Source organism: Erpetoichthys calabaricus, chromosome 1 (genome assembly GCF_900747795.2).
Source record: "Erpetoichthys calabaricus chromosome 1, fErpCal1.3, whole genome shotgun sequence".
Classification (NCBI taxonomy): Eukaryota; Metazoa; Chordata; class Cladistia; order Polypteriformes; family Polypteridae; genus Erpetoichthys; species Erpetoichthys calabaricus.
In genome coordinates, this window is record NC_041394.2 from 45958088 (window position 1) to 46030176 (window position 72089).

Here is a 72089-nt window from a genome sequence, read left to right on the forward strand (position 1 = left end):
TGTTAGTCAGTTCAGTTGTGAATTCCGCATCTGTAAAGATGTATTTTTTTATTTTGCTGATTTTTCAGTGTACGGGATGGCCAACCACAAACCTGCCTAATTTTTTTACCACTATATACCCTTGAAAGTCATCATAATTTTCTGCATGACAAAAGATTTGTACAAATATTTATCCATTCAGTATTTTTAATTTAAACTCTTACGCTGTAACAATACATTTCCACAGTCAAAATAAATAATTTTCTGTAGCTTTTTAACTGATAATTACATTTTTTGGTTTTTATAATTGTTTGACCACTTTGTGACAAGTGGATAACATAATTCTATGCCCATCCCCACTTATAAGGCACTTTTCTGCATAAGCTGCAGTCAGTTGTTTTCTTCCAAGGTGCCGGTTTCCTTCAGATTGCATCAGGTTTTTCTCCTGGATTTCCCTGTATTTTACTGCATTAATTTCCCCCCCTATCCTCACAAGCTTTCTAGGGCCCCTTGCATCAGCTGTAACATAATTCTGCCACAAACCATGCTTCATGGTGGGGGATGGTGACATCTTTGAAATGTGCAGTGTTCAAACATGGCTCAATTTTGGACTCAGACTATAGAACCTTCTTCCAGCTGACCTCAGAGTCTCCTATGTGCCTTCTGGCAAACTCCAGCCGAGATGTCAGGCGCGTAAGGTGGCATTACCCTTTATATTGTCCCATAAAGGTATGACTGGTGAAGCACCCAGGGAACAGTTTTTATCTGTGTAGTCTCTCCAATTGTATCCACTGTAGCTTGTAACACCTTTAGAGTTACTGTATAATAAGTCTCTAGGCAAATGTCCAGCTGTGTCATATTCTTTCCATTTCTTATTGATTGATATAAGTCTCCTTTCCTTTTAAGTTTTTCCCAGAGGTGTGCTATTCATTTAAATTTTCATGGAGTTGCTTGGAGTGTTCTTTTTCCTCCATTGTGTAGGTTAGGCAACCCTACTGACTTACCACAAGATGGTCCTACTAGATAGGGTGCAATTATATTTATGCAATCACTTATTCTTGGTTTATACTTATAATTAATTTAGACCAATTATCAAAGTCAAAAATCACAAATTAAATCTACTGTGATTCAATGTGTAACAAAAAAAAAAACCATGAAAACTTCGAAGTTGATGAATACTTTTTACTGTATATATATATGGAAACTCAGATGATTCGTTCCACAACCCAAAACTATTCATATAAAAATGATTAATACAAAATATAAAGTAAAAATACATAAAACAAATTAACCTGCACTTTACCTTTGAAAAGAATCATGGCTGGTGTGAGTGAGTTTCTAAACTCTTGTGGGATTGCACCCAACGGGACGACACACGGAAGAGCGTCCCAAAGCAATCGCAGTCTCCCAGCGCTGTAGCAGTTTACGGTAAAAGTGAATCCGAAAAGATCGCAGACATGATATAAGCGCCTGCCATCGATGGGTGATACAAGGAACAAGGAACATTATAAATGCGCAGGGCACAGTACTACTTGGCCACGACCCTGTCTGACTGCTGTGTCTGTGTATAGGAGAGCGGCAGATCCCGCTACAATAAATAACGGTTCTATTCAATAAGGGCGCGCACAAAAAGGCGACCTTCAAAAGGGCGACCTCAATTGGGCGCGGAGAATAAAAGCGCACATAAATAAAAGCGATCTTCAAAAGGGCGACCTCAATTGAGCGCCAAATAAAGGCGCGCGTAAATAAAGGCGAGCTTCAAAAGGACGACCTCAATTGAGCGCCGAATAAATGAGCGCGCAAATAAAGGAGCGGTTCAAAAGGATGACCTTCGGAGCGAATTAAATTAATTGTCCTTGATTATGCTAATAGACTGCATCTCGAATATCTATGTGGCATTGCACATAATCTACAGCTTGAAGTGTAACTTGCTTTCACCTTTTTATACATTCAGTCATTGCCTTAATCGAATTTTCTGTAATTTTGAAAACAACGAAATATAGAGAGCTTTAGAAATAGTTCGTTAGAAGTAGTTTGTTAGAAGTTCATGCATTAATTAATTGGATGTTTTAATATTTTTGCTTTCACCTTTTTATACGTTCAATCATTGCCTTTATCTAATAAATTTTCTGTAATTTTGTTGCGTTTGCCTTTATTCGCTGCGCCCAATTGACGTCACCCTTTTGAAGCACTCCTTTATTTATGTGCGCAGTTATTCGGCGCTCAATTAAGGTCATCCTTTTGAAGCGCTCCTTTATTTGCGCGCGCATTTATTCGGCGCTCAATTGAGGTCGTCCTTTTGAAGCTCGCCTTTATTTGCGCGCGCCTTTATTCGGCGCTCAATTGAGCTCGCCCTTTTGAAGATCGCTTTTATTTATGTGCGCTTTTATTCGCCGCGCCCAATTGAGGTCGCCCTTTTGAAGGTCGCCTTTATGTGCACGCCCTTATTGACGGATACCTAAACCGCGCTGTTGCTGTTTCAAGCTGAATAAAGCTGGTGTTGCTAAAGTACAGAGACTCAGCTTCGTGTTTTGGGGTGCAAAACGGGGACTCACACGCGCGTGCATGCACACACACACACACACAGTCACAATGCTGTAGTAAACAGTATACGCTCGTACGAATGTTGACTGTATGAGTGAGGCATGCCGACTCAGACGGTGAATAGGAAACGATTGCCCACAATCCCGCAGCGAGAGAGAGAGAGAAGAACCATCAGCTCAGTTGTGATCACATGATGCTCAGCAGACAAAGCTACTCAAATACTACTCATATTGCAAGACCTCGCTCATTTATCAAGTCAAAATTTATTAAAAATTTTAGCTTGTCTTGCAAAACACTCGTAAACCAAGTTACTCGCAAACTGAGATTCCACTGTATATATTTGGGTGTATATACTATGTAAATATATATATATATATATATTCACATAGTATATACATTCAAATAAATCTTTTAAGTAAATGCCTGTGTTTAACATCTCTAAGGAGGGGATATGGCAGGCTATTTTATTGTCTCCTTGGTTTCATTGAATATTGTAGTTTCCAAGCTTTTCCCCAAATGAACTATGAACACAGACAAAATTATTTTTATTGGCTGCATAAATAGCTTCCAAGATCTAGACATAAAATCAGAAAAAGGAAATGTGAATCTTTATTATAAAACTGTGCTAAGTGCCTTAGTGAATTAATTCTTCCTAGTTTCTTAGTGAATTAGTTCTGCTGCTAGTTAAACTTGACCAGATTAAATTATTTGGTAGGAACCACTAGGTGAGTGTCATAGGTCTCAAAAGCTGTTTAGACTCAAACTACTCCATTTTGTCTGGCACTCACAGAACTGGATGCTCAGTTGGATGGGATCTCCATCACTTCTTACGCTCACAGTTGGAGGGCAATTTATCACTTTGAAGGTCTTGGCTGAGAACTCCTGAGTGGTTGACAACATGTTGAAAGGTTGGATTCAAAGAAGTGAGATGAGAACAGAAAAAGTTAAAACAGCGGCTGTTAAGAATATATTAAAAGTAGCAAGTAAGTACATCTACAAAAAAAAAAGTTTAAAAACCTGAATTGAGCAATAAACATGAGAAAGAAGAATTCACCAAAGACAGCCTGCAAAAGGCACACACATAATGGGCCAAAATAATAATAATAATAAAAAAAGCACAAGGAAATTATGGAAAAATTGAGACTAAGGAAAAGTGTTTTCTGAGCCCAGAAGAATACTCAAAGGCCATTTAAACTTTCTTTAAGGCTTTAAACAGCTTGATAGCTTATGATGCCCTCAAAGAAATCCTTTGCATGAAGGAAAATGCCAAGAAGGCCAAATAATGGACAGAAGAACACAGAAAATAAAACTACAAAGTGAACAAAAGGCAAATATTAATGGTACCACCACTGTGGGCATACCTATCCAGGTTGTCAATCTTAGTCTACCAGGTGTGGTAGCTTACCCACTTGCCCACATCTCAAAAACTGCTAAAGTACTCCCATCTCACTCACCTTTCCTACTAGTGAGGTCTTGCTTCAGCTCATGCGCCAGTTCCTGCAGAGGCTTGTGGTCCTGCTGTGTGTTGTTCCCTAACCAAACAGTAATACTTCGTGTCATTAGTGGATGTGCAAAGGTTCTTTAGTAATTGTGAGGGTATCTTGAAATCCCTCAAATAATAAAGATGATGTTCTGTCTTCTTCACCAAGGCACTGGTGTATTTGGACCAAGTTAGGTCCTCTGATGTGGATACCGAGGTATCTGAAACTGTCCACCCTCTTCACCTGGGTGCTATTAATACTGAGGGGATGGACATGCCTCTGCTTTTTTCTCCTAACGTCCATACTCCGCTCCTTTGTCTTGTGCTCACATTCAGGAGCAGACTATTATCCTCACACCAGGGTGACAGGCTCTCCACTTCATGCAGGTAAGCTTGCTCATTGTTGTTAGATATTAGATAGAAGGAGTCAAGCATGTGCGTTAGAGGATCATCTTACAGGCTTTTTAGTGGTATGCAATAACACTCCAGGACGAAAGGAGGCGCTGTCGCTAACATTATCATCTCCTTTTCTCTACACAGTGCTGAGAAACTGCCCAGTGAGGGCAACTGACTCCCCAGAAGGAGTAGTTATTTTTGGCAAGAGCTACACACCGGACAGAGCTTTTGTGAACTTGACCCAAGTACCAGTGGCTAACCAGCTGAAATATGTAGCTTTTTTCCTGTGATATTTGAAGAGCTACACTGTAAAAAATCTGGCCATAATTTAACAGTTAAATGACCAAAAAACTGTCAGGAATATAGACCAGTGTACAGTTTGTCTCTGTAAAATTAACAAAGTCAAAAGTTGTAATCACTAAAGTTAAATTAAGCTGTTTCATTCTGTTTTTAAATTCCATCTTACAATTATGTGGAATCAAAACAACTCATGTTAAATAGTTCAATGACATCATTTTTAAATTATAACACATGTACAATACACATTTCATTTATCCTTATAGGTTCAACAGCAACACTTCATTAGAGTTAAATATAAAAAATTCAATAGTCAGTTGTTTTTTTCTTTTTTCGTGTAAAAGTACAAATTACAATCTACAAAGCAACTTTAGTCCTTGATTATAATTCAATGTTTAAAAAAGACAATTCATGCTGTCCAGAGGTGAAGTAAATGTTGCTTTTCTGAAACAGGGTGTACTACAGTTTTCCCTGTATTTTAAGAATAACTCTGCATAAGTAAGCTTTCATAACCACAAAACACATCCTCACAACTCACTGAAAAATTATTTTGCTAACAATCATTAAATGTTACCTTTTCACAGTTTAAAAATATGGGGGTTATATGGAGGAATGTACAGCTTTGCTGTGAAGGGGTCTCCCTTTATGCAAATATACTAACTGCATGCAAATTTGGAATTCTGTACCATTGTGAGTTTACACCAATGCAACAATTATTCATAAAATAGTCTTGCAAATTGAAACAATTACTTGATATTGACAGGTAAAACACTGCTTAAATATAAATGTCATTATTTATAACTGTTTATTATATTATAGCTTTTTACTGCAAAAATATATGGTTCATGTAATGCATTTTTACTGGATTTTTTTACAGTGTAATATGTCCAAGGAAGTTTATTTTGTTGGAAACTGTAATAATTAGAAAAATGGCACCCCAAATTTTTCTTTTTTGTGGACCTTTCGTTATGGCAACCAGCCACACAGGCAATGTCATTGTTAAAAAATGGCATACTTCTGTGAAGTTATGTTATAATTATTGTGAGTGTCAGGAATATGGTTCTGCAGTAACACTATAACACATTTGTTTTTTTAAGCAACACAGGTATTTTACTCCAATAAAATAAAATAAGTATTACTTTAGGTTACTTGTTACTTTAAAAAGTAATCTGACTACAGTACATAACACACATTACTTTTAACATGTTACCCCCAACACTGGCGGCTGGACAGATGATAGATTACTTTTTGATCCCACTTTTTCTAAGACACTCATATCTACAATCTTTCACATGGGACTGATTTCATCTAACCATTTAATTTAGCATTCCAGGATTTGGAATGTAAAAACCAATTGGAATATCACAGACAAACACCTTTGGCTCAAATTATGTTTTCTCTTCATAATTTATCATAGATTTTCTATTTTTTTCTCAAATTCCAGGATGTTTCAAAAGCTAAGACCTAAACTTGTCGATGTTTGATGTTCTTAAACTACCATATTAGAGGTAGAGTCAGTTAGTTACTCAGCTACTTATGGCAAATTTGGCACCTAACTAAAACAAAATACCACTGAGTCACCAAATGATCCTTAGAGCAGAGGTTAGGAGTCTGGCTGCTGTAAGGGTGCTGGGGTTAGAATCTTTGACAGTCTGTTTAGAATGGGCTGCTTTTAAGTCATGCTTTGTTTGTTCTTGCTATCAATTTACCAAGTTCCCCACACTTGATGATTCTCTCTTTATCTTTTACCCTGAAAAGGTATTCATGAAGCAGACTGGGGTGAATCGATGCTGTTTTCAGATAATGTATGTTTTCAAATTCCTATGTCACTGTAGGTTTATCTGTGCTGTTAAAAGATGCACTTCAATATCAATGGGATGGAAGTCAGATAAGGACCAGAGCTGACACATGACACTGATAACAATTTACAAATATGCAACTCTCTGATTCCACATAAGCAGTTGTCAATAAAGCGTGAAAGTATCCCTGCCTTTTGTAGATTAAACAGACGGTAGCCTTTACTTTTTTCTTTGAATGTTCAGGTGCATTATCCAGGGCTTTCTTTTAGATTCTATTATAGTTCTCTGTAGAAATGTCAACACATCATTGTGAGGAGGCGACAGGATGGCCCATGTTAGCCACTTTATTTCTTGCAACAGCTGAGAACTACATGAAAGAAAACCACAAACAAAATCTCCGGTGTCACATTGTTGAATGACAGAGAGAGATATGATGTGCGGCTCCTAATAAAAATGGAAACTAGCCAGGTTTCAGCAAGACTGGCTAACTAGTAGAAAGGCAAAAAGAAAACAGTTGGGTTCACAGGAAACTGTGAAAAAAGGTAAATGGACTGATGGGCTGCCACTGAAAAGGATAAATGAACTGATGGGCTGCCACCTAGTTTAAGTTCAGCTTTATGAACATTGGAATGTATATTTGTTGTAGTTTTTCAGAAACAGAGACTGAAGGCCATCAACGCCTACAGGCTGTAGGCCACTAACTTCACTTAAAGGATCATGCACCTCTAGTTACTTGTTCATTAGTAAGGGAATAGATAGATAGATAGATAGATAGATAGATAGATAGATAGATAGATAGATAGATAGATAGATAGATAGATAGATAGATAGATAGATAGATAGATAGATAGATAGATAGATAGATAGATAGATAGATAGTTGGGGAGCATGGACTTGTACAGTGCATTGCCGCACCCACTACACGACGAAACAACTCGGGATCCCAGTTTGCAACCCCCCAGGCAGACACACGGTCCAGTCCCACCCTCCGGAAATGACCCTCTATCTGCCACAGCCAGATGTTACGTGGGTGACCCCTTGGCCTGATCCAGACACTCGGGTCCCCAACAGTGAGGATCTTACGAGCTGGATCACCCTTGGGGAATCGCGCCACATGGCCATTGTGCCGTAACTGACGCTCCCTCACAATGCAGGTAATGTGCCTCATTCAGGACTCCATGAGCAACCGCCCATTTGACACAAAGTCAAACCAATGGTACCCAAGGATTTTCCGGTGAAACACAGTACCAAAGGAGTCCAGGCTTCGTCTCAGGTCACTGGATATCGCCCATATCTCGCAACCATATAGCAAGACAGGAAGCACCAGGACTCTAAAGACTTGGACCTTCATCCTTTTGTATAGATATCGGGAGCACCACACACCCCTTTCCAGCAACCTCATGACTCCCCCATTCTCTCCCAGTCTGTCTACTGACTTCATAGGAAGAGTCACTAGAGACATGATTGTCACTGCCAAGGTAAGTAAACCTCTCAACAAGGTCAACACTCTCTCCTCAGACAGACACACTGCTGATTGCTGTGTCTAAGAAGTCAGTGAAGGCCTGGATCTTGGTTTTTATCCAGGACACTCGCAAGCCCAGACACTCAGACTCCTCGCTCAGTCTCTCGAGCACACCGATCAGAGCCTCCATTGACTCTGCAAAGATCACAGCATCGTCTGTTGGTGAAGAAAGGTTGAATGGCACTAAGTTAACGAATTAAACAAAACAAAATATCCCCAGTCACACTTCCTATTAGATTCAGGTTATATCACTGGAGGTCTGTCTGTGTCATGCTCTGCCTATATAGTGATGTCTCCTTCCATCGACCCAGTGATATATAGATGGGGAATCAGAAGGGGTGGAGTCAAGTGCCCTCAGTGGGCATCTTCTCGGTCCTGTGGGAGAAGCAGGAGAAGACATGATTAACGACAGTGCCCCCCTCTCGACCTGGTGTGGGTACCACATACTTTAGAGGGGTCCTGAGGGGGATCCACAAATGCGCATGCGTACCACTATCTCTTTATATAAGTATGTGCAGGTGTTTCTCTTTTTAATTTGTACATTTATAGCGTTTGTATTTACAGTGGAACCTCGGTTTGCGAGTAACTTGGTTTACGAGTGTTTTGCAAGACGAGCAAAAATTTTTAATACATTTTGACTTGATAAACGAGCGAGGTCTTGCAGTACGAGTAGTATGTATACGCTTTGTCTGCTGAGTGTCATGTGATCACAACTGAGCTGATGGTTCTTCTCTCTCTCTCGCTGCGGGATTGTGGGCAATCGTCTCCTGTTCTCCGTCTGAGTCGGCGTGCCTCACTTATATAGTCAACATCCACACAAGCGTATACTGTTTACTGCAGCATTAGCATTGTGACTGTGTGTGCACACGCATGTGTGTGTGTGTATGTGTGTGTGCTCGCTCGCATGTGTGTGTATGTGTGTGTGTGTGCTCGCGCGTGCGTGTGTGCTGTGACGTGCGAGTCCCCGTCTTGCACCCTAAAACATGAAGCTGAGTCTCAGTACTTTAGCAACACCAGCTTTATTCAGCTTGAAACAGCAACAGCGATGTTATTTATTGTAGCGGGATCTGCCGCTCTCCTATACACAGACACTGCAGTCAGGCAGGGCCCTGCTCATTTATAATGTTCCTTGTTCCTTGTATCACCCATCGATGGCAGGCGCTTATATCATGTCCGCGATCTTTTCGGATTCGCTTTTATGGTGAACTGCTACAGCACTGGGAAACTGCGATTGCTTTGGGACGCTCTTCCACGTGTCGTCCCGTTGGGTGCAATCCCACAAGAGTTTAGAAACTCACTCACACCAGCCATGATTCTTTTCAAAGGTAAAGTGCAGGTTAATTTGTTTTATGTATTTTTACTTTATATTTTGTATTAATCATTTTTATATGAATAGTTTTGGGTTGTGGAACAAATCATTTGAGTTTCCAATATTTCTTATGGGGAAATTCACTTTGATATACGAGTGCTTTGGACTACGAGCACGTTTCCGGAACGAATTATGCTCGCAAACTGAGGTTCCAAGGTATATTTAACATTTGGACATTTATAAGACATGCTGTATTAGAAAGGCTTACAGTAATGTTAAAGGTCTCAGCCATCCTGCACAGTCACTTTTCTCCCTACTTTTTACAGGACCAATAGTATTCATACCATTAGATACACAAATAGATACAGCAATGGTTTTATCCTCGAGCCGTAAGGGTACTCGTGAGTGTCCCTGATATCTGCTTCTTACTGTATATATCATATATATTCATTGTCTATCTGTTCTATTTAGTATCAATTTGTATTATACTACTGTCACTAGCCTGAGGAAGACTTGTAGCAAAAAATAAGTTAAAACTGAAAATGTCACATTGTAGTTTCCAAAACAACTGTGACGTGTAGGGAGTGTTACTGTTGGACTTTTTTACCAGCTGACATTAGACTTTATCCTTTGGGTAGAAAACCATTTCCTGCCATTTTGATGTGTTCATTTTATTTAGAATATGGATAAATATATTAATTATACTGTTTAAATCTGTGTGCATTTTCTGTAATCATTGTGTATTTGTGTATATTTGAAACCAGAAGGGGTAGAGTCAGGTGCCCTCAGTGGGCATCTTCTCGGTCCTGTGAGAAAAGCATCAGAGGACATGATTAGCGACAGTGCCCCCCTCTCGACCTGGTGTGGGTACCACATACTTTAGAGGAGTCCTAAGGGGGATCCACAAACGCGCATGCGTGCCACTATCTCTCTATATAAGTATGTGCAGGTGTTTCTCTTCATAAAGAAGTCAAGACATCATGTGTGAGACATTTATCAATTCCTTTTGGCTTTTGCCAGGTGCAACATGAGATAGAGGCTCTCTGCATCATTAAATAGAACAACTCGAGGAGGAAAGAGGTGAGGTCTAGTGATGGCTTCCATATGCTGTCAGCAGACAGCTTTCCTTCATAAAACATAAGTTAAGGCACATTCAGGGCTAACAAAATCAAGGCCACATGTTACAGTAAATGGAGTTTTGATAGTACAACATGCAAAGGGAAAACTGTAATGAAGACCATCCTGTAAGAACCTGGCCTCAGCTTCAGATGCACACACATTACATTTAAACCCCTCACTCTAAAATAGTTATATCCTAACGATAAATAAGGAAAAGATCTACTTTAGTTTGCTGTATAACCCAAAGCATATGTTGGACATCTGATCAGTGCTGACAACAATAGAATATATAGGCATAGATTTATCATATTCTTTAGGGATCTGCAATCTGTACTAATATCTCCTATTCTCTGTTTTCTTCCGTTCTTCTGTGATCAAGGCACCATGCAGCCCCCTGAGATGATGGAACGAAGGTAGGTGTCTCAGCTCTCCATGAGACTAACTTTATCAAATTTTATCTCATGAAGCCTGAAAGCAAAGCGGAATGATTTACAACCATTTACAGTATGTTAGGTAGAATGCCCAGTGGGCATTCGGCCTTAGAACCCCTGCAGATTTTATTTTTTTCCTCCAATCTAACTGCAGTTTTTTTTCTATCCTCCCTCCATAAGGTCCTCAGTAAGGTCCTCCATCTGACCTTACCTTGTTGTGTTGTTATTTATTCTTTAATATTATTGCTTATTTGTAATTGTTTTCCCTTCTTATAACTTTCTTTTTGTCATCTTGTAAAGTTTTGGGCTACATTGCTGTATGAAAATGTGCTATGGAAATAAATGTTGTTGTTGTTGACTACCTGCCAGCAGATGGTTTTCATTTGTTCTATAAGACACCTCCATTTAGGTATTAATTACCTTTGACAACCGGCTAATGCTTATGTTTTTATCACTACCCTTCTGCTGTAAATGTCTTTCTCAACCAGGCATCACTCCTCTGATCAACTGTTTACTCATTATTTGGATCAATTATGAGCACAATTAAGGGACAGCTTACAGTACTGAACAAAGTTCAGTTTTCAAATGACTTATCGGGAAAGTCAACAGACTCAGCACAAAACACAAAAGTGGCTATACTGTAGGTGCAAGGAAAGGCAAGAGAGATCATATTTCTCTTCAAACTCCCACAAGACCTAGGAACGGAGCTCCACAGAGTCGCATTGGGTGACCATTTGTCTAGAGTTACATAGTCAGGCTCTGGAATAATATGGAGGCCAGCTGTACATCAGTCTTATAGGGTGTGAGTAACACAGTCAGAAGTGTTTTAAATAAATAACTGCAAAGTGGTATCAAAATTCAGAAGACAGCATAGTTATGTTCACTAATCAGAGTATTTGTTTAATTCAAACACTGAGAGCATCATCCTAAATCTAGATCACGCTTTTGAACTTAGACCTGACTCTCCCCTTCATTCAATGGTCAGCAGTCCAGTTTTCAATTCAAAGTACAATCCCCTGTGAATGGGTTTCCTGTTTGAGGACTATTTTCATTTTCATCATGTATTTATCTAAATATAAATATGCTATGGTTTGTCCATCTATCATGTGATTACTCAAGAACTGCTGGGACTAGAATCTTGACCTTGGTCTTGATCGAAAAGCTTATGGTTTGATCTGTTCTGGGAATTCAATAAATTGTAGGTAGCTGCAACCTGGTGGCCATGACCCATGGTTGTGTATTTACAGCGAAAAAATCAAGTAAGTAATAAACACCATGACAGCAGAAAGAAGAAGAACAGTAGTGACATCTTCTGATTGAAAAGCACATTGCAGAAGGTGATTAAGTCATGAAGAATGAAAAGGAACAAGAAGATAAGATGCTGAATCACACTGACAAGCAAGACATAATCTTTAATATAGCCTTATGTGTTCTGGAAATGCAAAAACATTTTAGGTTATGGTGACTTGTTGGTCACTTTAGTGGTGGCCAGAAAAGTTTATTTTAATATAATCACGACCCCCCGCAAGCCCATCTATTGATAATCCCCCACATACTTGTTCAGAATTCATAACTAAGTGAAAGTATTGTGTTTATTGGTCATCGAACATCAAATTTTATTAAATGTAAATAAATAATGGTAAAGTGACCTGTGGTTGTGTGTTTACGGCAAAGTGATTGCAAAGCCAAGTGATGACAGAAAGAAAAAAGAAAAGCAGAGACATCTGCTTAGTTTCAAGAAAATCTCAAAAGGCTATTAGGTGACAAAGAATGAGAAAGAATAAGAAAACAAAATGCTGACCCACATTGACAAGCAAGAAACAATCTTGAATACAGAAAAATTGAGAAGCAGACAAGTACACTGGCTCATGAGCATCCAAGTCAAAGTCTAGGATACAAAATGCTAAATCACCGCAGAGACAGAAATGCAAGACGACAATCAAGGAGATAGTTAAACAGTCAAAATTTCCAAACTTATGAAAGCATCAATGTTTCTGATCATCACTACTTAGCAATGGTTAACCAGAAATGTGATCAGTGTCAAGCTATATTTTTTAATGATGACAACAAAAGAATGTGCTGACAAAATAGAAAAGTTCCCCTCCTCTAAGTGAACCATAAAATACATTATGGCTTCTAGACAAACTGAAAGAAGTAACTATTTAGAAAACATAAGAACCTATCAACAGCTCATTATCTTTAACTTGGTATTTATTTGCATTTTAGTGTAATACCATAGGTCAGCGTTTATCACTAGTAACAATATTAGGAAAAAAGGCATTCATTTTGCACATTGAAAGCATACAGCGGGATGACTGGTCATGCACATCATACAACCCAAGCAAAATGAGATTTGTTTATAGATGTTTTTTATATTATTTGCTGTTGTCCAATGTTGGTCTCTATAGGCTCCCATTCTATAAGAAAAATTGTTATCGCTGTTCTCCATAAAAACATAAGATTAAAATTTCTTCTTGCCCATCACGACAACCCCCATGGGAAAAGACTAATATTTGAAATGTCATTCTTAGGTGGAGTATTCCTTTAAACAAAGAACACAAAGAGATTTCCTCATACGTTTTTCCTAATACAACTTAGTTATGATAAATAAACTAGGAACCTTTGGTTTCCCAGTTTATCTTCTTAGCACTTTGCTATCTGCTATGTTGTTGTCTCAGGATTTTTCAGGATTTGTTGTATTCACTAAAAAAATTATGAATAGTATTTCTTTTTCATTTACATGGACAATTTCTTTCAAACAAATTTCATTTTAGCAGACGGATGCTTGGTTCAAGAGGTGGGCAGCACTGTGGTGACACAAAAGTTAGCCTTACAGCCACACAACTCCACAAGACCAAGTTCACATCTCAGCCTAGGCACAGTTTATTTGTGTACTGTACATACATTTTCCTTCCACCTCCCAAACACATGTGCATGAGATAAACTGGTAGCTCATAACTGACCCAGTATGCATGTGAATGAGTATACTTAGTGAAAGGGCAGGCTTGTCTCCTTCTCACTCTGGGCTGTCACGTCTGTGTCACAGAGAATCCTTGCTTTGTCTAGGGCTTATACTGCTAGTTACTTCTCTCTTCAACTCTCAGTTTTAAAATTTAATAAATAAATAAATAAAGGCCTGGCATCCATCCAAAGCCTAAAATTAACTAATCTGCATGTTGCCCAAAGCATCAATCCAGAGTACATTTTTCTAGATTACACATCACAGGCTGGCCTTGAAACAGTAATGTAAGACGCATTTGGACTGCACACCACATTCTTAGTCTGTGAAAACCTTGGCATGCTTGAAGCGTGAAGCATTCACTTTGGTCAAGATCACCTTTCACTTTCTGCTTCTTTTGCTTAATTTGACGGAGCTGTTTTAAAACAAGTCCCCAAAAACTCTTGTTTGTAGGGTTGTGGACAGGTTTTGTGTTGGTAGGTGATATGAGATAATCAGTAAATAATTGCCTCCTTAACCAGTTTGTCTCAAACCCAAGAATGTGGTGAATTTGTCATTTCTTACAACAAAGATATAGAAACAGAAATGATTGATCCTCCTTCTGGCTATTTAAGTCCAGGGCACAAGAATCTCAGGCAGCGATGCATTTTATAGAAGTTATTTGGAGTCAATAGCGTGTAGTGTTCTCTTATTGTGGATTTTTGGTTTTCTGAATATTTTCTGCTCCAGTTTCTGGTTTCTGATTACAGATTGCTGTTTTGGGACTTTACTGTTTGTCTTTTAGGCAACTCCTTTCTCGCTCATTTGAATTTTTTTTAATTATAATATTTTTATTTACATTTATATAGTGCTTCTGTTACTACTCAAAGTGCTTTACATGGTGAATGGGGAGCCACTTCAACCATCACTAATGTGCAGCATCCACCCAGATGATGCAATGGCAGCCATTTTGTGCCAGTATGCTCTCCACACTGTAGCTTTAAGGTGCTGTAGGGGCGAGAGATAGTTAGCCATTAGGACATCAGGATACTCCTACTCTTTGTGAAGAATGCCCAGAGATCTTTTATGACCACAAAGAGTCAGGAGCTTGGTTTTACGTCTTATCTGAAGGACAGCACCGTGTCTTTGCCACTGCACTGGGGCATTGGGATACACAATCTGACCAAAGGGAAAGCAACCCCTGCTGGCCTCACCAACACCTCTTCCAGCAGCAATCCAAGCTTTTCCTGGTTGGTCTCCCATCGAAGCACTGGCTGGACCCTGAACATACTTAGTTTCAAATGGATGACATCTTCCGAAGTGCATGTGGTATGGCTGCAGTAATTACAAAACCAGAAAGGGTTGTTGCTATATAACAGATGGCTCGGCAGTGGCAGGGATGGGTCAAGTGGCTTTCCATGTACACTAGTTGGTTTTCCTTTGGAGAAGGCACAATAATGTATTCAACGGTGCATTTTACTGCGTATTTGTTCAGAAAGTAGGCAGCATGTTATTTTGTGAAATACACATAAACAGCATGAATTGAATTTGAAATTGAGTGCAGATGATTACCTGCATTACACAGCTGTAGAAAAGAACACAGGTAAAAATCTGAACATGGCTTTTGGGGGCAATATTTCATATTTTCCCGAAAATAACATTTACAGCTCCCAAAAAAGTCTCTTTGGTGAGTTTCAAATTTTTAAATTATGAAATCACCTGCAAATTTTAGTGCCAGTATCACAAAACAGTATATGAATACTCAGCAGTTTTGCTGATCACTGTATTGGATTTTAAAATAAAAAAGTCAAATGTGTTTCAGGCACACGTTATGTTGCAGATTAAAAAATCCCCTGGGATTCTACCCCTTGCACTTAAGAGGTAATTTAAGAACTATTAGTGAATATATTCCAGTCATCACTTCTTATGGGTCGGCATAAATGTATTCCAGCATTTACAGTATACTGACATATCATTTTTACGTTTCAGGCAATGAGCAGAAGCTGCTATGGGCGGAGTGGTGGCTCTGAGGCTAAGGATCTGCGTTGGTATCCCGAAGGTTGCCGGTTCGAATCCCCGTCACTGCCAAAAGAGATCCTGCTCTGCCGGGCCCTTGAGCAAGGCCCTTAACCTGTAATTGCTCCAGGGGCACTGTACAATGGCTGACCCTGCGCTCTGACCCCAAGGGGTATGCGAAAAAACTAACAAACACTGTTGTAAGTCGCTCTGGATAAGAGCGTCTGCTAAATGATGTAAAATGCTAAAAAGGCATAAAAAAGTTTTGTTCATTTGTTAAAAGTATTCAACATAAGTCAGATAATGTTAGGCTGAAACATAATACTTTGTCACTCAATAAAAAAATTGAAAATTAGAGTCCGACCAGTAATGAAAAGTAAGGTAGGGTCATGAAACTATGCAGAGGTAATGTTTATAAATATGGAAGAGATATTGGGACAACATTACTACTACCCAGCCAAAGTTCAGAGGTTTCTTATGGTCTAATTGTTATTATGTTGAGGGATGTTTATCATCTTCACAATTTGACCAGAAAAACAGTGCGTCAAAAATGATTACCATCTCTGTCTTTATTACATGTGCTGGTATTCCAGCTTGTATGTATACAGGCATCCAATGCTAAACCAATATGTTTCAAGTAAAACCATCAACACATTACCTGAGTTTAGCTGTCAGCTGCATTTTTGCTGACTTTTAAAAAGTGTAATGTGAAGAATGACTTTGAATTCTATTAGCACCTAAATTAAAGTAGGGTGCATGCAACTCAGGTTACAGATCTATTGAGCAATCAACTGGCAATGTGACTTAAAGGCTAAGGCACTGGACTTTAAATCACACATTGGCTGGCCCATTGTCCACGTTTAACTCTCTCTGTGCCCTTGAGCAAGTCACGTAATGTGCCCCGTTCATTTATGTCACTTTTACTGCTTTCTACTTGCCATGACTGGAAAGAGAAAAATAATTAAGGACATATATGAACCTGGCAGCAGGTACTGATCCCAATAATGACTGACTTCTCTCACTGCTGTATGCTTTTCATTTTAGTTGTATGACTCAATAAGTTGAATTATTGTGCCTGTAAAAAGTATTCACCCCTTTGGAGAGTTTCATATTTTATTGCTATACAACACTGAATCACAGAGGATTTATTTTGGCTTTTTGATACTGGTCAACAGAAAAAAGATTCTTCAGTGTCGAAGTGAAAATAGATCTTTGCAAAGCAGTCTAAATATATCACAAATATGAAGCACTAAATAATTGATCACATAAGTATTCACCCTCTTCAAGTTAGTATTTAGTAGCTGCACCTTTGGTAGCCATGACAGCCTTGAGTCTGTAGACACAGGTCTCTATCAGCTTTGCGCACCACACTAGTTCCCTATTCTTCTTTCTAAAACTGCTCAGACTCTGTCAGGTTGCATGCTGATTGTGAGTGAACATTATTTTGCAAGTGCAACTTCAAATTTTCAATTGGATTGGGATCTGGACATTAACTTGCCTACTCCAGAACATTTAGTTTTAGTATTATACTTGGGGTCATTGTCTTGCTGGAAAATAAATCTTCTCCAAAGGCAGATGTTGCTTGTATGGACTACATGAGCTTTTCTTCTTGGATTTCCCTGTATTTTACAGGATTCATTTTATCCTCTGCCATCATAAGCCTTCCAGAACCTGCCAGACTGCATGATGCTCACTTTGAGAATGTGCAATGTTTGGCTTACATCACACATGGTGTTTAGCCTGATGATGGAGTGGTGGCTCTGAGGCTAAGGATCTGTACTGATATCTGGAAGGTTGCCTGTTCAAATCCTGTTACTGCCAGAAGGGATCCTACTCTTTTGGGCCCTTAAGCAAGGCTCTTAACCTGAAAATTGCTCCAGGGACAATGTAAAATGGCCAACCCTGTGCTCTGACCTCCAAAGGTCATGTGAAAAGACAGTTTCTGCTTAGGGATTAATAAAGTATGTCAAATCAAGTCAAAATGTTCCCACTTGTTTTCTTTAAGGAAGATGTACAGCAACCAGGTGGTCTGAGGATAATAACCAGCTTCTTGCAGCTCCTAGTGGACTCTACCTTTAAATATCACTTTTCTTCTGACTTGGCACCATGTGGTGCCCTTTATCAGTATGGAAGTATTTCATCCTCTTGCCAACTATCCATGGTCTTGGTCACCATGTAGGCATAGCTAGAATTTTCAGCCTCTTACTCCATTGCGTTTGGGTCACCAAGTACATGGATAGGGCTTACCACCTTCAACAGTGCCTTTCCTCTTTCATGGACTTGCCAGCTTTCACCCCTACTGCCAGAGCGCATTTTCTTCACTCTTCCCGAGCCTTGTTGAGCCCCATCACTAATCCACATACCACTTTTTCTTCCAGACAAGCCCTGGTCCAATACATATCCTATAAAGTATATCAAATCAAAAAGTTCACATCAGACCAAAGAACCTTCTTCCAGTTGATTTTACATTCCTCCACATGACATCTTGCAAACTCTCTCTGCATTTTTTTAAAGTGGCTTTCTTTTTGCCATTCTCTGGGAAACAATTACTATTTTCACAGTCTCTGAGCCCCTGTAGCTTGAAACTCCTTCAGAGTTCTTCAAGGTCTCTTAGTGGTCTCCCTCACAACTCTTCATCTTGCATGATTGCTTAGCTTTTGTGGATGGCCTGACTGATTTAACTGGACTACAAGGGATATTCACTGATTTGGATATTTTCTTGTATTCATCCCATGACTTGTGCTTTTCACGTGCCTTTTTTATAGAATTGCTTGGAATGTATTTTCATCTTCATTAAGTAGGTTAGGCCATCATATTGACTCACCACAAGTTGGACCTTCCAGGTAAGGGACATTCAGACTACAATCAACTAAAACCCCAGACAGGTGACCTCCTCTGAACTAACTCTCTGACTTCTAAAACCAATTGGTTGCACCACTGATGATTTAGCAGTGTCATATTAACATGAAAACGTCCAAGGGTGTGAATACCTGGTATAGGCACTGTAAGTCGTCAGCATCTGTTTATCCATTGTTATCAAAAGGTGCTCTACAGAGCCCCAAAATCCAAACACAAATGCACAGACAAGTCCCAGGTTCAAAACAAAGGTTTTATTTTTAAAGACTAGGGGACTTCGCCCCCTATTCACTTCGCTCGCCAACCTCCCTGGCCTGTGCTATGTATGTGGATTTCACCTTCACCAAACAACAAATCTTTTATTTCTTGTGGATATGCCTCTTCACTGGGAAGAAACATTACTTTTCCCTGATGGCAACACGAATTAGACAATCTACAAGTCTCCGACTTAAAGTTTAAATCCAAACAATATATTTGATCTGTTTTTGCTGTTCCGTTATTTCACTGAGTAAAAATTTCCATTTGAATGCGCTAATGTAATCTTTACTGTAATTTTTTTGAGACTTTCAAATTTTAGTACATTCATTATCTCTAACTTGCTCTGCATGTGTATCTTGCCAACATTTTTGAATCTTCACGACGTTCTACTTTGTCATCTACTCTTTGTCTTTTATTTCCGGCCCCGGGCGTGGTTAAATCTCTTGGCACAAAGTCTCGTCTCACGGGAAGTGAAAGTACTGTATCTCTCTGAAAAAGTCACGTCTCGTCCCAGGCTAAAAAGTCTTGTCTCGTCCCAGGATGTTTTTATTATAATAGAGAGAAATACCTTCACAAAGCAATTATAAATACTCTTGTTTCATCTCCTCTTCACTGCTACTCCTCCCAGGCGAGTGTGGCCTGTCTTCTTTACTGGCTCCGGCTCCATGGACTGCAGTGGGGCTGCCTCTTTTTTTATCTAACCAGGGAGTGCTTCCAGTGTCAAGAAAAAGCACTTCCAGGTAAGGTTGAAGTGCCACAATGTAGGGATTACTGATCCCCGCAGCTCACCCAGTAGGAGCCCACAGGACCCAAAAGGGCTGCCCTGTGGTTGTCCGTGTGGGAATCCTAGCCTGAGGAAGAACCTTCACTTTCCATTTCATTATAATGACCTCCTGGCCGGGTAAGGATCCCTGTTCGGGATGCCATCCATAAGCAAGATTAAATAATTCAGCTCATGCTCATATGGAACCAGCAGCATTTGTGACATGATTTTATGTAATGTTTTTTATCTTGCTCTGAAGGACAAAGTAGGAAGAGGAGTGAATGAAATCTTTATAGTATACAGAAGCTCTCTTTATTTAAAAGATAATTATTTTTGTCTATAATTGAAGTGCATCTGTAACTGTATGTTCAATAAACTAACAAACAAATTTGCAAACCAACATTCTGTATTCATTAGAAGAATACATTTCTCAGCAAATCATTCAAGACAGACTCAAACATAATGCATACAACATAATTTATACTGATAATTACATTTTTGGTTTTAATGATTATTTGAGCACTTTGTGATACATGGATAACATACTCATATGCACATTCCTGCTTGTAAGGCACTGTTCTGTATAAGCTGCAGTCAGTGGTTTCATGTGATTTCTAGGACACCCCCTCTCTAATGGCCGTGCTAACCGGGTACTGTGTAATCTGCTTTTTTCGTCTACTTTTCTTCATGCTGACCTACAAACACAACGCTTTCTAAATGTGCTTGGCACAGCAGCAACTCAGGAGGATCAGGGCTTGAGTGTAATGAGGAAGCAATAGGAGAGTGGAAGAAAAGAATTAAGAAGGGAGGGAGGGAGAGCTGTGTGTTTGCTTCGGGGAGCCCCACTATGTTTCAACACGGCTACACAGTCCAGATGGAAGCCATTACAAAGATTATCCCGGCGCAGACAGCAGCAGACTTTCTCAAACACCTCAAGTGCCTCTTTTTTTCTTATAAAATAGACTAGTTGTTGACATTTTATGCTTTACTAAACAATAAGTCATTTTTTCCCTCCCATTAATGGCAGCTGGTTTATAAAAGCACAATGTCAGGGCAGGGAGGAGGCTATTTGCAGAATTCTCATTACTGAGAGTTTACCTTTTATAAGACATCTTCATCAGATGATTACAAAGGATTGTCAATACCCTAAAAATGGACACCTAAACAGGATAAAAAGTGAGAAGTCAACATACATGGTGCAGAAAATTCTTGTTATGGAGCATTATTACTGTTAAGAGTAGTTTTATCCAGCCATCACATATACCCCATACATTCCTATATTACAAATGCTGGCTATCTTGACTTGGCTCACATTGAATTACATGTTATATTTTGAACTGGCTTGCTTCCAGTCCATTGGTAATGGAGTCTACCCTGGCAACAACAGGCATAAGCACTAGTCCTGCCAATTAACTTAGGTGATGGAGTGTGATGCCCCATGCAATAGCATCCATGCATAGACTCAAACTTCAGGCAGCAGGAGTCATAACCAAACGACCATTAGGTGAAAGAGTGAGGCAAAGATCAAATGTTATTTGTAAAATAACAAAAAAGTAAATTTATAAAAAAACATGTAAACGTGTCTTGCAATTGTAAGTACAGTTCACTGTAAGAACATGAATAAAATTTAGAAATAAGCAAAAAATCGGTGAAAGTCAATATTTAAATTGTATACAGTGGTTCCAAATCAAACAGTGATGAAAAAAAACTTCACCTCTTGAATAACAGTTTAAAAAGGACAAACAGAGAGGTCAGGTCAGGTTGAGGAGCATGCACTGGTACAGCTCGTTGCCGCACCAACCACACGACAAAACAGCTCAGGATCCTGGTTGGTAACCCCCTAGGCAGACACGTGGTCCAGTCCCACCCTTTGGAAATGACCCTCAATCTGCCACAGCCAGGTGTTACCTAGGCATCCCCTTGGCTTGGTCTAGCCGCTCGGGTCCTCAACAATAAGGATCATGTGAGCTGGATCACCCACAGGGAATCGCGCCACATGGCCTTAGTACTGTAACTGATGCTCCCTCACAATGCAAGTAATGTGCCTCATTCGGGATTCTGCGAGCAACCACTTGTTCAACACATGTCAAACCAGCGGATTTTCCGAAGAGTTACAGGAGTCCGTTCTTTGTCTCAGGTCACTGGATAGCATCCATGTCTTGCAACCATATAGCAAGACTGGAAGCATCAGGACTCTAAAGACTTGGACCTTCATACTTTTGCATAGATATCGGGAGCACCACACACCCTTGGACCTTCGTCCTTTTCCAAAGATATTGAAAGCGCCACATGCAACTTTCCAGTGACCTCATGACCCCCCCACCCCCATGCTCTCCCAGTCCACCTACTGACTTCAGAGCATTGTTATCCCTCTGTAGTTGCCGCAATCTAGGTGATCACCCTTCCCTTTTCAGATAGGGATGATAAGTCCTCTTTTCCAGTTAGTTGGGATGACACCCATCTCCCAGATGGAAGCAAAGATTGGTTGCAATGTCAGAAGGCCAGCCTTACCACCAGCTTGGAGAAGTTCATCCTGGATACCACAGATCCCTGCAGCTTTCCCTACCCCCACCTGGTTCACCACCTGTACAATCTCAGTTAGACTGGATGGTTCACATCTAATTGGAGGATCAGCCTCAACCCAGAGATGTCCTAGCCAGATGATCAGCTTTAAACAGCTCCTCAAAATAGCCAGCCTAGCAGGTCACAATTGCAGCGTCATCCACAAGGTCCATTCCATTACATGCCCTGACTGCCACTCTCCAAGGGGCAGATTTGAATGTGTGTATTCCTCTGAAAGCATGACGTAGGTCACTAAACCATAGATGGTGTGTCACTTGCTCACGTCTCCTTATCTGCCTTCAGGGCCTTTCATCCATCCTTCTCAGTTCCCGGTAGAGACTGGAGTTGCCATTAAGCCATGGGAACACCAATAATAGCAGCACAACCCTCAGCAACCTTCAGGGTCTTGTCACGGATGGTCTCTCAACTTCGCAACTTGTGTGAGAACAATAGAGAAACATTGAAAAATCCAAAAGTGAAAATCAGACCCTTAAAGATAGTATGGAAACACACCAACAGAATCACAGATAACCTTCGCAAAAATGCAATTGATTCGGAGGGTGAATCTGATTACAACACTGTATACAAAAGCAAGCACCCTTCTCCTTACTGCACCTAAGCAGTACAGAAAATGCCAAGGGATTTGATAATGGTCAAAAGACAACTACTAGTGGAAAGCACTATGGTTTTATAATGCTGTTCTTTTCTACCGGGACAATCTTTATGTATGGCTTCCAGTCTACACCTATCAACAGGAAGTGGAAATGTCCACCATATGGCACTCCCTAATCGTGTGACTGTACTTTATTTCTTCCCTCTCACGTTTGCATGCACGTGCATGCAGTCATGCATTTGAACCATCGCTCGTTTACTCCTGTTGACAAGTAAATATGAACTTTTTCAACTTTACAGAAATAATGTTCTTATCAACCTGTCTATGCCAGCAACTAAACTTAATGTTCTGCATCTTTCTTTGTAGGCCTCTGGGAATGCATGTGAGCCGCGAGGGGAATCCAAATGCCTTTGCATGCCTTTGCCCCACCACCATGTTGTCCCTCATTGGAGTGCTTCTAGGTCAAACACCATGTAAGTGCATTTTACCGTCAATAACTGTTTACATTTTTATTGAAACGCTATAAATGGCTAATAAATTCTTACCAGAAATTAAGCTATGTGTGATATGGCCGGTCATTTGGGAGTGACAGCTAGATGGAGATTACTTGAGGTGAGGGCATCAAAAGTTGGCCCAGGGCAAATCCAACAGATAGACTACTGATAAAAAGAGATGTCCTGGTATACCAGTGTGAGAATTTAGGGACTGCACTGTAAGAAGAGTAGACAAGATAAAATGGGAGATAGAAGCCATCTGTGTGGATGCATGTTATTTTTTCATCAGACTCTGCAACTGAAATCTTAATTTTTGACCAGTTTGACAGCTCTGCTGCAGATGTGTCTGTCTTATATTAAAATTGAAAATTTGTTTAGAAATTATAGCAATATATTTGCAATACCCCTCATGTCTTGGTGCAACAAACCTAATTTCGAAAGATCTGGAGTAGAACAGAGATGCCACAAAGTGAGTAGTGAAACACAAGACATGATATCAACAACTGATGAACAACAGACATAAAATACTAGTGTGATGTCTTTAAAGAGAGATAGATAGATAGATAGATAGATAGATAGATAGATAGATAGATAGATAGATAGATAGATAGATAGATAGATAGATAGATAGATAGATAGATAGATAGATAGATAGATAGATAGATACTTTGTTGAACCTGCTCTCATTAACATCACTCAAATATGCACAGATACATAATGATTCCAGAAAATGCAGACAGATTTAAACAGTAAAATTAATATATTTATCCATATTCTAAATAAAATGAACACATCAAAATGGCAGGAAATGGTTTTCTACCCAAAGGATATATTCTAAAGTCTGATGTAAGCTGGTAAAAAAGTCCAACAGTAACACCCCCACATATCACAGAGGGTTTGGAAGCTACAATGTGACATTTTCAGTTTTAGCTTATTTTTTGCTACAAGTCTTCCTCAGACTACTGACAGTATTATAATACAAACTGATACTAAATAGAACAGATAGACCGTGAATATGTCAAATGATATATAAGAATCAGACATCAGGGACATTCATGAGTACCCATACAGCTCGAGGATAAAAACCATTCCTCTATCTATTTGTGTATTTAATGGTATAAATACTATTGGTCCTGTAAAAAGTAGAGAGAAAAGTGACTGTGCAGGATGGCTGAGATCTTTTAAAACACTGTAAGCCTTTCTAATACAGCATGTCTTATAAATGTCCAAACGTTAAAAATAAATACAAATGCTATAAATGTACATGTTGAAATGTGTTCCAGTAAGACTCTGAGCTGACTTAGCCACCCTCTGTGGTGCTTTGCGGTCCTGAGCAGTGCTACATACAGTATGTTGAGCACTAAGGCTAGAAAGAAGGACAAAATGGTTGCCACAGCATGTTAGTGCCAATGGCAAGCCACACAAAGTCTACATTTGAGTTTATATTCAAAGCTGTAAATATGGATGCTATGCATGAAGTTTATTCCAAAAATCTAGCAGTCATTCATATATTTTAATTTGCCTTGGACCGGTCTCAATTTTTCTATTTTTCAGCAGTGCATTTTTTTGTGCTTGGTAGAGCTGCCTTGCTCTGACTTGGCCATGCCATGCTGCCTTATGCTGATACTTTGGGCTATATTTGAGTATAAGCACCTCACTGTAGTAGCGGCTGAGCTGCACTTTCATGACTCTGATATGGTTCCTCCATTCTAAACATTTTTTAGTTTACATAGTAAGTTGAAAGTTAAGTAGGCACTGTGCCATAATGGCTCAGAGGAAGGTACGTAAATTGCAAGCTTGCAGGTTTAATTTCCACTTTTTCTTCTACTGAATGTACAAAAAACAATCCTTAACAATTGTACTTTGAAGCCTATTAGCAAGGTGTTTGCTTTAAAATTACTATATAAAATGACAACTCAATTCAAAGTGCTCTTTTCTTATACACTTGGAATTCTCCTATTAATATGCCTTACTGACCTCTTTACATTAAATTTTCCATTCTCTAAGTTTAGGCAGAATTGGACCAAAGAGGCTGCAGTAATTCAAACAAGACTATAATGTATGAAGGTCTGGGAAAGAAAAGGTCAGAGCAACACCTACTAGATCCTGTTAGCCAAGAAATGAAAAGTGGGCACCTCCTAATAAAATGTTTGGTCATCACATTCATTTCCAAGCTTCATGGCGTGTGGGTTATCAAAACTGAGCTCACATATGTGCACAGTAATTCTAACAGACATTTTGTTAACTTACCCAACTTCATCCTTGATGTTTAGTACTACTTTATTTTTGTTGTACCTCTACAATCATTTTTCTGTCTTCACCTGCTGGGCATAATGTTAACCCTGGCGTCACAGGGGTTGGCAAAGTTTGCCATTTGGTAAGCTGCCACTCTAAGTGGACCGATGGCCCTAATTAGCACTTTAAATTGCTAAATGCAGTTAGACAATAAGGAATAATTACTGTCAGGTGGACATATTCCCTAAGGCTGTCCAGAGGGAGCCACAGATAAGAAAGACATGGAGAGACAGAGGGAGAAAGGAGGAGAGACAGGGGGAGAAAGTGACTTTAGATAGATAGGTGCACACAGGCCAGCTGAATGCTGTGAAACAGCCTACAGTATGGAGGTGCTGAATAAGGTGGGGAAATCAGTGGTGGTAAGGTTTGTTCTTTTTGTTTATATTTGCTAAAAAAGAAATAAAGAAAATACATTTAGGCCTCCCAATTCACAGGATTTCCACCATACTCTCCTTTTTCAGAGTCAGCCCCTACATGTTGCTAGCAAAAAAATAACCTTACTGTATATCTATAATGGGACCTAAAATCTATCCTGGGTAATACAGTTTTATTAGTACACTTTCTGCCATTATAGAGAAATAAAGCAAGTGATGCGATGATAGTCTGTGCAGGAGAACCTGGCTGAAAATGAGCCAGCCTGCATATTGGTCCACCTTCAAGGCCATTTTGTGGGATATACTTGTGCTCTTGATCTTTACAGTATTACAACTAATTTTTATCATTTATGTTGTCCATCAATTTGTTTCTAAAATAAAACAGAAATCAGACAGAGGGAGAAGGATTAGCAGGTAGGATAATTCCATAAATTTGTCAAAGAAGCTTAAATCTTATAACATCTTTCACATTATTCATTATCATAAAAGAATTCAAGTCTTTTAGAGTGTCTATAAAAGTATTCACTCCCTTGAAAGTTTTCACAACGGATTTAGTCAGTCAGTCAGTCATTCTCCAACCCGCTGTATCCTAACACAGGGTCACGGGGGTCTGCTGGAGCCAATCCCAGCCAACACAGGGCGCAAGGCAGGAACAAACTCCGGGTAGGGCACCAGCCCACTGTAGGACACACACACACACACACACACACACCAAGCACACACTAGGGACAATTGTGGATCGCCAATGCACCTAACCTGCATGTCTTTGGACTGTGTGAGGAAACCGGATCACCCGGAGGAAACCTACGCAGACACGGGGAGAACATGCAAACACCACACAGGGAGGACCTGGGAAGTGAACCCAGGTCTCCTTACTGCAAGGCAACAATGGATTTAACTTTGCCTTTTTAACACTGATCAATAGCAAAAGACTCTTTAATATCAAAGTGATCTAAATTAATTACAATATATAAAACACTAAATAATTGATAGTATAAATATGCACCCCTTCAAGTCAATATTTAGTCGGTGCACCTTTGACAGCCATAACATCCTTGAGTCTCCATGCAGAGGTCTCTGTCAGCACTGAACTTCTGGACTCTTCCGATTTTTCCCTATTCTTCTTTTCAAAACTGCCCAAGCTCTGTCAAGCTGCATGTTGATCATGAGCAGGGCCGGATTTATATGAAAAGAGGCCCTAGGCTATTCCACTTATGAGGCCCTTTCACCTTCCATTTTTAAGTTTGTAAATTACATGAGAGATAATAAAATTTTGCTAACAATTTGAATGTAGGCCCCTCTTGATCTTGAGGCCCTAAGCTGAAGCCTAGTTAGCCTATAGGAAAATCCGGCCCTGATCATGAGTAAACAGTATTTTTTAAAAGTCCATCAACAAATTTCTATGTGGATTCACTGGACTCTGACTCAGTCACTTCAGAACACAAACATTGTTGTTTTCAAGCCATTTCTCTGTAGCTTTGGCTTTATGCATGGGGTCATTGTCTTCAAGGAAAACAAATCTCCCAAGGCGCAGGTTTCTTGTAGACTGTATCAGGTTTTCATTCATTTTACTCTCTGCCCTCACAAGCCTTCCAGGCATTACCCCAACTTAATACTGCCACCACCATGCTTCATGGAGAGAGTGGTGTGTTTTTGATGACATGTAGTGTCTGTCTGACACCAAGCATAACATTTAGTCTAATGGCCAAAAAGCTCAATTTTGGTCTTGTCAGATGATAGAATCTTCTTCCTGCTGAATCCCTCATGTGTGTTCTGACTAACGCTAGCTGAGATGTCATGTGTGTTTTTTTAAACCAGTGACTTTCTCTCCAGTAAAGATCTGACTGGTGCAGCAGCTGTTGTCGGCACAGTCTGTCCACTCTCAGGCATTGTAGCTTGAACTCCTTCAGAGTTCTCACAGGTCTTTTTGGTGGCCACCATCACTAGTCTTCTCATTGCACGATCATTCAATTTTTGAGGCTGATTTGCTTCAGGCAGATTTACAGCTGTGCCATTCGCTTTCCATTTCTTAATGATTGATTTAGCTGGATTCCAACAGATATTCAGTAATTTGGATATGTTCTTGTTTCCTTCCCTGACTTGTGCTTTTCAGTCATCTTTTCATGGAGTTGCTTGGAGTGTTTTTTATTTTCATTGTGTAGGTTAGACTACGATACTGACCCACCAGCTAAATCCAAGTTGAACCTTGTAAATAAGTTGCATTAATATTACAATCAATGGAAACCCATTGACTACAGACAGGTGATGAATTAATTCTGTGACTTCTAAAACCAATTGGCTGTCCCAGTGATGATTTAGGTGTGTCATATTAAAGGGAATGAAAACTTATGTGATCAAATATTTGGTGTTTTATATTTGTAACTAATTTAGACCTCTTTGCCAAGATCTCTTTTCACTTTGACATTAAACAGTCTTTTTCTGTTGACCAGTGTCTAAAAGGCCAACAGAAATCCACTGCAATTCAGTATTATTTAACAATAACATTCCAGGGGGTCAATACTTTTTATAGGGACAGTATAATCCCACTCACAGTAAGTCTTAATGCAAAATACTTAAAATAAACAGAGTTCTGGGTTCAACCCTGGTTTAGGCATTACGTAAATAGAGTTTGCACATTATCCCTATGGGGTTTTCTCCACTTTCTCTCCCATGTCCCAAAGACTTCAAACTGACCCACTATGAGTGAGTGTGAGCATATTTAAGACTGTGCCTTGTAATAGATTAGCACCCATTGTTGCTGGGATAGTCTCTGGTTTTATATGATCCTGAACTGGATAGGTGAGTTAGAAACTCTGGATGGCCTCTCAGAATTAGGCACACTTCAGACATTTACTGTAAGCTATTAATTTCAAGTATAGGTCAGTGAAGTGATTTGTGTAGGATGATATAGTGAGGTAAGCACAGGATTAAACATGCAGCCTTGGATCATCCAGTCTAAATTTGTAATCACTAGGCTACATGCATTCCCCAAAAATCAATCATGTGCATTCTTTCCTAAGACTGGAGAGGGAGTTTGTTGTATTTAGCTTGTCCAGCTAAGCAGTTCCCCCTTTTTCGTACGCCTACGCCATTCTTTTCTTGCCTGCTGTGGTATGGTATATAGCTCAAGAGGGTTGATGGGAATGTTTTGGAATTTGGCTTGGAAACCAGCTTGATGTCAAGCATGTGGATTTAAGAAATTAGTAGGCGTTTATCATTCTTCATGTAGATGAGAGGACTGATTCTGGCCGGAGTGGCTGGCTGGCTGGCTCCTGACAGCTCAAAGATATGTGATACACTGAAACTTCTCTGACAGAAAAAGAGTCATTTTAATGTGTGCTTTGGCAGTGGAGCAGGAGCCCAAAAAGTGCTTCAGCGATCTCCCCTACTGTTTTCAGTGAAATCAAAAGAAATGTGATCAGCCTCTGGACTGCCTGTGGTCTTTGTCGGGGAGTCACATTCTATCTTTGGTTTCCCTTGATCGACGTCTTCTATTCTAATGTTGATATAACTTTCCTCTGCAGATTTTTTTTTTCCTTGATCACTGAGACGAAGTTTAAAAGGGGCCCATACTGAGAAGACAGGAGTGCATGGACTGTGCCTAATTTGTAGGAAAAATATTAAGAGCTGAAACTCTCCCCTAAAATCACTATTAAATTTGACAATCGCCTTTAAAAGTCACCCCCACGATATGTCAATATACTTTTAAACAAGGGCCCTCTGTAAGTGTGCACTGGCCTTGGCTGCAGTGCACAAATCCATTAAATGAAATGCCACTGTAATATTATGGAGCATTTTTCATAAGGCGATGGCTGAAATAATTGAAATAGTGCTTTGAGCGATGCCTGCCATGTGCTGGTGGATTCTACAATCATGAAGAATATCCTGATACCGTGGAAAGCTTGGCCAAAGAGTACACTACAATTTAGGAAATAAATGTTGGTAAAGTGCAAAAAGTACACCCCCAAATGAAGCAATTTTTTCCCTTAAAACACAAGCACAGGGGCAATAAAATTCCACAAAAAATTAATAATAATTTAACATGTATTACAGGCACTTCCATGACATCTATATTAAGCGATGTCTGACCAGGGCAAAGAAAATTATTAGTGATACCAGTCATCCCAATAATGGCTGCTTCTCTGTGCTGTGATCAGGAAGCATTACCACTTCTTGAGGTCCAGTTTAGGGAGACTGAGGAGCCGCATCCCAAATGAGAACAATGCCTAGAGCTAGATGATGCCCTATTACTAATTCTCTTATATTAAGACTATTATTCATGCTTTTGTTGTGTATTTTGATTTTAACTGTTAATTGTCTTTTATATTCTTGTTCTAGTTCACAGTCTTGGAGATTAGTAACTAAACATTTTACTACATATTCTATTGTGTTCTTCTGCCCTACATGTTGCTAGCCGATGTTGTTATTTATTTGACTGTGCACCCCCATTGTCTCATCATTCATTAATACACCTGTTAGAGTGATGTTATGAATGCCCAAGAAACTCTCATGATGCAAGTAGGTTACGTAGTGAACATTTAAATACAATGATCCCCTTGAGCGCCACATAGGCACTCCCTTTACCTCTTGTTTTGCCCATGTCTCAAATGTATCTTTAAAGTATAGAAACTCCAGGGTCTGGTCAGTTGTGGTGCACAGCAATCTGGATCTCTATCTGCACGATCATGATCCATCCCTGGAAATCACTCACCTTGTAAGCGTGATTAGTCTATGTCTTTGTTACAGCTTTGTTGCTTATTGTATACTGTCTGCTAGGTGATACAATATCTGCCAAATAATACAACGAGTACATGACATGTGTTTCGCCCTTATTGGGGCTTGTCAGGTGTACGCACTTTTGTATCCCCTTACAGGGACTGAACCTCGGACATCAGTGTCTGAGACAAAACTTCTAACATTGAGCCATGGCAGCTGGTTTGCTTATTTGACAGGGTGAAGATCAGAGTTCCGTATTACATTCCTAGTTCTGAATCTCAATCTGATTATTTAGGTGGTCACCTGACAGGTAATGCTTGTGGTTGGTTGGCCAGTTGGCAAACATCCGCCATGTCCTCTCACTGCTTTGTAAATCAATGTTTATTTTTTAATGATTACATGTAAATGCCTGTTTTTTTTTATATATTCAAGTTTACAATAAGGTACATCCAGTAAAATCCTTCAAGAAAGTTCCCCCTTGTCATATTATGTGAATGTACCAAGTTCTTTAAGCTCTCTACGGCAGCACTGTACAATGGGCCTTTTCCAAGACATGACGCAGAGTGGGCAGAATACTTCTAATGCATAGTCTTGGAGTTTAGTAACTAAGCATTTCACTACATTTTTTTTTCACTAATTGGACACACTTAACAGAAGAAAAACATTTCCTAACATAGCAGGCAGAGAAGAGTTGATTTCCATTGTGCTTTTTTGTACTGCTGACCTGTATTCATCTAAATTGCATTTTGTAAAGTTTGAATGCTGCATGCATGTGTAAAAGGCAAATTATTTACTAGTCATTACAGTTCTTTTATAAATATAATAGCCAGCAGCACAGCAGTTGCAGTGAAAATTTCAGAGCCCTGTGAAAATCAGATTATAAATAACTCAGTTGACAAACTCTAATCAATGATTATTACTTAAATCTTGTCTGTTCAGTAAGGAAAAGCATATTCATCAGCAAATTTAATATATAAGGCACAAAGAGCTGGAGTATGGAATGCAGCTGAGCCAAGAATATTACAGAATAGAGAGTAACACGAAAGCACATTGCAGTAAAGTGAAAATATAGATGCAGTTATTTATTTAATTTCCCTATTGAGTTAGTTTTACAAATGTTGTCTGGTACAAGATGCACTCTGATTACTCCACAGTGGACTGCGGACTGCTTATAATCAATCCTCTCACGACTGCATAGAGTGAATGTGACAATGCGAGTCTGTTCTATACTCCCATCACTCCTTTGGGAGCCTTTCGAACCCGACACTGTTGTTATTGTAACTGGAAAAGTTGGACAATGAGGACAACAATGAAGCAAGGGGAAAGGTGCAAAAGTGCAAAACAGTGCTTTTATTAAAACAACAAAACCAGTGTCCAAATAAATAGTGCAGTGCTCCAAACTTCATTAAATAAATAATCCATTAAAAACAAGTGAAAATGTGGAGGTTAAAAACCAATAAATAAATCCATTATAAACGAGGGTAAAATAATGGCTGGAAGCAGTCCTTTAAAAACAAAACCCATGGCCTTCTTTAGCTGGCAGCTCTCCTGCTTCTCTCATCCAGGCTATGCACCAGGGGAGTCGCCCTACCTGCAGCTGACCTTCTCCTACTTCTGGTCTGGAAGCCTTTGGGTCCCTGATCCCGTAGGGCTCCGCCAGACTGAGACTTCTGGTCACTTCTGCTCTTCTGTAAAGAAAATAGCTCAGCAGAAGTGACCAATACTTTCTGCCCCCGAGTGCCAGCCAAACAATCTACTAGGGCTCACTTCCCAGCTGCCACTCCTTATTTCAGCAAACCTGCTCTTGCTGTCTTGCTCATACCGGCTCCTTTGCTTCCAAATTTCTTCCTCCTCTAATCTCCATTCTTTTGACCTTTTTTCCTTTCTTTTCTGCAATCACGCTTCTACTATTTATAATGGGGACATGGCACAGGTGTGGCGATTAGTAGCTCCTGGCATCAATTATGCAGTGAAACACTTTTTTTTCAGTGTCGCTTTAATATCTGTGGTATTTTCATTGAATTACAAGATGACCGTCACCCTTTCTGAAGACTGTTACTTTCAACTGTAATCAGTGCATTAAACATGAGGGTAGTTCGCTCCATTTTTCATTTTGTGTGCTGTGAATGCACTGTCAGAGTCTCGTGTGCACTGACAGTTTTGAAAGCAGATAAAGCACAAATGTAATTTGATTTTCAAGGGGCTCTGAATTTTTTACTGCACATTTCCTTCACAGAATTTGCTGTTGATAGATAGATAGATAGATAGATAGATAGATAGATAGATAGATAGATAGATAGATAGATAGATAGATAGATAGATAGATAGATAGATAGATAGATAGATAGATAGATAGATAGATACTTTATTAATCCCCAAGGGGAAATTCACGCACTCTAGCAGCAGCATACTGATAAAAACAATATTACTGTATTTACGCGTGTACCACGCATGCATTTTTTCCCGAAATTTAGCATTAGAAAATCAGGTGCACGTCATACATGAGGAAATTTTTTTTGTAATGTTTACTTCTTCTGCTTGGGCTCTCTCGCTCGCGCTCTCTCTCTCTCTCACTCACTCGCACTCTCTCTCTCTCGCATTCGTTCACTATCTCTCTCTCTCTCTCTCGCTTGCGCTGTCTCTCTCTCTCTCTCTCTGTCTCTCTCTTTTGCTCTCTCACTCGCTCACTCGCACGCGCTCTCGTGCGACGGAAGAAAGAAAAACTTTCGTCATGCAACAAAAACAGAATGGCATTTTGTGGAAAATGTGCCCTAAACGCTTCCTGTACAATCATAACGCGTGTCGTACATGGGACATAGTGGTTTTTGCGATTTTCTTTGTAAAAATTAGGGTGCACGTCTTACACGAGGGTGCGTGGTACACAAGTAAAAACGGTAATTAAAGAGTAATAAAAACACAGTGCAAGTTAAAAAGTGCAAGGTGGAGAGTACAAGGCAGGTATAACAGACAATAACTTTGTATAATGTTAACGTTAACCCCCCAGGTGGAACTGAAGAGTCGCATAGTGTGGGGGAGGAACGATCTCCTCAGTTGTCAGTGGAGCAGGACATTGACAGCAGTCTGTCGCTGAAGCTGCTCCTCTGTCTGGAGATGACACTGTTTAGTGGATGCAGTGGATTCTCCAAAATTGACAGGAGTCTGATGAGCGCCCGTCGCTCTGCCACAGATGTCAAACTGTCCAGCTTCATGCCTACAATACAGCCTGCCTTCCTCACCAGTTTGTCCAGGCGTGAGGCATCCCTCTTCTTTATGCTGTCTCCCCAGCACACCACCGCATAGAAGAGGGCGCTCGCCACAACCATTTGATAGAACATCTGCAGCATCTTATTGCAGATGTTGAAAGATGCCAGCCTTCTAAGGAAGTATAGTCGGCTCTGTCCTTTCTTACACAGAGCATCAGTATTGGCAGTCCAGTCCAGTTTATCATCCAGCTGCACTCCCAGGTATTTATAGGTCTGTACCCTCTGCACACAGTCACCTCTGATAATCACGGGGTCCGTGAGGGGCCTGGGCCTCCAAAAATCCACCAGCACTGTTGGTGCAGATATGCCCAGTGTAGGTGAAGGTCTATGTCATATGTGTTTATGGACATTTCAGTATGGACAGGGAACCTTTTGAAAAGGATGTGAAAACTTCATTGTGGACGGAGATCATTTTCATTTAAAAAATAAAAACGCAGTAGTGTGGATTTGTTTGGATGCAATTTGTGTGGATCTGCATTGTAAAGGTAAGCATAAATCTGTCCTAATTAAAACAAAAGTACTTTAATTATTCTGATAATATTTCTTCATATACAATAGAGTCCTGCAACTAAAGAATGTAACTACTTTACAATTGATTTTCATACATATTGAAAATGAAACAAAGCATCTAGTTCAGGGATCTGCAAAGCTGGTTCTGGATTGCTTTATTGGCTGCAGATTTTTTTTCAGCATTTTTTTTCCAAAAGTTTTGACTTCTTTCATTTTTTTGTTACATTTACATTCTGTATGCTGCACCTGTACGGTGTGGTGTTCTCTATAATATAATCAGATTCTGAAATTTGCTTGACAGTCAGCAGATGCCACTGTTCTTATTTTCTTTATGCCATGTCACTTCGTTTTACAATCACTTTGCCATAATAAACATACAACCACGTATGTATTAGCTGAGGTTGCCCCTACCTAAAATTTTTTGAATTTTCAGAACATATCCAGTTTTGATCAAGTCCAAAGTCATGATTCTCCCCACAGTAGTTCACAAATAATGACATGACAGACAAACCTTAGAATTTTATATACATGGACTACCTGTGCTACTGTATGTGTCTAAGACAGGTTGAAATCTAAATAATCAATATAGATCTCAGCATTAATGTTTGCAGGGCTGCACAAAATGTATATGTCTCTGGCATTTAGTATGGGATTCACAAAAGCAGTGCTAATGTTTGTGATGTGCCATCTTTTGGAATGCCAGAAACATAGCAACCAGATGGACACACAGACAAACACACAGACACTTATGCTTTAATTAATGTTTGTGGCCAGGTGAAGGTATGACAGGTCTCAAAGCAAAAGTTGGGGCACCAACTGGGTTGTCCTGTCTAATTCAACAGAAAGCTCAACCAAAAAAAAATGCTTCCTGGCATTAGGGGTCTTTCCCTCAGGTTTCCACTTAAACAAAAATGACTTGGCTTTAGCCTTAGGTTCAGGGTCTGTATGCTTGGGAGCTCCACCCAGTGGGTCACTATTGCCAAAAAGATATCTCCTTCAGGGCAGCTGGAGTTCTTATGGTTGGGGAACCGGAAGGGGTGGGGCTAAGTGCCGTCAATGGCCGTTTTCCTGTTGCTGCGGGGAGAGAAGGAGAAGATGATGTTAGTGACAACATCCTCTCTTGTCCTGGTGGGCTATTACATACATAGATCGATCCCATATGGAGATCCCTCGACATGCATACATGACAGTGGATTATGTTCTAGAATACCATTCAATAATTTATTACCTACTCAGTTATTATGAGAGAGCCGTTGGACGTACAGTATTTGCAGTTTCACTATTGGGTTCAGTTTCATTAGAAGAAGTATTTATGCAGCTACTGCCCCATTTTCTGCACTGGGTTCCAACTTTCCAAATTTTTTTAAGGGCACAATGCCATACCCTAGGGCTATCTATGTTTTTACACGCAAATTGTAGGTATGACTTAATCCCACATTCTTGATGGTTTTAAGGCTAACTTGTAAACAATCAGAAAACACCTCCATTCAGTCTTTTATTGTTCCTTTTCCTTCAAGTTGTTTAGGAAAAACTGGCAAATCTAATTTTATTGTTGCACACTTCTTTTTTGTAAACATTTTCTTCTTCTTCTTCTTCTTCTTCTTCTTCTTCTTCTTCTTCTTCTTCTTCTTCTTCTTCTTCTTATTGTTATTATTATTATTATTATTATTATTATTATTATTATTATTATTACACCTGATCCAGAGACCATTGCCTAATGTACAGTATAAGGCCTATAAAACAAAATCTTAATAAGGTAACCCCAGGTGTATTAAAGCTCCCATATGGAGACCATATCCATTCATCTATTTTCATATGTGATTAGTTTAATTATATTTTAGTAAGGAGGCCAGGGCTTATGACTTATACAAATTTAAAAATATTATATTAAGAAAATACATCTGTGTGTGAAACTGATGTCTGTATTTTGCCTAATGTTCAATAACTCAAGTTAATGTTAGACATATGGCAGCTTACTTCCAGGGTTACTATTACAACTAAATTATATACAGAAAACAGATTTTGACTACTTCCTGATCTTCCTTTCTCAGCTTTCTTGGTTTAACACAGGATTTTCTTGTCTGATGGTACAGATTACCAGGTGCATGATTTGTTTTTATGTGGTTGCGCTAAGACTGTGGCTCACGTCTTGTAAAATGACATCAAGGATCTGATTGGCTGTGACTTCACAGGTGTCATGTAGAAGCAATCAAGGAGGCAACAAAAATAAAGGACTGAATGGAAACTGGCACCATGACATGTTTAAGAAATAGGAGTCTGAATTAATGCTTGTATACTTTAGGTTCAGTTTAATTTGGAAATCTTAGTTTAATTTGTTTCTAAGCGCAAGTCGACAATGTGTCTGTGATGATTTTTTGAAAATGTTCCACCATCTAAACTTAACTTGTAGAGTTTGTAATAAAGATAAATAAGACATTTTTAACTTGGCTTCCTTATTGCTCTTGAAAAGTTTTGTTTAACATAAACACGGCTGTGACTGATTTCTCCTTAAAATGTATAACAACAGCTGGAAGTCTGATTATAATGGAGTGTTACAGCCTCCCTAATAGTTTCCAGTTTATGTAGTATTTAGTATTCTTTAAATGTTTGACAGCAAAATATTGAGAAGGAATAATCTGTTTCTCTGTTCTTTATAAAACGGAATAGAGATGAAGCCAAACACTATACAAGTAGCAATTAAATCTCTACAAAGGTCAATGGTGACATTGGGGTGCACAGATTTGGCCCAGAGTGCTAAATGTTAGTGCTTTATAGAATATTGAAAATTTACAGTGTAATACATTAGATCCAATAATATCATCTTTTGGATTTTAAGTACCAGGTATTTGGGCTAATGTTCCATCATCTGCATGATTATAAGCTTAGGTTGGGCAGGTCAGGTCAGGTTGGGGAGCATGCACTAGTACAGCGTGTTGCCACACCCACCACACTACAAAACAGCTTGGGATCCTGGTTTGCAACCATCCAGGCAGACACATGGGCCAGTCCCACCTTGTGGAAATGGCCCTCTATTTGCCACAGCCAGGTGTTAAGTGGGCGTTCTCTTCCCCTGGTCCAGCCACTAGGGTCCTCAACAGTGAGGATCCTGCTAGCCGTATCACTCTCGGGGGAATCGCGCTACATGGCCATAGTGCCATAACTGACGCTCACACACAATGCAGGTAATGTGTCTCATTCAGAACTTCATGAGAAGCGGCTCATTCGATACAAAGTCAAACCAGCAGTACCCAAGGATTCTCCGAAGAGACACACAGTACCAAAGGAGTCCAGTTGTACCGCTCTCAGAACCGGCACGATTACTATATGCGCTGCCCTCCTTGAGAGGCAGCAAAAAAAAAAGAAAATAAATAATCCGGGGCGCGAGTGACCAACACTACTTTCCTACTATCCACTTCAAGTACAGAGACACACCAGTGAAAGCAGGGTCAAGTAAAAATGATTATTGTAAGACAATACACATGCTCACTGTAACAAACAAAAACCTTATATACATAATATTGTGCTGCAGTGCAACCCACAAATCACGACATGAAACACTTGAAAACATACATTACTAATAAAGATTTGAGCAAGGGAAACAAAACAAAAAAACAACGGATTTATAGTCCTTTAAACCTTATCTGTACGGTATCATTGAGCTCAATCTGCAGTGGGGAATGATGTGCCGACCATACCTCCTATTCCGGGAAACATACTGATTAACCATTTCTTGTGCTGGCCCGTCACATCCTCTCCCGCCAACCTTTCTCCCGAAAGTAAAAATAATTTGATGGGAAATGAACCCGGGTTAATCTGACGATATCCATGAGGTGTCAATCCTTTCTCTTGTGCCTTTTCCTGTGATGGCATCTTCCTCTCTCCTAGCTCTGTCCTTTTCTTTTTTCCCGCCACCTATTTACATACTGATAGCTCCTCCCCGTACAATCTGTTGGCCCTTCAAGCCTCCCCCTGTACAATGGGCCGACCTTACAATTTAAGGCATACCACAAAAACAGGAATGGGAAAAGGTACAAACTTACAGGGAAACACACTGTGGGATATGGGTGGCCGTTCATCCCGGCCAATACCCCCACATCGCCAGATGGAGCCCTCCCGGCAACATGGAGGTGCCCCAAATTCCAGCAGGGCATCCTGGACATTGGAGTTTTCCTTCACAGCCATGCTGGATACCATGGGGGCCGCCAGAGGATGCTGCAGGGAGGCATAGGGATTTTTATTTGCACTATAACCCGGAAGTACATCCTAGTCACAGGGACAGAAGAAATAATGTACTTCCGGGATGAAGAAAAGGAGTTTTTCACTTGACCCAGAAGTCTTAAGAATCACATGGACTGAGGGATCAGAAACACTTCCGGGTCAAGCACTTTAAAAGAACTATGGGAAATCCCAGCAGTGAGCCAAGTTGGGAGGAAGGGTAACTGAGCTGCTGGGAGTGGAGGATTGTGATTTTTATTGATTATTATTATTATTGATTGGTTATTGAGTATTGTGGAGTGGAGGGTTGTTTGTGCACATTTGTTATTATAATAAATTCATTCTTGGACTTTTATCTGGTGTCTGACGTAATGTCTGAGGGTTCAAGGGGACGACAGCCCCCCTAGATGTCTCAGCACATATTCCAGACGACCATTACAGAGTCTTCATCTCAGGTCAATGGATAGCGTCCATTTCTCGCTAGCAGGAAGCACCAGGACTCTAAACACTTGGACCTTCGTCCTTTTGCATAGATAGCAGGAGCACCATACACCCCTTTCCAGTGACCTCATGACCCCCCATGCTCTCCCAATCCATCTACCAGAGTTACCAGAGACATGAATGTCACTGCCGAGGTAAGTAAACCTCTTGACAAGATCAACATTCTCTCCACAGAGAGATGCACTGTTGATGGCTGTGCCCAAGAGGTCATTAAAGGCCTGAATCTTGGTTTTTATCCAGGACACTTGCAAGCCCAAACACTCAGACTCATCGCTCAGTCTCTCAGATCCTCCATTGACTCTGTAAAGATCATAGCATCGTCTGCAAAGTCAAGATCAGTGAATCTTTCTTTGCCAAAAGATGCTTCACAGCCACTAGACCCCACAACTTTGCCCAAAACCCAGTCCATGCAAGCAATGAACAGAGTATGATCAAAAACACACCCCCTATCTGGAAAGGGAAGTCTGATTGCCTGAATTGTGGCAAGTACAGGGGGATAACACTGCTCTCGGTGCCAGGTAAGGTCTCTTGCTAGGGTTATCCTCAATAGGATCTGTGATCTCTTGCTCACCTATCAGTGACCGGAGCAATCTGGTTTTATGCCTAAGAAGTCTTCCATCGACTGCATCCTGGCACTGAAGGTTCTCATGGAACCCAAATGTGAATATCAGCAGAGTTTCTTTACAGCCTTTGACGATTTTCGTAAAGCATTTGACTCAGTTGATCAAGCTGCCCTGTGGGACATCCTGAGACTCCGCGGGATACCCTTAAGGTTACTGGATATCATGGCTGGCCTGTACATTGGTACACTAGTACTATGAGTGCTGTGCAGAGTGGAGGCAGAACCTGTGTGTTTTTTCCCAGTTGATTTGCTTTGGCATTTTAAGAACAATGAAGAACATTGGCCTGCTTCAAGAGATTTTACCCAGTACACTTTGATGGATGTCTGGCCTCAAAAATGGATTTAATTTTGGAAGATGAGCAAAAAAAGTGATTAAAAAGTTTTCACTAATGCACAATTAAAGGAGAATAGATCTATAAGCAGACAGTTATAGAATCAGTATACAGTAAGTCTGAAAATTAAAGACAGTACAGTGCTGGGAGTGCCAAGTAAATTCAAGACATTTCCATTAACACTAGAATCCCTGAAGCCTATGAAAAAATTTGTAATCCCTGGCCACCTTAAATTCCTTTGCACCTCTCCATCGGCGTCCTTTGTTTTGTAAATGTGTCAATCAGCACAAGCAGCAAGCAGCCTGCTAACCCAGTCCCCACCAACAGAGCTGATGTCAATCACAAAGTTCTCAGAGCTCAAGTGTGTTGATCTGGGTGAGAGATGCCTAGAGTTGTATATGGTAAGTTATATACCATTATTAGGAATAAATACTGTACATTTCAAGTGTGTTCCATGTCAACAATGATCTGTGTAAATGTAGGATGGCAGGAAATGTGAGCCAAGAAATGCTGAACACATACCTAAAACAGAAACGTTTTCCATGTTATACTAATAATGACGTGAAGTGTATAATGTGTGAAGACTTTAGTCTAAATATCAAATAAACATGTGCGCTTTTATTCAAGAATATAACCAGAATGAGGAGTTTCTTCATTGATAGGGGATAACCTTCTCGTATTGTGGACAGGGTCCTCAATCAAGCCAGGAGTAAACCTCATCACAGTAATGAAACCCGCATCCTGCTGGTTCTCCTATTCCACCCTAACTCTCTGTATTTCCCAAAGGCCATCAAACAAAATGATTCTGCTACAGGAGACTTCCTTGATCTCCTTCCTTACACCACCTAAACTACTCTAAATTCTTGTTCACTGAATTGGTTGCCTCACAGAAGACAGGCACTTTAATAATAATAATACTACATTTTTTTTATATAGCATATTTCCTTTGAGCTGTAAAAGGAGCTGCTGTGTCACTTACAAATACATTATCAAAAATACTCATGGATTTGGTTCCTCTGGTAAATTTAATATTAAACAATGAACCTCTTGCCATTCTAAAAATCTTACTTACTTTTTAATTTATCCCTTAGTCTTCACTAATGGTAGCTTTTACTCACCTATTCTAACCTTCTTTCCTTCATCTGCTCTGTCTTTGTCTCCTCTCCTATATACAGTATATATTACCTGCTTTTTTCTTTTCTGTTGCATCCCCAATAAAGGTTATTCATCCAAACTGTTGTGTCTCTTACCGCCTTTTGTTTTTTACTGTGGAGATGACCTTTGACTTTTTTCCTTTGCAGATGCATGTTGACGCATCCCTAAGCTGACTCCATTTTAAAACCAACAATGATTTAGATGTGTCATATTTATATTTATGCTATCAAGTATTTTGAGCTTTATGTTTGTAATAATTTAATTACTTTGACATTAAAGAGTCTTTTCTGTTGATCGGTGTCAAAAACGCCAAATGAAATTTACTGTGATTCAGTGTTATGTAACAATAAAATGTAATAACTTCCAGGGGGTGAATGCTTTTTATGGGCACTATACTCAGAAATAAAACAGAGTGCCAGTGTGTAACAAGTCGTCATGGTTACCTTGTATCATATATGAAGTTGTTTTCCTGTTTGTACCAGAAAAACACAAAACCACAATTCTTATGCAGGAAATATTGGGATGTCTCTGTACAAAGGGGTCATTCCAACTTCCTTTTTTATTAAGATGTCTCTTTTCATCTCGCTGTTACTAATGTTTTGCACGTCGTTACTCGGGTGACAGATACTGACAACCGATGTAAACCTGTTGAGTTATACTCTGTTTAAAAGCAATTTGAAAAAATGTAACGGTTCCCAAACATCCTCAAGGCAGAGTGCTTTCTGAGGCAGCCCATAAAAGTGAAACTGCCAATTTCCCACACTTGAAGCACAGAAGTCAAAGTCGGGCATGCAAAAAAATAAATAAAAATAATTGCTAGGTGTTTTTATCTTTAATAGCAGGTTTCAAATTATGAAAGTTTCTGCCTCCAGCACAAATTAGGCAAGCCCCCAAATGTACATTAGCTCAGACACCCTGGAACAGTAGGACAATTCAGGACCCTATCAGTAATTTATTGATAATGTCTTCTGTGAGAGGAAAGTAAAATAATAATAATAGTAATTGACCAGCATTCATTTGAATCCAAAGTTTTAATTTGAGGGTGTGAATGCCATTTATTTACCTTAATTTCATTTTCATTTAATTGAAGAGCATAGGATGAGTTATGAATGAATTGAATCCTTTGTTGATATGCAAGGTAGTTGCTGCTGCTTTGTGATATTCTGTAATGAGGGGGAAAAAAGAGTCCTCTGTTTCATGGCAAGAGAATAGAAAACACATTATTATACTGTATAATTTCTTAAGAATGCTGTTTTCCAGTTTTGAAGCTGAAGACCTTAACCTCTCCAATTCTTTTAGTCTGGATGGCTTCAGCATTTGGTCTCAGTCACTGGAATACTGGACAGCAGGATTCCTGTCTGAGGCAGAGCTAATTGGTTGAAGGATGACACCTTAAGAATACAGTGCCTTGTAAAAGTTTTCATTCCCCTTGGTGCCTGGCCTGTTTTCCACAGAATTGTATTAGGGCCACAGTGAAGAAAAAAAAATACGGACACAGTGAAGAAAAAAAAAGCTAAATGTCGAGAATAAAGTCGACATGTCAACTTTATTCTCGACATTTCCACTTTAATCTCGACGCTTATGACGAGAATAAAGTCGACATGCTGACTTTATTCTTGACATTTCCACTTTATTCTCGACGCTTATGACGAGAATAAAGTCGACATTTCCACTTTATTCTCGTAGTTTATTTTGTCATTAAAGTAGAATGTCGTAAATTAAACTTCATCTTAAAATAAATATTTAGTTTACTAGATTTTCTCAAACCCCGCCATAAGTTATGTAGCACATTACAGTAAATGCTTTGTGTTAAATGTTCCCTGACCCAGTTATTAATCACTATGTGCTTCTTAAACGGACTTCCTCTTGCATTAAGGAGGTGCAGGCAGTGATTGCCGCACAGAATACATTCACTTCATGATATTCCTGCTCTCTGAACATTTAGAATGCTAAGATAAATACTTGATATCATTTTCATGATGAAATGCATTAAAGCAGGTATTAAACATGCACGGTGGTGTGGCGGTAGTGCTGCTCCCTCACAGTAAGTGGTCCCCAGGTGTACGTTCAGTGTAGAGCACTTTATGGCAGGTGTGACAAAAAAACTGGATTTATGAATGGGTATCGCACAGGTTTAACTGAAATATTGTGTACGTGTTGGGTTTGTGATCTGGTGGTCGGAGACACGAACACAGAATTCAATGGACATTCTTCTGAGCGGGCTTTCTTTATTGCATGCGTGCTGTCTCTGTCTGATGTACCAAACCCCCAGTTCCTATCCTTCCTTTTTCTTTCTCCAGATAACCAATCACCACACGATAAACGTCTTTGTGAAACTAAAACTAGTTATAAACTTAGACCACAGAGTGTTCAGAACTTTAAAAAAAAATCTTTGTTATACATGTCTAATTATGCCATCCATTCAGGGTTGCGCCCATCCCACCAAGCATTGTGTGCGAGGCAGGAGCAAATCGTGAACGGGACGCCAGCTTATTGCATGGTGAATACGAGCAATACACATACCCCAGTGTCAATATAGCATAACAAAACCCCACTGCCTACATGACTTTGAAAGGAAACTGAAGCACGCAGAGTAAACCCACCAGAAAAACATGCAAACTCAAGGCAGGGTACACCCGGGACCCCCTTGCTGCCAGGCAGCAGTGCAACCTCTATGCCACCGTGCCCCCACATGATTAGTACATGCTTTAATGTATTTCATCATGAAAATGATATCAAGTATTTATCTTAGCATTGTAAATGTTCAGGGTGCAGGAATATCATGAAATTAATGTATTTTGTGTGGTGATCGCTGCTTGAGCCTCTTCTTAGTGCAGAGGAAATCAGTTTAAGAAGCAAGTAGTGATTAATATGGCTTGGGGAGTGCTTAACACAAAGCATTTCATGCGCTACATAATTTATGATGGGGTTTGGGAAGATCTAATAAATTAAATATTCATTTTAAGATGAAGTTTAGTTTACAATGTTATACTTTAGTGATAAACTACGAGAATAAAGTCAACATGTCGACTTTAACCTGGACATTTAGTTTTTTTTTTCTTCACTGTGTCCGTATTTTTTTTCACTGTTGCCCTAATACACTTCCGTAGTTTTATCATATTACAACCTGAAATTAAAATAGATTTTTGGGTTGTTAGCACCATTTGATTTACACAACATGCCTACCACTTTGAAGGTGCAAAATATTTTTTATTGTGACACAAATAATGATTAAGACCAAAAACAGAAATCATGAGTGTGCATAGGTATTCACCCCCCAACGTAAATACTTTGTAGAGCCACCTGTGCTGCTATTCCAGTTGCAAGTCTCTTGGGGAATGTCTCTATTAGCTTAACACATCTAACCACTGGGATTATTGCCCATTCCTTAAGGCGAAACAACTTCAAGTTAGGTAGTCATACCACAGATTCTCAGTTGGATTGAGGTCTGGGCTTTGACTAGGCCATTTCAAGAAATTGAAATGTTTCCCTTTAAACCATTCCATTGTAGCTTTATTAGTATTTTAGGGTCATTGAACTGCTGGAAGGTGAACTCTTCATTCCAGTCTCAAAGTCCTCAGGAATTTCCCTATATTTAGTGCCATCCATCTTTCCTTCAATCCTGACCAGATTTCCAGTCCCTGCAAATGAAAAACCACCATGCTTCACTGTGGGAATGGTATTCTCAGGATGATGATTGTGTTTGTGCCACAAATGGCATTTCCCAAAATGGACAAAAAGTTCAATTTTAGTCACCTGACTAATCTGCATTTAGTCTCATCTGATAAGAGAACCTTCTTCCATGTGTTTGGGGAGTCCACCACTTGCTGCTGGGCAAACTCCAAAGGTGTTTTCTTATTTTTTCCTGGCCACTCTTTCATAAAGTTCCACTCCGTGGAGTGTATGGCATAAATTGGTCCTATAGACAGAGACTCCCATTTCCGCTGAAGGTCTTCGCAGCTCCTTCAGTGTTATCCTTAGTATCTTTCTTACATCTCTGATTAATGCCCTCTTTGCGAGTTTTGGTGGACGGCCTTCTCTTTTCAAGCCTGTAGTGGTGCCATTTTCTTTCCGTTTTGTTATAATCGATTTAATGGTGCTCTGTGGGATATTCAGAGTTTGGGATATTTTTTTATAACCTAACCCTGATCTATACTTCTCCACAACTTTGTGTCTATCCTGTTTGGAGTGCTCCTCAGTCTTCATGTTTCTTGCTTAATTGTGTTGCAGAGTCAGGGGCCTTTCAGAACAGATCTCTTTATACAGCCATTATGTGACAGATCATGACATTTTGATTGCACACTGGTGGACCCTAATCAAGCAATTATGTGACCTCTGAAGTTAATTGGTTGAACCAGATCTTATTTAAGGGGTTTCATGGCAAAGGGGGTGATTACAAATGCACTCACAACTTTATAGTTTTTACTTGTTTTTTTTATACATATACAGATATTTTATTTTCATTACACTTTTCGGTTTAGACTATATTGTTAAGTCTATTACATCAAATTCAAATGAAAATCCATTTTTATTCCAAATTGTAAAGTGACAAAACAGAGAGTGAATACTTTCACAAGGCACTGTATGTCATTTTTCCTCATGAGGTCTTTGATATACAAATATGTAGTTAGATGTACCTGTCTCTTCATCATATTGATCAGTAACTGATCATATTGATCAGTTATACTGCTATAAGCCTCCTATGTTGAACTGCTCCTTGTAGACAGTGATACAGTGGAGATACTTGAGGGAAACAAAATATACTGAATGCAGCCTAAACTTTTCGAGTGTTGTGCCTTAAAGCGTGGACGTAAATCAGAATCTGAATCACATTTTTTGATGCCTCTCTAATTATAATTACATGACAGTCATAAACCTAATTGATACGTACACACTTAAGATAAATACAAGGCATACAATGTAAACATATTGTGACATGTGAGTCCCTGTCTTGCACCCCAAAACATGAGGCTAAGTCTCAGCACTTTAGCAAAACCAGCTTTATTCAGCTTGAAACAGGAACAGCAGGGTTATTTATTTTAGCAGATGTACCACTCTCCTATACTCAGACGCAGCAATCAGGCAAGGTTGAGGCCAGGTTAGTGGCCAAGTAATACTGTTCCCAGCATTTATAATGTTCCTTGCATCACCTATCGACGAAGGCGCTTATAGCACAATTGTGGTCGGCTTGGATTTGCTTTTGCAACGAGTCGCTGCAGTGCTGTGAGCCTGCTGTTGCCCCAGTGATGGATAAGCTGTCTTCCACAGATGTGGCGATCATGCTTCTGAACACTCTTCAGCATGTCGTTCCATTGGGGGAGTCCCAAAAGAGTTTAGAAACCTTACAATATGTATACAAAGTGCAAGACAGTGCAGGAAATACTGAAAAATATACACATTAAAAATATGTAAGAATTTTGCGAGATATGTGGATGGCCAGGTGCCCATACTGAGTAAGGACAGCCGAATTAACCATTTGTGAAGTTGATGGCCTGTGGAAAGAAACTTTTCTCATATCTAGTTGTTTTGATGTAGCTTAGTCTATAATGCCTAGCAGGTGGGTGAAGTTCAAAAAGGTTGTGGCCTGGATGTGAGGGGTCTGTGATGATTTTTCCTGCCCGCTTCATGACTCTGGAGTAGTACAAGTCCTGTAAGGTGGCGAGACTGGTGCCAAAGATCTTTTCAGCAGACGTGACTATTCATTGTAGTCTATTCCTGGCTTGTTTAGTTCCTGATGCAAACCACACTATGATGAATGATTTGAGAACGGACTCAGTGATTGCTGTGTAGAACTGAATCAGCAATTCCTGTGGTAGATTGAACTCCCTAAGTTGTTGCAGAAAGTACATCCATTGCTGTTCCTTTTTTAATTATGAAGTCTGTTTTCGTCTTCTATGTCAAGTGCCCATAAACATGAGGGTTTCCGCAAGTGACACCTTATTGTTAAGTACTAAGAGGGAAGGTAATAATGGGGTTCTCTCCTGAAGTCCACTGTCTTCTCCACAGTTTAGCTCCAGATTGTTCTCAGCACACCAAAGGGCTAGCAGCTCAACCTCCCTTCTGTATGCAGATTCATCACCATTCCTGATGAGTCCAATAATGGTATAGTCGTGTACAAATTTTAGGAGGGGACCTTAGAGGTACAGTCATTAGTATAGAGGGAGAAGAGCACACACCCTAGGAGTTTGGGGGCATCAGTGCTGATTGAAAGGAAGCTAGAGGTGTGTATCCCTAGTTTCACCTGCTATTTCCTATTTGTCAGGAAAATGGAAATCCATTAACAGGTGGCAGAAGGGATAGAAAGCTTGGTGAGTTTATAATTGAGGAGTTCCAGGATAATTGTGTTAAACTATGACCTGAAGTCCACAAATAAAATCCTTGTATTGGTCCTTGGGTTGTGAAGAATTTCCAGGAAGTAGTGAAGACCCATATTGACTGCATCATCCACTGACCTGTTTGCTCAGTAGGCAGACTGAAGGGGAACCAACAGGGTAACTTTGATGTCCTTCAAGTGAGTTAACACCAGTCTCTCAAATGTTTTCATGGCCTCAGAAGTCAAAACAACAAGATAATAGCCATTCAGTTTGGTAATGCGTGATTTTTGGGGATTGGTATAATTGTAGCTTGTTTGAAGCATAAGGGAACTTCACACATCTCCAATGATTTGTTTAAAATCTTTGCAAAGATTGGCCAATTGATCTGCACAGATTTCAAGCAGGAGGGTGAGACTCTGTCTGGATGTTCTGCTTTCTTGGTGTTTTGTATCTTCAAGAGGCAGCACACATCCTCTTCACAAATATTTACTGTAGTGCAGGTTGAATGGTAAAATGAGTGGGGTGAAGGTCATGACTGTTTGTATACTGGGGGAGCTGAGCTAGTGTGGGGTGGGTTTATCAAACCACCAGTAAAACTTATTCAGGACATCAGCTAGTTGATTGCTCTTAGTAATGTGGGATGATGGTTTCTGGTAATTGGTAATATTCTGTAAATCTTTCCATACTGATGTAACTTTTCAAAGCAGTTTCTCGTAGCCTGTCTGATTTCTTTTGTGAGTGTTAGTGTGGGTATAAAACTTTAAATTAGCCTAGTTGCTATAAGTAAGGGAAGCAAAATTGATTGAAATCGGCATCACATTGGTGGTTAATGCAGTTGTTACTTACATCCAGTCTCATGGCATTGAATTCCAAGCAAGGTCAGTATACAGTATATAAATATTGACATTCTTCCTGTGTCTGCATGGATTTTCCTCCCATTCTTAATTCTACCTATTTCAGTGAGACTGTGTGAAAAGGACTGTAATGTGTTCGAGAATGTATGCAATGTTGGGTCACAAGATATACAAAGATGAAGTCTGAAGAATTTGCTAACATTTTTGAAGGTACAGTATATACAGTAAGTTGACGCTGGTGTAGGACACAGAGTGGCAGGCATCAGTAGCAAAGGGCAAATGTGTCTGGAATTAGATGTCCTTGGATTGTGACTCTTTTATGTTAGATCAACATGAATGACTAAACAAGCCACAAAACTTAAATTAATTAACTGAGTAGAATCAGCAAGAATGACTCATCAAGAGCTGTAGAGACCAGGGTGTCATAGACGATCTGCAATGTACAGTCCAGTCAATTATGGCAATTGATGCAACGGTGCAGGTTCCCTGGTGCATAATGAAGAGTTAATGAGCCACAGGGCAATAGACAAATAGGACAAGGATCCGCAAAGTCTAAAGTTCTTAACTCTGTCTGGCCCGTATTTGACCCATTTTTACTACCTTTGCTTCTGATCCTGTCCCTTTTATTATGCCGCCTTGCTACCTCTAATAAATGGCATTCACATGCTAGGACAGATGTGGAGATTATAAAAGGTGCTGCATTTCTTCTCACCAATGATTTTACATTTAGAAGGCCCTTCAGACTGGGTCTTAAAACTGCTGGATATTCTCAATAACAACAATATTTATTTCTATAGCACATTTTCATAAGCAGCACTTTACAAAATATCAAAGAAATAGGTAACAAGAGAAGAAAAACAAGTTGCATCAAGAATAAAAATGATTAAGTGATACAAAATAAATTAATATGACCTTGGATAACATAGATATATAATTAGTAGAAAAGAAGAGTCCTTATGTATAATCTTGTCTTTGATAAATGAAGACTTCATAAGAAAGAACACACTGATACTGTCACTAGACTGCTCTCTAGTTGATTCATCACATGAATTCACCATCAAGTTTCCCCTTTTGCAGGATGCTGAGGAGTTTACTGACCCACTCCCAAAGATTTTTGAGTTTCCTGAGACAACAAAGATTTTATAGAGTTCTATTAAAAGCTAGCCACCTGAGAGAGTGCACTCACCATTCTGAGAAAATGCTACTGTGCTTGCCCTAATAGTGTGAACTGAATGTGTTCTACTGTGCTGAGCTTAACAAATCAAGAGTGACACTACAAGTGAAGTAGAGACATGGTGTGAAGTAAGTGGTATTCCACATTAGAGGTGTTGTGTGATATTTGTGCTGAAGCCCTTGTAGTGGTGCCATCAATTCAATTCAATTTGCTACACTCTTATATAATGCTCTAAACTGAATGCATAATCAAAGTGATAAAGTAGAGACCTACCATCAACAGAAAAATATATAACCATTCAATACTGAAATATTTCAGAACACATGGGGTGATTTTGGAGTTCCCATTTTAAGTCAACATCAATTCCAATTACTGCTTAATGATTCTGAGTGATCACATTTGTTTCATGTCTCAACCAGATGGAGTGATTTCCCAGATGACAACACTCTCAGAGTACATGTGTTTGCAAGTGGATTGGTGAACATGACATCAAAGCTATCTGCATTGTATTCCATAGCATTCTATCAAATCAATTCTGAAACAACATATGTGGACTGATATCCATCACAATCGAAGAGACAAGAGCCGATTTACTTGTTTAGCATCAATTGTGCAGGAATTGAAACTCTTTTGAACATTCTGTGTTATGGTAGGTACAATCTATTTTGATGGTACAGACAAATATTCTCTCGTGATCATGTTCACACTCCACACTGGCCACTACTTGTAGAGAAAAAGGCCTAATGTGGTAAAGAATTTTGCTACAAAATCTATACATTTGTAATTATTCACCCACTGACATGCCACAGAGAAGACCCTTCACCATCCTCTTGGTCACGCCTCTCTTCTTTTGTTTATATTTAATCAAATGCCATGTTTGCCATTGTAGAAGTTCCTTCATGTTTATCACCTGATGCTGAGGATGTCAACTTATTGAGGAATCATTTTACAAAGGACTAATCCTCCATTAGAAAACATGTTTCTGAAGCATTTTGCTTCTCCTTTTGGTCAAATCAAATGCATTTCCCTTGCCTAGTCTTATGTTGATTTGCTTCCCACCCTAATGAAGAGAACATTCTGTATCTCATCCTGTTTCTGTATGATGACCTCCAATTCAACTTCCATTGTTTAGCTTCATGTGTCTGTCCTGGTCTTTTTCATTTGGTTTTCCTAGCAGTTGCCCCTTTGTAATTCTCTCTCAGCTTGTCCAGAAAAATCAGGTCAGTGACTCCAGGCACCCTTTTGTTATCTCTTCCTTGTCACTTAGCACAGAGTGGATTCCTGTTCATAGTGGGAGTCTTATGTGCTTTCAGCAAAACTTGACTCGATTTATATTTTGTTTGTTTCACTGAACCATTCAAATTATTTATGTATAATAGCTTAAAATGTCTGCTGTTGTACCTAAATGTTCATTCTGCTATCGGTTGGCGTCACAATTGGGAATAACATGACCTTCATGGTGCTACAGTACTCTAGAAGCATTATGGTCAGCTATAAGGCTGTCACAGGTCAATTCCAATCCTGAAAACTAGAATCCTTAAATCACTTTCAGTCAAATAGGTACAGTAAGAATGCAGATAAACATTCTTAAATGGACTTAGAAGCATCTATAAATTCATCTTGTATACATGTACTTAGCTATCTGCACAGCTATATATATCAGAAAGTGTCCATCTTGCTGAGTTTTGTGAGACACTAAAACCCTCAGTTTTTAAACATTCATTTTATTGCTGTCCTTTACAGTAAGCTTTATTTATAAACAATCCTACCAGTGTTCTCAGGGATGTACCCTCTTGGACAAATCTATATGATTTGTGAATTAAAAAAATCCTTAAATCTCATTACAGGCCTGAGAATACATGTCTTGAGAGACTTCCTGAAAAACACTTTACCATATAGTTTGTGCTATCAATACATTTTTTTTGTTTATATGTACATGTAATATATGTGCAAAATCCACCCTTCTCTGTTCATCTCCAAAAGCTGAGCAGAGTAAACCAGACATTCCAGTTCCCAGTAACAAATCCCATCTCCGCCTTCTAACTGTTCTGCCTAAAAAGGAAGCACTGAGAAGTTTTTAATGAAAAGGATCAGGAGGTAAAGTGTAGTCAAACTGATATTATTTTGATCTGTCAAACTCAAAATGCTAATCAAAAATTAGAGACCTTAACTCCAAAATCAAATTTATTAAGCAGAAGTTTTACAATAAGAATCACACACCAACATTTATCCTTATCTTGGACACCCTGGAAGTTCATGGACCAACCTTTCTATCATCGCTCTGATGATGTCATGCATCATACCTTCCTGGATCATTTTGAATAGATTGCCATAATAACTGGTAATGCTAATGTATCGATATGGTGGCACAAATAGCGAAACAAAATGATGTTGTGGTACAATGGTAAAATTGTTCAACGTATTTAGGTACGCTTCAAGACAAAAAACAAAGGCCCGAACAGAACTCCAAAATAAATGCATTGTTCAAAACACTTAAGAAAATCCCATAAAAAATGTCAATACAGAAAAACATCAGCCACAACTATAACAATTTCTTTGACTAGTCCTCGGTGCTCTTTAGGATCTTATGCCCACTACAACTCTAATGTTGAACTTTGTTATGTAATGCTGCAACCAACATAACTGGCTTATAGGATTTAAGAGGAGTACCAAGACCCTTGTAGAGTTCTGACTTGTTCACCATAATACAGAAAGAAAAAGGAGAATAGATTTTGAGTGGCTAACTCCACAAATGGCTCCCATACAGGTTTTACGTGTCGCTTCATGGGGGCAGAGCTTGTTAATTGTGTTTTGTTGCTTAGCGGCACTCTATGCTTGACGGGAGATCCCCCCCTTCCAATTTCCAGATTGTGTCCACGCTTCATGGGGGACTCCCTCTCACACCCGTCATAATCTGAAAGAAAAAATCTATTTTGAATTTGCACATATGTTATCCACATCCACTTATTGGGGTACACATATTTTCATGCTTGAATTCAAGCAAATTATTATATAAGAGACCACTAGTGTGGAATTTTCCACTTGTGGCATCCTGTTGGCACTCAGAAAGCTTCAGATTTTGGAGCATTTCAGATTTTAAAATTTTAGATTAGTGATACTCAACTTGTACATGATTTGACTAACAAAGTATTATCAGATTCATATTACCAAACTGTGCATAAGCATGCAGAAAAGAGACTAGCATATTGCTTCTGCACCTTTATCATGGTTTCTACAAAATTATAATTTCAGGAAGTTATCATTTTAATTAATGTAGTACTCACTAAAGAAAAGCAAAAGTACTACAGAATAAAAATCACCAGACTCTGTTGCTCCACAATATTTGGGCTAAACACCCTATGCATGCTGGTTAATATAAAATCTGCAGGGTAATAACAGATACACTCAAGGAAGATATCATTTATCTGTGGACATGATATATGTGTAGTTTGAATGTAATTAACTAATAAGTCACTGATTGTGTGATAAATTAGAATGAATTTCAACACACCTCTGGTCTGAGGATTTTTCATTCTTTTTTATTCCTCAGCTTTAAGTTTTTCTTTAGTCTTGCTCTGTGGCTGTTTCAGAATGTCACATTCTCTAACTACTGAAAAGTCATTGTAAATTCTAAACTGGGTGGCTCATTAAAGTTAATTATTATAACAAAAGATGCAGAGACTGCATCGTAGTTTTAATAATACATGTCGCTATATATTATATATTTACTATAGATAGATAGACAGACGCACACGCACACCTATGTGTGTATGTCTATACAGTATATGCACTGATCGGGCTATGTTGTGGCAACTTGAAATGCAAGAACGATTTTTTTCCAGCAGTGGGAAGCAATTACATCACAATAGTCAGATTTTAGTTTTTAATTTTATAATGAATTAATATCACAGCAACCATGTTTACTTTTGAAATTTGCAGGTCAGGAGGGATCCAACTGACCCTTGAGCTAGTCTTTTCTAAGCTCTTTGGTATGACTAATGAACACCACACTTGATAGCTGTTATTAAATACTCTGGGATTGAAGGAGTTTAGAGTTTGGCTAAAGTATAAGAAGGTGTTCACATGAGAAAGATGCTAACAACCAAGAACCCAGCTGGTGGGTATTGGACTGAAATTCATGACTCTCCTGAGTTCAATGATTGTGCAGTCTACTACCCAGTAAGCAGCTACAGGAAGACCTCCATGAAAACAAAAAGCCACAGAGCTTGAGTAGTAGATGACACAACAGACTTTTCATTCTTATTGATCAAAGATTGAATACTAGAGTTGTGCTGGCGTGTTGGAGGTAGTTTGTGCTGGGTAGGGTGAATAAGAGTATTAAAATTTTGAAAAAGTTAGCAGACATTTATAGAAAAGAAGCTTGAACATACTCTATTAAACATTTTAGAAGATGACCCATGTTCAGGTAGTCTTCTAGTAATATTGTAGTTTCATACCTGAGAAAGACCTTGGACAAAGCCATTATGAGAACTTGGCCATAATAGGAGTCCATGCATAGCACAGAAGAAAAAAAGAGGAAGCATGTATCAATTGGAAATAAGCAATCAGCTAAAATCCATTGGTTCTCAGGGAGAGTCCTGCCATAGCTTAGCATGTGAACGTAGGGAACAAGAGAGGTGTTGCCTCAGACCCCATGTAAGCAGAAAGAGGCTCCGAAATCAGAGTGGGTGGTAGATGACAGTGATATTTCAGTTCTGATATTAATTGTAGTTTTAGTTTTTATTTTATTTTATAAAATTAATTTTTATTTTGTTCTAGTTTTCAGTGGAGTTAACTATTTTTATTGTTATTTTGTTCTGTGTTTAAAATTTTATTTTATTTTGGTTGCAAGACCACAAACGTTGGCCTACACATATTTCAATGCAAGTTATGTTTCAGTCAACAAAATACACTCACAGTTCATAATGCCTTTAAACACAACTTGACTATCAATGAGCAAACAGATTAAGTGGCCTAATGAGTACAGTCAACAAGATAAAATGTTTAAACCCAAGAAACCAGTTTGTGCACGCATGTTACTGTTAAGCTTTAAATAAGCACGCATTTCGAGAGATTTCTTAAATACTCGCTCGACTAATGCCTGTAATGCAGGTGCACAGACAAGGTCCTGGCGCTAGCAGACTGTATGTTGACGATTTCTGCTGCCAGTACTGAAGCTGATGAGGCACTGACTCCTTCAGAGTCAGAGAGATTTACAAATATATTAACCCAAAAGAGTAGCTTATTCACTAATCAGCTGGAAGCCAGCACATTGACTGCTGTTTATGTTTCAAATCTCATCAGCATTCTTTACACACAGATAGGTAAGGTACATATTTGGCTAAGAAAGAACGTTACATTTATAGCGGTGAGAGAGTGGAGAGAGCACATTTGTTCTGCACCCTCCATGTGTTCTAAATTTGCCATTGCAATTCCTCAATTAATACTGATTCAGTACAAATGAAAGTACAGAGTGGTGAACAAAAAACACAGATTTCAATTTTGACCTTAATTGAAATATTTAGTTGTTTTTAAAAGCTTTTAATTCTGATGCTTTAATCAATTTTAACACGGACTGTTCAACAAAAGGATAACAAGAAAAACTAAAGAATATTTTAAAGTCAAAATGTAGTTTTTAAATATTAGATTTTTATCCTAGTCTGATCCCACTTTTTATAAAATTGAAAACCGTTTATGGTCTTACCTTTATTTGTAAATGGATTCTATGAGCCTATCCTTCTCCATGAAAATCTCCATCACTTTCTTATAAAAGTCCTCCTTGTTTTCCTTTAGTTTTAAAAGTCTTAACCTTCCATTTTGGCAGTCAGTCAGAATAAAAAATAAAAATAAACGGAACTCTGCAGTGCACCTATCTTTCTGATATCACTAACTTATTGGCGCCTAGAGCCTCTGCGTAGAAGAACAGCAGCAGGAAAAACCTCTTGGGCTCACATCTGCCCCTTACAATGCAGCACTGTCCCGTCTGCCTTGCCTTGTGTCTTTTCACTGTGATTTTATGGCCGATGAAGCAAGACTAGATATGTCACACACATTCATTAAAGATATTAGCCAGACTGTGGAAAGTCAGGGTGTATAATAAACGTGTCTGCAGACATTATATTGGCGACACACAGAGAGACAGCAACAGGCACGTGCCAATTGCATGCATCAACCCAGTGTGTGAGAGAGAGCGCAGTCCAAGTTGAGGTGAGGCTCGTCGGTGCCGCATTTCACGTTTCTCCCCGATATTTGAACAGGAAATGCGCCAATTCAGTGATTTTGACTATAAAAATGATCACAATTATTGGAATCATACAGAAAACAAATTTATAGCACAGACCAGTGGACACATTAATTTTATGTTATCATTATTAGTTTTTTTAACTTTTCATGATGGCCCCGAGGGCGTTCTGTGTCTGACGTCAGAGGTATTGCAGTCTGCAGCTTCACTCTGTTGCCCTGATGTGCAGTCATGGTGCCAGAGAAGTGCTGGACTTCCACTAAGTACTGATCCAGCTGGTCCTGCACTGAAACTCGGAGGTTCTTTTCTTCTTCTCACACGCTACGGTTGCTTTTATTATCATCTGCGCTGTAATTAAAGTATTTTCACACGTTACTTCCTCACTTTCTACCCACAAATATCTGTGCAAAACTCGCCATCATCAACCACACATGCTTACTGCTTCAACCCAACGAGCCAAATGTGCTCAACAAACAAACAACGGTCCTTTACGGAAGCTGTGCCACGTGACTATAGTAAGCCCAGGTTACAAGATCACTGCATAGTGAACAGCACAACGTAACTGAAGGCTCAGGGCAACCTCCAAACAACCCCTCTGCACAACTGAACCGGACTGAACGAAAATGCTATAGCTTTTTTTTCGTTTTTACTCAATTTTCGTTCACGTTTTAGTTTGTTCGCATTGTTATGTTTGCAATATGTACATTTTATAACAGTGTGTTTTGTTTGCCATAAAGTGTTTGGGGTTAGAGGGTGAGTTTCTGGCGGGATTAGTGGTTCAGAAATAAATGCCTTTCTGAGACAAATTGCACCTCTACGCTTTCATATTGTATGCAACATTTTGTCGACAAGGATGGCTGAATTTTCACTTCCACCACCTTCTCTCTTTATTTCCCTGCCTGGAGAGCCTCCAGTGCCTTGGTCCCACTGGCTGGAGTCTTTTGAAACTTACCTCCTGGCTCTTGATTTGCAAAATGTACGTGATGTGCGCAAAAGAGCTTTGCTCCTACGCTGTCTGGGAACGGAGGGACAGCGCGTGTTTAAGACTTTGGGGAATGCAGCCACATACTCCGCTGCTGTGACTCTGATGGAGACGCACTTCTCCTGCTCGCAAAGTGTTATCCTCCACCGAATCCTATTTCGTAAACGGTGACAGCAGGCAGGCGAATCGGTTCACCAATACGAGGCCAACTTAAGGGGTTTAGCCAGCTTATGCAAGTTCGGAGACATCCATCCATCCATCCATTTTCCAACCCGCTGAATCCAAACACAGGGTCACGGGGGTCTGCTGGAGCCAATCCCAGCCAACACAGGGCACAAGGCAGGAACCAATCCCGGGCAGGGTGCCAACCCACCGCAGGACACACACAAACACACCCACACACCAAGCACACACCAGGGCCAATTTAGAATCACCAATCCACCTAACCTGCATGTCTTTGGACTGTGGGAGGAAACCAGAGCGCCCAGAGGAAACCCACGCAGACACGGGGAGAACATGCAGACTCCACGCAGGGAGGACACGGGAAGCGAACCCAGGTCCCCAGGTCTCCCAACTGCGAGGCAGCAGTGCTACCCACTGCGCCACCGTGCTGCCCCCAGCCTATACATGATTTGTAAAACCATAAACCCTTAATTGTTTTTATTCAATAGATAAAAATGCCTGTATTAAATAACACGTTGTTAATTAGTTGCCAGATGATCATGAAATTGAAAAGTAACAGTAATGAAAACTTATGCAAATTATTGGTTACATACATACTGATTACATATTAAGATGAATTTATTAGGGATCAATTGGCTGAGCACACTAACAATCCAAACGTCCACGAAATGCTCATGCTAGAATCAAATGATTTAAGTCTATCACGGCCAATCCACATTGCATTTCAGATCGAGTCTGCCGTGGAGTTCGCTGTCAAACTCGACATATCTCCTGCTTCCTCAGCAGTGACAAGAAATGCGGCTCAAGTACTGCAGTGCACAGAAGACTCGGATAACTGCAACAAAAATCCCAGTGTGCAGCTTACGTGACAACTTCCTCCAAGACCCCAACGTTTTTGCGGAAATTGTGGCTCTAAATCACACTCTACAAGAGCGCAGAGCTGCCCTGCCAGGGGTCAGATATGCCAGCACTGCAATAAAGCCAATCACTTTGCGAAAGTTTGCCATTCTGCTCCGGCATCGTCAAAGTCTATGACAATTCTTAATGTGACATCTAGGCATACATCTTTTAAAACTTGCATAGTAGAACTAGACAACGTATGTCTTCCACTTTTGCTAGATACTGGGGCAACAGTGTCTCTGTTAAATCTAAAGACTAAGAAGTAGTTTTCCCAGATCTCCAGCTATCTGTTCCAGTCACCACTCTCTGTGACTATGCCAGCTCTATGATTGACATTGTGGGTTCAGTTTAGCTGTCAGTACGCTATGGTTCTAAGTTTCTTCGTCAATTCACATTCCATGTCTTCCGCCATGGTGCCAACCTCTTAGGCCTGGATCTCTTTAACAGCCTTGGTTTTACCCTTGTTGACACTAATGGATCTGTAATTCTTAATGTCTGCTCCCCTTGGCAACAAAAGTGGCCATCACATTTTGGTGGACTTGGCTGTCTCTCTGTCACCAGCCTTTGGTAGATCCCACTGTGCCTCCTGTCATCCAGCCACCACACAGCATCCCACTGGCTTTCCGTGACAGGGTATCTGCTGAGCTGCAACGCCTCCTAGAGGCTGGAATTATAGAAATTATAAATGCTGCCCCATGGATTTCTAATTTGGTTGTTGCAAAAAAAAAAAAAGTCGGGAACTACGAATCTGTGTCAATCTAAGGGCAGTAAACAAGGCAGTCATTCCTGACCAATACCCTCTGCCAACATCAGAGGAGCTAACTACACAATTTTATGGATCCTGGATTCTTTAAAAAGTTAGATCTTCATCAAGGATATCTGCAGGTGCCACTCCACCCCAGCAGTCGAGACTTGACTGCATTTGTCACTCACATTGGAGTTTTCCGATATACTAGAATGCCATTTGGGCTCAGTTCAGGCCTGAGCTGCTTTCAGAAGATAATGTCAACCATATTGGCAGAGATTCCAGGGGTTATTATTTATCTTGATGATATAGTTGTACATGGTCCCACAACCTCTACCCATGATGAGCGTCTCAAAAGAGTGTTTTCAGCACTGGCCAGGCATGATCTCACTCTTAATGGTGATAAATGTGTGTTTTCTGCACCTTCAATTGAATTTGTGGGTTTCCGACTGTCTGCAGATGGTTTAACCCCACTCCAGTCTAACACAGAGGCAATTCAGAGAATTCCAGAGCCCACATCAGTAGCACAAGTTGCTTCATTTTTGGGTATGACTGCATACTATCTACTTTTTCTACCCCAATACTCCTCCACTACTGCACCCTTACGTCAACTTTTGAAAAAAGATGCTCCCTGGGCATGGACTCCAGCCTGCACAGAGGCATTTCAGTTACTAAAGGCTCAGCTCATTTCACCGCCTGTCCTGGCACACTTTGACCTCAGTAGTCCCACCTTGTCACTTGTGATGCATCTGGAGCTGCTCTTGGGGCTGTACTGTCTCAGATTCAAGAGGGGACTGAGAAATATGTGGCATATGCTTCTAGAGCTCTTAGCCCAGGTGAATAGAAATACTCAGTCAGTGAGCGAGAGGCACTGGCATGTATCTGGGCTTGCGAACGGTGGCACATTTATCTGTATGGCCGTGCATTTACACTCAGAACTGACCACCAAGCTCTCACTGCACTGCTTTCTATATCTGGTTTCTGGCCACAGGCCACCAAGACTGCACCGCTGGTCAGAGCATTTCCAGCAGTACAATTTTAAACTCCAGTATAATCCCAGGTGCCACAATGTGGTGGCTGACCTACTGTCTCGGTTCTCAGCTCCTCCAGCCATGCCTCCCTGCCCTGATTCTGCTGAGCCTGAATTTGTTCAGCTTCTTCACACACCTCTAGAGGTCATGGTGTCACTCCAGGAGCTGCAGCAGGCCTCAGAGCAAGACCCTGTGCTCACTCAGCTTTGTACTTTTATCAGGCAGGGGTGGCCTACTCAAATACCGGCTGAGGTGACACCATTCCATCATGTCAAGGATGAACTCACTTGCTGGAATAAAAGCTGTGTTGCTCGTGGTCTCTGCACAGTAGTTCCAAGGTCTCTCTAAGCATGTATCCTGGCTATGGCATATGAGGGCCGTTTGGGTATTGTCCGTGTTAAGCAACGATGTTGCAACCTTGTGTGGTGGCCAGGGATTGATGCTGATATTGAAGCTCTGGTCATCGAGAACATAAGTTGAATTCTTTTTGGTGTTCTCCTTTAAAAGTAATAAGCCAACTAGGACCTGCCACATTTTGTCTGGCTGATGGTTCCCGATGGCATGCAAGCCGCCTCTGCAAGGTACCTGCACCACCAGTGCCGAGCTGTGACTCTTCAGGTTTTACAGCAGAGTGGCTTGATTCAGCTGCAGGATCATCGGTCCCTATGCAGACTAAGGACCCTGAGGTATCAACCTCTGACTGAAACCATCTACAGACCTGAACGCGTCAGAACTCGGCCAGCCAGATTCAAAGATTTCCTTACTGATTTTCACAGTTAAGCAAACTTTAGAATGACATTTGGGTTTTGGAAGAAGTATACAAAAGAGAAAAAAAAAGACTTCTGTGCAATTTCAATTACTTCTGAAAGTTCAAGCATTATGTTATGTCTTTCTGGGAGTCACTGTATTTGGTGGTTGAGGGGGGAAATGTTATATTTGCAATATGTACATTTTACGACAGTGTGTTTTGTTTGCCGTAAAGTGTTTGGGGTTAGAGGGTGAGTTTCTGGCGGGATCAGTGATTCAGAAATAAACGCCTTTCTTAAACAAAGTGCACCTGTACGCTCTCGTATTGTATGCAACACACATACAGTATCACTAATTTTTTATTTTTATTTAGTTTTACTTTCTCTGTTTGCCTTAATTTCAGTTCTCATTCTTGTAAAATGAAAAACAATATTTTTAGTTCTAGTTCTCATTTTCGTTATGAAAATATCACTGGTAGATGATGGAAGAAGACAGTGAAGGTTAGGCTGAACAGAGGAGTGGAGTCTCAGCGATATTGGAGAGTGGCCAAGGAATGAAGCTCAGTTTTGGCAAAAGATATACAAACAGTTCTTTTAAGGGCCATCAACCATCAACATTGTATGAGTGCTAATCCAATGGTCCATCTCCCATTGGATCATTACTACTCCCAGTCGTTAACATTTTATTTTAGATAATTTATCCAGAAATTCTGGTCCAACTGATGATAGATAAAGATGAATAATTTGTCAACTGAAAAGTAAGATATTCAACTTGTCTTTAGGAAGCACAAAGTCTAATTGTTGAAGCCTCTCTGTGGTTATGATTATCCAAATATTCATTTTTATCCAGAAAAAAAGAAAATGAAAAACTATATTTGTGGAAACAGCCAAGTTGGGTTTGGTCAACCTGCATATTCTGTGACCTCAGGATTGGGATGCACTCGTGAAAAGACTCATTTCTAAAGTGCAATCATATGACACAGAGGTATACTCTCTATCCACCTTGTTGCCCCCAACCCCAACTTGCTCTTCCCTAAACAATGCCTTTCTGTTAACATATAACTGGACAAGTTGTGATGTACTGAGCTGGGTTTGCGGCAAGCCTCTCCTGGTAAGAACATGAAGCAGTGAGAGGCAGGATTCTGTGCAATCTCTCACTGGTGACACTGGAAAACAACAATAGCTCATTATCCACATAAAACAGAATGAATCATGATTTTCCTACCAAAAGTCCCACATATAAGGTAAACAACCCATCAGTCAAGGTAAGATGAGAAAGATAGACAAGTTGTTGTTATTCAATAAGCTAATTTCTTGATAACAATGTCGAGTCAAGGTAATATGAGTTTACTGCGCCATACCCATCAACATTCTGGAAAGGAATTTACATTAGAGAGGTCTGCATACAACTAGAAAATGACAAACACGGCCTGCAATGTGGAGTATCCATAACTGCTTTATTTGTGTTTAACCTGTTAGTATTACCTTCTCATGTTTAACCGTTACTACATACAGTATGTAACAACAATCAGTCATAACTGTTTTGGGTACAGTTCTACCTTTTACAGTTGTCACAGGAGGCTGGGGGTCAGACCCACCCGGGACGCCTGGAAGGACCAGGAGGTGGCTTATACGTCCCCCGGGCCACGAGGGGGCAACCGCCCTGGATGTTGAGGGGACCACGGGAAATTAGCAGCAAGGAGGCTTAAGCCCACTGGGGCCCGTGACCACTGCCAGGGGGCCCCCCAGGCATTGTGGAGACTGGGAAACATGCACTTCCGTCACACCTGGGAAGGTGGAGGAAGATCCTTCCAGTGGCGCCTGGAGAGCTTCCGGGTGCAAAAGCAGCACTTCTGCCACACCAGGAAGTTCTGCCGGAAGGACGTCATTAAGCACCTGGAACACATCTGGGTGGAAATAATAGGAGCCGCCTCCCTACAATTGGGGAGCTAGAGTCGGGAGTGGGAGCAGGACGAAGCTCCCGTGAGGAGAGGAAAGGCAGCCCATGGGTAAGTGAAGGCCAGAGTAAGGGTTTTTGGTGTGGGAAGCACTGTGCTGTGTGGGACTATTTGTGGAGATATTAAAGGCGTGTGTTATTATGAACAGTTGGTGTCCATGTGGTTGTGTCCGGGCTGAACCTCTCACACAGTCTTCCTAACACGGATAAGTAGACAGCAAGAGATGATTTCCTGAAATAAACAATAAAGTCTCATTCTATCCTTCAGAGCACTGGCTTAAAACAATGGAATATTAACAGGATAATTACATCCTACCCCCATGTTATCAACTGATTCCAGCAAATTTTTAGAGTCCCGCATATGCTGCTTCGTCTCATCTGTCTTGCATTCAGTGTTCGATGTTCACTATTTTACCATGTATCCTACTTCTTTAGTCTGTATGTTTATCAATAAAATGTGTTATTATTTTCCTTACATGAGTTTTATTCATTTAACTCATTCTCCAAATTTTCTCCACCTGACCAATTTAACATTTACCTTTTAAGGCAGATTCTGCATAAACATAATGTTCTACTTGTATTTTTTTATTAACAATTAACACATAGTATCAAAGTTAATGTGTCTCCAGTGTCTACATCGATTACAAACTGCAATTGCACTGAGAGAACACCCCACCTGTGGGCATCACTCTTGCAGTTTAAGATTAGGGAGACTGACTGATGGTCATGCAGGACACTGCTATTCTTTTCTCTTCATTTCTGTACGTAGTTTAATCAGTCTGATCTCATGAAAATTTACACTTTTTTTTTTTTTTAACGTGGGCAACTGCTATCTGATTGCAAGAGAAAAAGAGAAGCTCCCAGTCAGACTCAACTGCTAGTTTTGTGCTGATTCACTGGTTCTTGTGTTAGATGCTTCATGTGAATCATGTTATATTTGTATGTTGGTGTGTATCTCTTTTTACATTTGTGTTGTTTTTGATATTTATTTTTTTAAACTAATCTTATATTTTGTCACTATTTTTTACAAAAATGTAAAACATACACGGTCATGAATGGCCAAGGCCCTTGGCCCCGAATGTTAGATGGCTTTTTTTTTTGGGAGTTTTTCCTTGTCTTCTTAGAGAGTCAAGGCTGGGGGGCTGTCAAGAGGCAGGGCCTGTTAAAGCCCATTGCGGCACTTCTTGTATGATTTTGGGCCATACAAAAATAAATTGTATTGCATTGTATTGTATGGCAGCCCCCATGGATGGCAGCAGTACCTCAGACTCATGGGAATTGGAGTTCATTACAGCCCTGTTGGGATCTGGGGGTGCCGCCAGAGTGTGTGTCGCTACCCGATCTGCGTGCCTACCAGATTTGCGCACGCAGGTGTATTGAAAGCCTAGCATGCCGTAAAGTGTTCACGCATGCGTTAAACAGATTGGGCAGCACCGTAAAGTGAGCGATGACGTTTTCGTTCAATACGTATGCAATAACACACTCCGCATGCGCTTAATAATAAAAAAAAATATATACTAAACATTTCGCTTTGCGGCACGGATTGCTCTCAACTGTGCATGTCGATACACAACGGGCAGTACAGTATTTTCGTTGAAATGCCGTAGTAGTTGACCATAATGATAATATTATTAAATATTCATTGTACGTTCTGTTTTCACGGCTGAATTAAGCTTGTCATACTCCTCGTTATACACGTTAATTGTTTATCACTGAGATCGCTTCGTTTAGTTTACATAGCACTTCTTTTTTCAGTTCCCATTGTACAAAGAAGTATTTAACCATTGTATATGTTATTATAGTCTACATATAAAAAATAAATGACAGTTTTAAAAATAGATGTATTCATTCATTATTGAGTAACGCAACGAAATTACTCGTGTCAACTTCACGTTGCATTTAAATTCCACTGTCAAATAGTTCAGATATATAACAATACAATAAATAAATAATGAACTAAAAACTGAGTAATCATACAAAATATGTTCAAAATATTGGCAAGATGCCATATATAATGTTAAAGTAACCAGGATGGATTATTATTGCATAAATGCACAGCAGTATAGATTACACATTATCTACATTAATTGTACATGATCAATGAAAACGATTTCAGATTGAGGAGATATACGAGTTCAGTAAGTTTATTGCAGTTAGAAAAAAGTTTGTTTTTTTTGTCCATTTGTAGCATACAGATTGATAATAATAATAATTCTTTGCATTTATATATCTGAAATGCCTGCCAGATGGGAGAAGCTCAAACAAGTTCTGTCCAAGATGAGTGTTCTCCTTGATGATGTTTTTAGCCCTTCTTACACAGAGAATCTTGTATCGATGATCAAGTGATGGCAGTTCAGTTCCATTGAACGTCTTGTGATGTTTTTTATGATCCACTACTGGGCTTTTTTGGCAGGTTTGGTGCAGCTGTTGTACCAGGCTTTCATGCAGTTAGTCAAAATAAGTGTGTATATATGTAAAAATGAACTGTTGATGCACTTTTCATCCCTGGAAAAACTCTTTAAAAATAACTTTACATATTATTAATGAAATACACGTCATAGGGCATCATGGTTTACAAAATTTTGTTGCGGTGATACTAGTGGATTGCATAAACAGTCTTTTTAAAGAAAAAGAAATCTTCATTTCATGTCTAACCACATAAAGCACAACCCCAGCACCATCTTCTGTGATACTATTGCTCGTCTTGTACTCAAATTTAAATGGCTTTTATTCACCCATATAATGTCTTAAATGTGAGTTAATAACTGAATAATGAAAAAGGAAACACTTTTCATGCAAATTTTATTGAATAAATGTTATGAGAACAACAAAAGTGAACAATGTGAGAACAATGCACCTAAAAAAAACATTTGTCAAATGTACAAAAAAACCCAAAGAAGTAAAAAAAATCACCACATAGCTTTAACATATTTTACCCAGAGCACAGAAAATTTAAAGTTACATTGTTTTGCTATTTTGATTATTAAAATTATTCCACAGATAACTTCTAACATATTTTAATACTAATAAAGCCCAAACTGCTAAACTGCTTAACAAATATATATAACTTTATCAAAACGAAAAAATATATATACAATTTAAAAGTACACAAGAGGAAAATTGAAAGGTCCTTCTCCTTAAATATATCTGATGGTCAGATGGCCCTGTTGAAGAACACATAAAGGTCAAGTTGGTCAGGATGATTGACAAAACAACGTCTCAGGTCACAAGGTCACAGCCTCCCCAGGCCCCTCTGGACATTCTCACCAAGCACACTGTTGTGGTGTTAATCCAATTGCAGCTCCATTTCAAGAGGGTCTTCAGAAATCTTCTCTCTTCAGCACCACAGTCAGTTGCACGAGACTTGACCAGGGTGCATGGCAAAGGGCATCACTGGACAAAAAAAAGAAAAACAGCAAAAAAAAAAAACAATGGTTATTATCTGGTGTAAATCTTTCAACGTGTATGCAGTTCCATTCATAAACCAGAAGTAAATCATAAACCGATAGAAATGGGAATTAAGCAGAGGTGAAGTTTAAAAATGGAGTTTTAAAAGTATTTTGAAAGGTTTTTCATTTATAGCCGGCATTCTATATTTTTGGTATACAGTACATGTGCAAGCTGCTTCACCAGTTCTTTCATAAGCAAATTAGTGGTTGTGGATTAAAGATTACACTGAGGAGTGCTGGGGGAGAGACAGTACCAAATACAGGAAGGGACTAAACTGTTCAGAGCTTTTTATGTAATGAATAGTATAGTACTTTAAAATCAATTGTGAAGGAGACAGCCATCCAGTTTGTTAAAGCTAAGGTCAAGCAAATGAGCTTGGAATATGGAGAAAAACAAAATGTAAACAAAACAAGATACATTACCCCAGAATACTTGGCAATGACGCAGTAGATTCAGACCCAAGACTCAAATGAAGGATTCTGGAAGCACTGGGCAGTAGCATCATCTTCTATTCCAACAGATATCACAGCATTCCCTCCTTCTTTAATTGATGCCCTATCTTTCAGTTAAATTCTTCCACTTCACTAAGGCAAGTAAAATATAAAAATAATAAACAAGAAATATTTAAACACTTACTTCAAACATTCCTAGACTTGACTTTTACCTGATACTGTATTCTGGGCCACCAAGAAATAAGTCTTCTGCCTCCTGTCCTGATACACCCTGTAGAGCAGCCAGGGCATGGATGATGGACTATCCAAAATTAAGAAAGAACAGAATTCAAAAGTTGCTTGCATGTAACTGAAATATGACCACATCACATTATAAGTGAAGGCATACACCAATTACCGAGTAACAAAGCATAATACCCCTAAGAATGTGTGCTTTATTTTGCAAATGAAACAGCCTGGTTTTGTTTCTATTGAAACTCATACAACGAGAAAAACACAACAGTTACTGGGATTGCGAGGATTCACACACACACTAAAATATTGTGCTCTAATGTTGGGGAGTTGCATAAGAAAAAACACATTTTATCATTCGTTAGTGGATACCAATTTACTTCTCTCTTTAAAAGAATTGTAAAATTTAGACACCTGATCTGAGATACATCTAGGCAGTGCAGATTTTCATATTCCCAAAAAGAGAAAACCTACTAATCCATTAATCAAGTATAAATCAGTAAATAACAGGAAAGTCCACCTGAGCAGTTTTTTTAATAACACAATTTATTAAAAGTTTTGCATATTTCAAAATATTCATGCGCGTTCATTGAAATCACCAGCCTATTTAAAACGGTAAATTTTGTAATATTCCAATTATTAAACAAAACGTCAGATAATCCTAAATATATCTAGATTATATTACAGTATATACTGTATTCTCAAAAACTGAAAAGCATTCAATAAACATTACATACAGTACCTTTAATCATAAAATTCATGGACACACGTCGTATTTCACTTCGCTCTCTGACCGTTAAATTGTTGCTAAATTCTTCCCGTAAAAGATATTCTTTCAAGTCGTTGTAAAATTGAAAAGTCTTCATTTTTTCAAGAAGTGAAAAATATTCTTCTGCCAGGAGAAAAATTCAGTATGCTCCTATTCTCTACAGCGTTCTTCTTTCTCCTTCTCACTCGAATGGCGAAAGTTCTATTTGTTAATGCAGACCGAGAAATAAAAATCCCGTGGTAATTTTTTTTCTCGTGTGTCGTAAAACATTGGACATGAGCAGAACAAATCGGGCAGCGTCGTGAAATGAATTTTAATTAAGCAGAGAGCGCATGCGCGAGACAAATCGGATGGGGACTTGTGTCGCAAAGTAAAAAAAAAACGCAGATCGTGCAGGGTTGTACTAGTTAAGCTCTGCGCATGTGTGCGCATGCGCGCGCAAATCTGGTAGGCACCGCAGATCGGGTAGCGACAATTGTTCCTGAGACCGTGTGGGCGGTTCTTCCACCATACCCAGAAGTGCTGCAGGAAGTAGGTCAACGAGCACCTGGAGCTCTTCCGGGTGACCTATATAAGGAGCCAGCAGACACTCTTCCCGGAGCTAGAGTCAGGTGGTAATGGACGAAGCTTGCCGGAGAGCAGTGATGGAGATAGAGAGAAGAGGACTAAGAATTGTGGCATGTTTTGTGCTTTGGGAACTGTTGTATGCCTGTGGGAAACGAGTAAGGCATTTCCCCTGAGGTGAAGAAAAATAAAATCTGTGTGCTTTTATAAGTGTGCCTTCCGTGTCTGTCTGTGTCTGGTTAAGCGCTGGTATAGCATCATCTGCTGTCACAACATATATTTATATATTATACATTACACATCAAATAGCTGGCAGATATAGTTGTCAGCCCAAATTTCGAGAAGCCATCATGCTTTCTCAACTCATTATGCGACCTACCGGCAGCAATAGCATAGCATGACTTGCAAATTCTACATTCAAATTGTAATCATAAATTACAGTATAGCTAGATTAGTCCTGTTTCAGATCACATTTGCACAACCAAAATGACCTGTTTTACCTCCCTGAGACCAACATTTCTAATGGGTTTTGGTCTGGTTGTTTTTCATCTACACCAGAGTGCAGTCAGTGTGCTTCCATCTACTGTAATGAAACAGAATAGAGAGGACAACTGCTCCAAACAAAGTAGGCGTGAAAACGTCATACAAAGAAAAGTTCAAATCAAGCTGCAAAAGTGTCCATGCAACAGTCTAGATGTGTCCAGCAACTTTACAACAAACAGTGAGTGCTGCACTTTTCATTCTACTTACTGTATACCCTCATTAATGCAGTGATTACTGGATCCATAGTTGTGCATGCTAAAAATGAAATACTTGATTGCATGTGTTAAAAGTAACTGCAAACAGAATAGTTTAGTTGCCTTCCATATAGAAATGAACCATCCTGCGCTCTTAAAAGTAAAGGTGCCAGAGTGGTTCTTCAGAGTGGTGTCATATGGGAACTATTTTTGGTTCCTAAAAGACCCATCCACATGATTGTTGTAGAAAGAAACTTTATTTATTAATATCTGGAACAGATAAAAAAACATATATAACCATGACCGGGTGATAACAGTTTTGTGAAATAGCAATGACTCATGATTTTAAAAGGACTCTTGGTATATACTGTAGAATAATAGAATAACACAGGCTAAGTCCAGATTTTCTTAATCAGTTAGTGTCCTGCTAGATAACATACCGTATATTAAAGATACAGTATCTGTACGTATTAGAACATTATTCGAATATAAAACAACCAACTCTATATGCATAGAACCCATCCCAAAATGAAATGGTGCTTTGTTGAGCAATAGTTCAACAAGGAACCACATAACCCAGTAAAGAACCATAAAATGCCATTAAAGAACAAAAGTTTTTAAGAGGTTGGCTTGTTTTTTACCCAGTGTGCAACATTCCTGTGATAGATTGCAGCTTCCAATAAGGAAATAAGGAAATTGGACAGATACAATGCTTAGTTAAACAATTTTCACTATTTTCATTTTATTAATGGCTACTTTTACTTTTTATATTAAATTTTAATGGAGTAAATATTAAATAAAAACACCGGTTAGTACAGAGCTTCTTTGGGTGTGCTTTTGATGATTTTGAGATTGCTGCTATTTGTATTTGAAAATAAAGAAAAAATTAACAATATTGATTTGTTTCCAAACGAAGTTACTTTACTCATGTATAAGAAGAATCTCAAAAAAAAAAGATGTTGAAATTCAAAAATGTTGGCAGCATAACTCCCGTTCATAAGAGTAATCCTATTAGAGCGCATTTGCTTGTGCCTTGCACCTCATTCCAGTTGGATAAAGTTTTGTCATCTATAATAATATTTCTCGTGGATGAGACACATCAATCAAGATTACTGTTTGTAAGATTGCTGGAAAAAATAATAAGCATGTCGCTGGAGGATTACAGTAAATCTGACATTGTCAGATGTTTCATTGTCAGCCTGAAGCATTTCCACTTCATTTTCAGCTTTTATTCATTTCCTTCTCACTCTCACTTAACCTAATGTTACAATCACCTCAATCTTTGCTACTTTAATTTTCATGTAATGGAAAAGCCCAGTTGGTTTGCATTCCTGCCTAGACATTTTCAAAGATGGGACTTATTACAGGCATATGAGCAGAAAATTAATGAAGTTGACGGTTTGTAGCTTCTGGACAAAATGAACTGTGCTCTGCCCACTCCTTCACACAAATAAAGTAACCTGCTCTTCTTGTTAATTTGGAGTTGGGGTATAAGTGGGTGGAAAATGGTCTTCATTCTGCAAACCTTGGAGAAGGTACTGTAAGTGTGCAGACATGACAGTGTATATGTCAAGTTGCAGAGGAGAGTCATTGCACAATGCACAAAGGAAGCAAATGCAATAAATAGTCTGTCTGAGTCTTTGATTCCCCATCATTATTTTAATTTTCCTAGCCATCAGCCCACTATAAAAAAATAATTTTTCATGCAGTTTAAATGTAGAATTTGCACTGTTTCACTGTGCAAACATTAATATAATTAACACTAATGCTCTCAATGGCAGTATTACTCTTAATATGGCTATTGATATTTTTTTTTGAACAGACACCTTTTGTGATAAGTTTTTGATGTGGCTTCTGGGGAAGAAATTTGTTTCATTTCTGCTGTTTTTTATGTTAACTTCAACTATCATTTCTGTAATGGTGCTATATTTTTTGTGTGCTCACTTCCATTTTTGTGGCCGTACACAGTTGCTGTGCCTTTTCTTTGACATCAAGCTCTGTCTATATAAGATCATGCTGTGCAGAAGTTTGTTATCCTAATGTTGGACCACCTCGAAACAACAGTCGGTGGAGTTAATAGGGGCTAAGGGTTTTGAGTTTTTGATAGGATTTTGTTCACTTTAACTAATATTTCTGGTTTTTGATTGTTAGGTTTTAGACTTTGGTTAGTTCGACGATTGTTTCTGTCGTACCCCTTATGTTTACCATCTTCCCTTTTTTATTGCTCAGAATAATCCTGATGACTGCCCCTTCCCAGCTGATTACAACAAAATGCTAGGATCACAAAAGGGCAACCCTGAGATGGAGATAGCATTAAGTGAGATACAGTTTTTTCAGCAAGTGGACTATAGTGGTAGAGTGTTGTACCGTGTTAGCCACTGTGAATGCAATGAGAAGTCAAGCAAAATGACACCTTTTATTGGCTAACTAAAAAGATTACAATATGCAAGCTTTTGAGATTACATCTTGCCTGAAGAAGGGGCCTGAGTTGCCTCAAAAGCTTGCATATTGTAATCTTTTTAGTAAGCCAATAAAAGGTGTCATTTTCCTTGACTTCTCATTGCATCAGCAAGGGACTGAAAAACAAATAGAAATGTGAGTCTCTTTTGATTGTGACTGTTTAAATGAAATAATTAACATTTTGCCGGCGGTGGGTTGGCACCCTGCCCGGGATTGGTTCCTGCCTTGTGCCCTCTGTTGGCTGGGATTGACTCCAGCAGACCCCCGTGACCCTGTAGTTAGGAATATAGCGGGTTGGAAAATGGATGGATGGAATTAACATTTTGTTCTTGCTAGTGAGAAATAAATGGCTCAGTATTGCTGAACACAACATTAAGATGTCCGAGAGTGATTGTGGGGCAGCGGACATACAGTATGGCTTTTAAAAGTCCCAACCTCTTAAGCAAACAAAAACAAACACACTCTGAGTTTAGAATTAGGCAGGAACCAAAAATGAAATAAAGACAAATTGTTTGACAATGTTAAGTAATACATTCTAGAGATGAAATTGAAATTTTATGTCTGCCTGTAGTCTTATGTTGTCTTTTTTAAATATTAAAATGTTTTGATATTCAGTGGTGCTAATTTTATGATGGATTTTAAATAGCAGTTTAGATAGATAGATAGATAGATAGATAGATAGATAGATAGATAGATAGATAGATAGATAGATAGATAGATAGATAGATAGATAGATAGATAGATAGATAGATAGATAGATACTTTATTAATCCCAAGGGGAAATTCACAAGTTTAGATATACCTATTATTAAAATTGTTATGTATTGTAAATTTGCAGTAGCTGCGGTGGACTGGCGCCCTGCCCGGGGTTTTTTTCCTGCCTTGCACCCTGTGTTGGCTGGGATTGGCTCCAGCAGACCCCCATGACCCTGTAGTTAGG